The sequence below is a fragment of the Pinus tabuliformis genome, chromosome 2_1 (genome assembly GCF_031772625.1).
Source record: "Pinus tabuliformis cultivar Carrire ecotype Pingquan chromosome 2_1, CPIR1, whole genome shotgun sequence".
NCBI classification, from domain to species: Eukaryota; Viridiplantae; Streptophyta; class Pinopsida; order Pinales; family Pinaceae; genus Pinus; species Pinus tabuliformis.
The window spans coordinates 751,038,505-751,110,593 of NC_142299.1; positions in this window are offsets into that span (position 1 = coordinate 751,038,505).

Here is a 72,089-nt window from a genome sequence, read left to right on the forward strand (position 1 = left end):
TATTAACCAACTTCAAGTAGACAACTGCCACTCATATATCCGATCATATACATGAATGGCATTGTCGTCGTAGGATGGTGAAAACATATGTTCCCGATCAGCTGTTAGCTGAATGGTTTATAAAGTCGTTACTTCCTGCTATAACAGAAGATGTGGCAAAGGGGGGAGTCGTAACAGAGGAGCAGGTTATTGCTCGTGCACAGTATCTAGACTTAGTTTATACTCAGTCTGGCACGCTCTACGACAAAATACCTGACGCCCCTAGACCGGAATTTTCAATTCCTCCTCCTCCTAAATCAAATGGTGACTCTCATGCCGGAGATGGCGTGATTGGCACGGAAAACGCGAAATCGACAAAGGCTTCATCTAAGAAAGCCCGTAAGAATTCGGATCAAAATGCAAAAGAAGAAATTCTTGCTTTGGAAGTAAATGCCGTATCAGCAGATAAAGGCAAAGAAACCAAACAACCAGGGAGCAAGAAGAAGCAAAACAAAGGGAAGAAGAAGAAACAGGGTGAGTCATCTCCTGGAAAAACTTCTTCAAACCCTCCTGGAAATAGGAAATATCCATGTCAGATATGTGATGAGGAGGATCACTGGACAAAGGATTGTCCCTATAAAGTTGAGCTTAAAAGGTTCTTTAAAAGTTCGCAAACCTCAGCTGTGTTAACTAATCCATTTCCCAATCCAGGCCAAAATCTGGTTGATAGTGGAAATGATTCCCCGTTGCAAGTACTTATGTTGTCAGTTTCAAAACAACAGAATGATGCTTTGATTTCGACAAGGAACAAAGATTACGGGAATCCGCAGCTGTCAAACGACAAAGGTAGAGATCAACCGAGTAGTTCGACAAGGACTTTCAACCCTTCAGTCTGGCTCGGTGAAAACTCAGGAGGTTGGCCCCAAAGTCTACGGGACTTCCTCGGTAATTCAGCCACGGTTAAAAACTTTTAACTACTTCACATGCAAACAAAGTAAAATCTCAATGAAAACCACCTAAAGCCTCTAAAGAAACAAACAAATTTGAATCACACGCCTAAAGAATCTAGAAGATCAAACACACACAAACAGTAACTTTCCATACTGAAAACACTAGTTGGTGATGAAGTCCAACATCACAGAGTTCAATATAGAAATGGTGGTTGGAACAGTTACCCCGACAACCTACTTAATGAATAGACTGGCACAAGTTCCTCCACTTAACCGTCTCGAGTGAAGAGAACCCCCCAGAAAATCCAAGTGAGTCTGGCCGACGTCTGCTCCAGGCACAGTGGGATCTTCCCACCACTGTCACCTTAGGAAGAATCCTAAAGAATATGGCCACTAAGGTTACCAACTGAAACAAATATACCTGGGGGAATAGTCTATGATCTGATACGGACGCAAGGGCAGAGTAGCAAGCTCACTCCCCTTGAAGGCTCCTTGACATAATCCAAGGTTTACCAACAAGTGACCCCAGGTTCCTCGACAATGGTTAATCTGAGGTTTACTGTTTTTAATACGTGAATATCTGGCGTCGTTCCCAATGAGGAAGGATTGATTCCCACACTGGTTCGGACATGATCTCCTGCTTCTTGTTTAAGAGGAGCTTTCCCAGAGTATAAATGCAACAATTGGATTTCTTCCCTACCACAAGATACAACTACTTGTTTGTTTTTACTTTCTTGGAGAGTTAATTACTCTCCTACTCCAAGACACTAGCCTAAGCTATGTTGGTGTATCAGAGCCCTCGAAATAAAAATGTTACTAGATGAATTTTACTTTAAGCGTTATTTTTGTTGGTTTTTTGTTTAAGTCAAAAGGTGCGGAGATGAAACTCGTGGTATGAAGACTCGACTCGAAATCACTAAAAATGCACTTCGGATGATTTAAACAATCTTTTCCCTTCGACGAACTTCTAGCTAAGAAAGAGTTTGAGAATGCAAATACTTTGTAAACACAAATCTTTCTTAACAAACAAATTAAAAGAAGAGTTTTTGTCCTTTCCAATGCACTCAAAACGAGACAACTAGTTATTTTCACAAACATTTTCCCTTTTCTTTTCAAAGCACTCAACCACTACAAAAACAAACTTTTTCCAAAAGAGATTTTTTATTTTTTATAAAACACTCAAAACTATGCAAACGACTAACTTTGAGATCTATAAATTATAGCAACCTATTTGAACTAAAATCCTAAAAGATGTCTTTTTTAAGGATGTTTTACTTAGCTAGATGTAAACTAAGGACCAATTTATGCAGAATCATAAATCAGTCAAAAACAACCAATTTTGTTTTCTTTTTAAAAATGAAAATCCAAACTTTTAAACACAAGCTTTTCAAAGTTTTGTAAAGAGAAAACACAAAGCGGATTCCTCAACAAGGGTAGATTTCATATATGGTCAGACTCATAAGAAGGCTGGTAGAAACCAAGGTGATTTGAGGTCCCTACAGGTTCTAAGCTTAGAGCTACTACAAGACCAAAATGAAGAATGAACCCAACAAGCAAAACTCCTAGGAATTTCACCTAAAACCCTAACACCAATGAAATCAACCTAAGGAAAGCTTCTGACAGGTTATATGCAGGTCTGGGCAGTGGATAATAACTTCTAAACAAAAATTAAACTGACTAATAAAGGAAATCTTAGGTTTTTTCAAAATTTTGACAGGGTCCGTAGACCCACAGTTAACACAGGTGCGGTACCGCTCTATGCTAAAAGAAAAAGTGCGGATAAGTACGCACTGTGTCAAAAGACTAGGGTGCAGTCCTCTCCCAAAGTTATGAAAAATGAAAAATAACCCTGGATCTACAATTTCCACCCAATTCCACACACAACAAGCCAAAAACAGAAACAAAAACACAGTTTCTCAGGTCAAAGTAAAAATAAGGAAAAAATCAAGTCTCGAGTTGAGTCACCATTTTGTCACACGGAATGAGTCAATCTTGTGGACAAGATATACCTTCCTAGAATCTAAAGAAGACCTAATGACAAGCAAATCAATCACAAACTATCTTTCTCTAAATATGCATTGATAAACAAAGGCAAACAAGTGTTTTAGGCCTACCTTAGGTCCAACGCAAGTTTGTGAAAGCCTTCGCTCCTTCGATCCAAATGAGCTCTCTTATCGCGAATCTGCAAACACAAACAAGCAAACAAATTAAATAGCACTTGAAAAACCAATATCATAAAACATATTTAACATGAAAGTTAAGGAATTCATGAAACAAATCAAATGAGACAATTTGTTGAGAAAAATGAATCTAATTGTATTAATTCAAATCAAAGAAGAACTTTACAACCTGTGCCTTGACGCTGTACAAACTCCTCCCAGGGTCTGACAAGAACTCTCCTCTACTTTGACAAGTTTCACTCTCTTCCCAATGAAGCCAAAAAGGTATGTGATCTCTCCTCTCAAGCTCAACTAGGAAGTCTTAATTTCACCAGCATTTACCCTCAAAAATGTTCAGCTTCTAACCTCTCCAGCAACCAGACCAATGCCTGAATTTATAGTGCAATGGAGGGAAGTTACTAGGTCCTCCTTCAAACGGATAAAGCCCTCCTTCAAAGGGATAGATCCTCTCATCAAGGGATTAGCTCCTTCTCTTTTGGGATGCATGAACCACCTAAGAGCGACCAATCCACGTCAAAATCCCTTCTAGAATCATCTAGAATTAACCCAAAGTGAGTTTTTTAGAATAAAATTGTGCCTTTTTTATTTCCACAGGGGTCCGCACCCACACCTTTAGGGACAGAGCGAGCAGGTCCACAGTTTTTGTAAACAGAAGGTGCGGGACCACAGGAAACAGGGAGAGAAAGTGTGGAACCAGAGCTTTATTGGTTTTCAATGTCTTTCTCTCATTTTCAAAGCTTGACTTGAAGAGCTGAGGTCTGAGACTTGCTTAGGAGGATAGTACAAGTGATGATAGACCCATACTGACTGCAAATAATCATGGTGACGATATTTTTGTGTAACAGACTCTTGGAATGGGAATTTGATTATATTGAGTATCAGCATATTCCAAGATCTTTAAATACATTAGCAGATGCAATTGCTTCTCGAATGTTAAGTAGACATTTTCAATAATCATACATGTAAATTTAAAACCATTCCATAACATGATTTACAAGATAAGCCGGTAATAGTAATATATATATATATATATATATATATATATAGGAGTGTGTCAAAAAATACATCATCCTCGATCATAGGTTGAAAAACACCTTATGATCAGCAAAAATGATAAGTACAAAAAACAAAAATGTCATATGTGCCCACAATAGGCGATCATCCTGTCACTGGTGATGACCTCGATAAGAAACCACTGCATGGGCCACCTTGCAAAGGAACCTCCTAAAAGGTCTTGGGACCCCAATCACATAGCACTGAAGTCGACGAGGAATGTCATCTATGGTGGTCTCTGGAATATCTCCTGTCAAGCACTCTAGATGACTCTCCAACTCGGCCAAAACCTCTGCTGATTCGTCCTGTGGGGCTGGCATGGCTGCAACTGGTTGTTTCCTCCGGTAAGGCCAGAGAGCAGCAGGTCGCTGTGGACCCACATCTGCATTTGAAACTTTTACTATCAGTTTTGCGACGATAGAAAAATAATAAAAATTAAAATAGAAAAATGTTGAAAATGATTTTACCTGAGTCATCCCATTGCTCTCCTGGTGGAGGAGCCATGTCTGGGTCACCACGAAAATCTACCCCAACGTAAGGGAAGTCCTGAATAGAAAAAACCTGGTTTTCCAACCATTGGAAATACTCAGGTTTGAATCAAACAACCTCTGTCCCCTCGTCCGAATGATGGGCCACAACTACGATCCATCGCATCAGTTTGGGCTCTCGAGGAAGCCCAGCTCCAACAGTAAGGTGCTGCGGGATCAACATGGGAACCCTTTCCAAACCAAAGCTCACAACCAAAGCCCCATAACCAAAGGTCTTTAGTTGTCCGTTCTTGGCTTTGGTCAGTTGGCCTTTCACATTGGCCAACACAGCATCGCACCAGTTGAGGATGGTGCCTCGAAAGCAGTCAACTGCCATATGCATCTGGGATTCGGTGGCAATATGTAATGCGGCACTCCCGCAAAGTCTGGTGACAGTAAACGCGATCGCCATGAGTTCAGGAAGGGATATGGTTTTTATGTCTATCCCTTTGTCTCTAGCCTCGCTGTTGTAGAACTCTAACCGGAGGTTATCGACAGACTGGCCACCTGGCCTAGTCCCGAATAGAGTCAAGTCTTCGCCTCTCGTAGGCAAACCGGTTAAGAAATATATGTCTTCCAGCTCGATTTTGAGCTGGTGGCCACCAATGAAGAAGCACTGGTCCTGTATGCTCCATCTGTTAACCAGCCACTATAAGAAATCCATCTGGGCCTTCATGCCAGGTATGGCCCAGAATTTGTACAAGCCGCAGGCCTTCAATGCATTGATCGAAGGTTGGTGATTCAACGCGGCTAGATCCACGTCCTCATGCTCTCGTTCACACCAATCTAGCATGATGCACTCTCTGCATCCAATAAAAATACAAATTAGAATGCTAGAAATTAATTTGTTTGGGTCAATTTTGAGAAATTTTGGGTTAAAAACCCTTGCAGGGGGCCCGCAACCTCTGCATTAGAGACAGTGCGTGGGTCCGCACCTTACCTACATGGAAGATGCAGACCCCTGACTTTTTCCCCATTGAGAAAAAGTCGAGGTCTGTGGGCTGCCAGTGCTACACCTGCGGGCCCCCGCGTGTGGGTTTTAAGCCTAAAAACCCTCCAAAAAATGAAATAAAAGCCTAAAACAAGAAATGAAACAGTTAAAGATGAAGAGTAGGATGATGTGGATTACCTGGAGAAGACGACGTTCGATTCTGACGGTTGGATTTTCCGCAATCTTCATGGGAAGTTTTCTGAACCAAACCACTATTTTCTCACCCAAAACTCAAACGGTAAAAATGAATTGACGAAAGCCCTTTTTATAAGTTTTTTGAGTAAATAAATTTCAAATTTGTCTATGTTTCACTTTGGAAAGATATTTGTGCAGCATTTTTTATCCATTTCAAACAGGTATGAGTAATGTTTGCGTTTTTGTTCAGAATAACGGATTATTCAGATGAAATCTATCATTTTCGACGGAAAAACATTTAGAGTCACCTTTAAGCTCTTTTCTGACTCCTAAAACATGAAAAGATCGCCGAGTTTTTCTTTTGAACTCGTTAAAACGGAACTAAAAGACGGTCCACCTACAGATCTTTTATGACCGTAAAAACATGAAAAGATTGCCTGATTTTTGTCACTTCAAATTTAATATAGGTTATAAAACGACGTGTCGTTGATCGTTTTTTTCCTTTTTTGGATCAAGGGCACTAATTACGAAAAGTAATCCTTGGTCGTAAAGATCAAGTGGTTCTCTCAAGTATTATTTTATACTTTTTCAGGCTTGGGAGACACAAATTTATGAAAAGGGTCAACCCTGGAGTCTTCTTAAGTTTTTTCAAACTCTCTAAAATTGAAAAACACCAAGTTTCTCCTATACTGGATTCGTTAAAATTTCACAGTAAAGGACCTGTTCAATTACAAACAGGAACAAACCACTCCTTATTAGGGTTCGAATTTAAACTAAGTTGGACTCATCCTAAGGATGAGCTTATAATCAAGCAAATGTTATCCTCCTCAAGCTTGTCAAAAATAAAGAGGTACTTGCCAGAAATGGTGGGGGAAAAGAGAGAAAAATGAGCCTGCTTGTCATACTTTGTAACCACTCTTGAACACGACACTTTTATTCACCTGGGTTGGGAAATCCTTTGCCTAACAGTTGATCAAACCACATTGAAAGTCTTCATCCGGTTTCTGGGTATTAACTTTGGGTCAATTGTCACCAAGCCATCTGTTGTGTCGTTATGTGTTCAAGAGGTCACTGCCAATAATCCATTCATCTGCAAAATATCTGTCATCCATCTTGACCATCCCTGAGTCAGTCCTTGCAGCTAAATTTCTTCAACTTGATCTATGATTTCATGTTGTGGGCTTGCCTGCGATGGATCGCTTTCTATTGACTTCAGCTCATTATCTAGAAAGATGATCTAGAAATCATCAGTACCTTTGGATCTGCATGCCTCAATGGCAGGTTTCTTGCCTTTGACGACAGGTTGCATCATTGACCTTCGATCAAAGGATTCCATGACATGTTTGACATCAACACATTTATTCACATCTCATGGATTGTACTCGGTACTTTGAGAGCCATTGACATCACTGGTGGTTTCTCTCACACTTGTTAACAGTTTACATCATTGACTGGTAATCAAGTGGTTTCTACCATGTTCGACTCCAACACATTCATTCGCATGGATAGAATCGTACTATTTCGGGAAGTATAAATGAAGACCCTGGATCTAGTTTCCACAATCCAGGCTACGAGGAATTTTTTATTCATTATATAATGGACTATTCATAAACAGATGGTTGTGTCCATACTATGTCCACATGAGTCTATACTTGTAATGTCTTACAAGATCATTCCTGTATCAGATCAACAGTTAGTTTTCTAAGTCAGTTTTGATCTGAGTATGGGAATGCCTACCTCAGCGATGATATGATCTCATATATATATCTTGCATTGAATGTTTTTACAGGTTCCAACCGGGCTCTCCACAAGATGATCCTTGAAATGATAAAGTACTTCACCCTTCCTAAATGATAAATGAAATCCTCATCTACTACAGACTTCTCACTTTAGGGGGCAATCTGTTACAAAAAAATATCATCACCATGATTATTTCCAGTCAGATTGGGTCTATCATCACTTGTACTATCCTCCTAAGAAAGTCTCAGACCTCAACTCTTCAAGTCAAGCTTTGAAAATGAGAGAAAGACATTGAAAATTAATAAAGCTCTGGTTCCGCACTTTCTCTCACTGTTGCCTTTGGTCCCGCACCTTCTGTTTACAAAAACTGTGGACCTGCTCGCTCTGTCCCTAAAGGTGTTGTTACACTAAAAAATGTCACCATGGCTATTTACAGTTAGTATGGCTCTATCAACGGTCATGCTATCCTCCTGGGCAAGTCTTATGCCTCTGCTCTCCATGTCAAACTCCAAAAGAGAGAAAGTCTTTGTAAATGTGTTTATCTCTGGGTACGTAGATTCTCTCGGCCTTACCTGCGTATACGCACCTAATGTTCACAAAAACTGCGTACTTGTACACTATGTATGTAAAGGGGCAGGTGCGTACCCCTGTAAAGGTCAAAAGGCGCGAGTTTCATCTTTAAAAAGCTACTTGTGGTCACTTCTAGAGCATTCTAGAAGGTTGTTCGACATGTATTGAGCGCCTCCAGATGGTTCATGTACCCCTATGAAAGAGGAACTTATCCCATCAAGAGAGGAGCTATCCCATCCAAAGAGGGGATTATCCCATTGATGGTGGACCTGATTAACTTCCTCTTGAGCACTATAAATATAGGCATTGGGCCATAAGGAGGGGAGGTTGGAAGCTAAACATTTCTAAGGGTAGATGCTGCTGGAATTAGAACTCCCATTTAGAGGCTTGTGAGGAGAGATTACCATCTTTGCTTGTTCTATTTGGAAGTGGGTGAGCTTTGTCAAAGTAAAGGAGAATTTTTGATGGACCCTCGGAGGGACTTGCACAACACCAAGGCTCAGGTTGTAATTGTTCCTTTTGTTTCCTATTAATGCAAATGAGTCCATTCTTCTCAATAACTTGTTATTTATGAGTTGTTTCATGTACTCTTTGGTCTATGTGTTAAATATGTTTTATTTTATGAGATTATCAAGTGCTATTTAATCGTTTGATTGTTAGTGAATGCAGGTTTCGAAGTGAAGGAGGAGCTCATCCGGATTAGTGAGGCTGGACTGCTACAACAGCGTTGGACTACAGGTAGGATCTAAACACTTCATTTCTTATATAGTAAATGCATGTTTAGAGAAGGATTGCTCTTGTTTGTCTTGTTTGTCACTAGAGAGTCTTAGGCTCCTAGGAAGGTTGGTTGTGTCCGCACTATCGACTCTTTCCGCCTAACAAAATGGCGACTCCCAAGCCTTAGATCTCTCTGGTTTTGTCAGCCTTCTTAGGAGTCGGACCTGTCATAAAGTCTACCTGTGAGAGCAACTTACATTTGAGTTGTTTCTTTGGCAAATTTCGAAGTGCTTGTTGATTGAGTATTGAATTCCAAGAACAAAAAGATTTGAGTTTTGTTTTGACTGGTCTTTTGATTCTGCATTAGCTGGTCCTTGGCTTGATTGTGGTCAAGTAAAACAACCTAGAATCATCCTTGTAGGCTTTTGCCTCGTTAGGTTTGCTTTAGAGTAAATTTCTTTTTGATTTGCTTGTGAGTCAATTTTTTCATAGCTTTTATAGATTTTGAGATTGATTTTCGTTAAAATAGATTTTGATGCTTTATTAAATAAGAAAAATACAAAAACATCTCCTTTGAAAAGTTTTGTTTCAAGTAGCTTTGAGGTATTTTGAAAGAAAAAGAATTTTTCGTGCACGTAAGGAGTGGTCATGTTTGTATGCTTGGAAAGATAAAGAGAATTGTTTCTTTGATTGTCTTTACTAAGAAAGTTGTTTTCTATAAAATTTGCATTTTCCAACTCTCTTAGTTAGGAGTTTCATTGAAAGAGAAAAGTAGCGTAAATCATCTTAGGTGCATCTTTGTAGTGGTTTGAGTCCAGTCTACACACCATTGGTTTCATTTCCCCTACCTTTTGTCTTTAAGAAAAACCATAAAATTAACGCTTAAAGTAAAATCAACTTAGTAACTTTTATTTACTAGGGCTCTGAAACACCAATTTAGATTAGGCTAGTGTCTTGGAGTAGGAGAGTAATTAACTCTCCAAGACAACAAAACCAAACAAGTAGCTTATATTGTGATAGAATAAATCAAATTGTCTCATTTGTACTCTGGGAAAGCTCCTCTTAAAGGAGAAGCACGAGCTCGTGTCCGAACCAGTGAGGGGATCAATCCTCCCTCGTTGGGAACGACGCCAGACACGCACGTATTACAAACGGTAAACCTCGGATTAACCATTGTCGAGGAGCCAGGGGTCACTTGTCGGTAAACCTTGGATTATTGTCAAGGAACCGGCAAGGGGATTGAGCTTGATACTCTGCCCTTGCGTGCTGTCGGAGTGTAGACTGTTCCCCCAGGTGCATTTGTTGTGGTTGGTAACCTTAGTGACCATTATCTTTAGGATTCTACCGAGGTGACGGTGGAGGGAAGATCCCACTGTACCGGGAGCAGACGTCGGCTAGACTCACTTGGATTTTCCGGGGGGTTCACTTCACTCGAGACGGTTAAAGTGGAGGAACTTGTGCCGGTCTATTCATTAAGCAGGTTGCCGGGGTAACTGTTCCACCCGCCACTTCTGTACTGAATCCGGCGATGTTGGGTTTCATCTCCAACTAGCGTTTTCGGTCTGGAAGGCTACTATTTGTGCTTGGTTTGACGCCCTAGATTCTTTAGGCGTGTGATTCAAATTTGTTTGGTTCTTTAGCGACTTTAGGTGGTTTGATTTGAGATTTTACTTTGTTTTCGTGTGTAGTAGTTAAAAGTTTTTAGCTGTGGCGGAATTACCGAGACAGTCCTGTAGACTTCGGGGCAAGTCACCTGAGATTGTTACCGGAACTGATTTGTTGAGGAAACTCCGTAGATCACGGGGTGGATCTCCTGAAGACGTCCCGGGTCAGTACGAAGGATTGAAGGTCCTTGTAACTCCTCCTAGAGGCAGTAGAGTAGGTTCACCTGAAGAAGGAGAATCTTCCTTGGTAGCCCATCCAGATTACCAAAGTCTAGAGACAGGTTATAATCCCGAAGCTGTTACAGTTTCTGAGCTTGCTGGTAGTTTTTCGTCTACTAGTGATATAGGTGAAGAACCTGAAATATTTGAACCTATTACTCCAACTTCTAGTGTTCCAGATTCACCAAGAGTAGAACACGTTATCACCAAAAATCTTCCTACTGGTTTGATTGCTATTGAAGAACTTGCTCCAGAGGAAGAAATAGGCGTCTCTAACCTTGAAGATCAACTTACTATTGAGCTTAGGGAGCGTGAATCTATCTTTTACAGTCCTCCTAGAAGTACTACTTGGTACCTTTCATTAACCAATTATTTAGACAACTCAGGGAAAGGTTTTTCTACACCTCGTACTCCTTTTCCACCTGGAGGTATTTATACTCCTGTAAATATGTCTGATCAGTCGTCCGTGTTTACTCAAACTCCTGAATATTTCTTACACGGCGGTCCTTCTGTTCCCACCGGGTATCAATCACTTTCTGGTACCTTTGCGGGGGCATCTCCTCAACCCATTGATCATGGGTTATTAGCTGGAAACAATGGTAATAAACCGTTGGGCGTAGGAGACATTTACATGATGTCAGGTTCAGTTCCCGTTTCTCAACCTCAAGGTGGCCAATTACCGCCTGGGGGGCAGCCTCAATTAACGCCTGGGGGGCAACCTCAAGGTACACAAATTGTGTCTGGAGGGCAGCCTCAAGGTTAGTATGTACCTATGGTGCAATACATGCCTCAAGGTCAACCCCAGCCTCAATATGTACCCCAAGGTCAACCTCAGTATCAATATTTACCTCAAGGGTATCAACCCCAAGGGTATCAACCTCAAGGGTATCAACCTCAAGGTCAAGGTCAACCCCAGTATCAGTATTTACCCCAAGGTTATCAACCTCAAGGTCAATACTCGAGTCAAGGTTATCAACCACCTCAAGGTCAGTCATATGTTCAAGGTATGGGAACTGTACCTTTCAGTTATCAATCCTATCCTCAATCCGGTTATGGATCTCAGTATTCTCAACCTGTTACGGGTCAATACCCCGGAATGATAGTGTGGAATCCATCACAGGGTCAACAGGTGTTGCAGCCAAGTATACAGTTGGTACCTCAAGCTGGACAACCCGTAGTTTCTGGTCCACCCCAGCAACTGCAACCTGTCCAGTCAAATGTTCAAACTTCTGTAACTTCGGTAGTTCCTCAGCCGCCAATTGCACCTAGTACTCCATCTCAAACGGCTACTGCAACTACCGCAACATCTGCCGCACTTACTTCTGGAGTATCGATAGCTCCGGTTTCTACTGTCTCTACAACCACTCCTCAAACATCTTTACCGTTGTCTGGATCTACGATTCAAACCACGGTTCAGATGCCTATAGGTCAGCCTGGTATAAGTACGGTTGTCACTACTCAACCTCAATTTGTTCATCAATCGTACCAGGGACAGTACCAATATGGGCAAGCTGTCCAGCAGCCGGTTTACCAGTATCAACCGTATCCTGGGTACACTTATCAACAACCTCAACAACCCCAGTACGGTCCGGTTAATCCTGGTTTTCCAGGAGGATATAATATCCCTAATGCGATTCCTGTTCCTATTTATCCTGGATATCCTCCTCATGGGACTGGTCTTGTGACCCAGAGTTTTAGAGATCCTAACCGGCAATTACCGTTTATAGCAACTTTGGATTTACCAGACTTGATGCGCCTAACGAACGATCCAATTCAATATCTTCCGTTCTAGCCGCCAATGCCAAATAAGTTGCCCAGTGATATACCCAAGTTCGAAGGTAAGTCTGGAGAGGATCCGTCCAATCATGTGATGACTTACCACCTCTGGTGTGCTTCAAATTCTATCTCGGATGATTCGATCCGCTTACGTCTTTTCCAGCGTACACTCATTGGTCTCGCGGCCAAGTGGTACATTGAGTTACCACGGGCCTCTTTTTACAATTTTAGCCAGTTAGCTACCTCGTTCTTAACTCACTTTCAGTTGCCGGTCAGATACGATAACGACACGGAGTTATTAACTTCACTAAAACAATCGACGTCCACGTATATTTCTGATCACATTCATGAGTGGAGACGTCGAAGGAGGTTAGTGAAAGTTTTTATTCCGGACCAAATCTTAGCTGAATGGTTTGTTAAATCATTATTACCGAAGATTACTAAAGATGTAGCTAAGGCCGGAGTAGTTACTGAGGAGCAAGTCATTGCTCAGGCGCAGTACCTTGAATTAGTTTATACTCAGTCAGGTACGTTACACGAGAAGATCCCAGATCTTCCAAAATCGAATCAAATCGCTGCTGCTCCTTCGGGATCTCATGCCGCTGATGGTATGACTGGTACGGTGAACACAAAGAGCAAGAAGAAATCTTCTAAGAATTCTACTACTCCTATAATCACCTTGCCTGATTCCCCGACAGGAGAGTCTTCTCCTGAACTTTCCGCCGATATTCACACTGTAGAGTCATCTACGGCCAAATCAAAAAACGGTGGAAAGAAGAAAGGAAAGAAGAAGGCTAAAGCAGACAAGGCTCCGAAGGAGAAAACAGAAAAGTCGGAAACCAATGACGAAAAGCGCAAACCTCGATATCCTTGTCTTATTTGTGAAGAGGATCATTTTACAAGAGATTGCCCTCATCGGGCCGAGGTTGTGAAAATAGTCAAAGGTTCTCCCACTCCTGCTGTGTTAAAATATCCATTTCCAAAGCAGGAGAGTAAGATGATAGGTTCTTCCTCGACAGCCAGTGAAGAACCCATTTTGATGATGTCTCATGTGAGGATTGCGACTCGGTCGCAAGATTATGGTAGTAAGAATCCTGTTGATGGTAAGGAAGCAGAATCTTCTCATTCTAATCCATCAACCTCAGCTCCTGGTTCCGATCCACTACAGATCGAAAAACCTAACCCGGACTTAGTAATCAAACCACCCGCCAAGGGTGTACTTCGAAGGTCTGGTTTCAATCCACATGCGAGAGCGGCCCAGAATTACAACATTGTTGAGGACTTAGTTGTTTCACCCTCAGCAATGTCGGCTTTAGAAGTGCTGCAATCATGCCCAGCACAACGAAAATTACTTTTGTCGGCTATCGGAGCTGTTGATGTTCAGGACCCGAATCTGATAATCTTCGATCTAGAAAATAGTACACCGCGTCTACCCCATCAAATGGCTTTCCAGATTCTAGTGATAGTCAAAAACAGGTCTATTCATCGGACTGTAATTGATGAGGGAGCTTCTACGTGTATTATGTCGATTCAGTGTTGGAGATCGCTTGGTTCTCCTTCGCTGAACCAACCCCCGACCATCCTTAAGGCCTTTGATGGCCGTGGGTTCCATCCGTTTGGTATTCTACAGGAATTGCCTATAGGGGTAGAAGGTAAAACTGTTAGTCTGGATGTGGAGGTGGTTGATGCCCCTCTAGACTACAACCTTCTTTTAGGTCGAAGTTGGTCATATGCTATGACAGCGGTCGTTTCATCGGTCTTTAGAGTAATAAAGTTTCCACATAACGGTAAGATCGTGACCATTGATCAGCTGACATACTTTTCATCCGACCCAGCCTCTTCAGAGAGTATCCAGCATGTCGGTAAGACGACAATCCCTTATAGGGACGTTGGCGTAGGTTTAGTTAAATATTCTGGTTTACTGGGAACTTCTCCTTTCCCTCCAATCAACGCAGACCCTTCATTTGCATCAATTCATATGATTACATCAGACACCATTATTTACGACGATCCTTGGATTGTCCCATCTGAATCTGAGATAGACTCATTCGGTGATGCTATGCCTTTGAGTCCATATGAAATTGCTTATGAAGCCGTCATGTCTTTTATCGACTCGCGTTCAACCCAAATCGACCAAATGAATGTGGTCGGTGAAGAATCACTTTTCACATCAACCTCAGAACGGATAGTGTTTCCCGAAGTCGTGTCATCTGACGAGCAACTTCGCGAAATCCTAAGTGTAGACGATCTACCATGGGAAGATCTCCATCATAGATCTTCGTTTTTACCTAAGGATGATGCTTTTGAAAATGATTTTTCATCTATCTTTACCGCTGAATATGTCAAAGACGCTCAGAATCCAACGAAACATTCTGATTCAGAGTTGAATTTAGGGAATATTTCTCGCACTATTCCCATTGACATTTCAGTGAAGCCCGGAATTGAGGAAAACATTCATATAGGTGCCTCATGTACAGAAGATGAAATTCAAACTTACAAGGCCCTATTCCAAGAATTCCGCGATGTGTTTGCCTAGTCTTACGAGGAAATGCCAGGAATCGATCCTGCCATTGTTGTTCATGAAATAAAGACCTACCCGGACGCTAAACCTGTCCGGCAACGGTTGCGTCAGATTCACCCTCGGAAAGCGGCTGCGATTAAAGCAGAAGTCGAGAAGCTGTTGAAAGCAGGTTTCATTTATCCAATCCCGTTAACGGATTGGGTATCGAATATTGTTCCGGTTAACAAGAAACAAGGAACAATAAGAATCTGTATCGACTATAGGGATATAAATCGAGCTTGTCCAAAAGACAACTATCCTACGCCTTATATCAATCAAATTATTGATGATTGTGCTGGAAGTGAAATGTTTTCCTTTATGGATGGTTTTTCGGGCTATAATCAAATCAATATTCTAGCTGCCGATCAACCAAAAACGACATTCATTTGTCCATGGGGGACATTTGCTTATTGCAAATTACCTTTTGGGCTTAAGAATGCCGGAGCCACTTTTCAACGGGCGATGTCTTACGCATTTCATGACATCAAGCACATTGTGCAACCATACCTCGATGATTTGCCTGCTCATTCTTTACATCGAGCTGATCACCTTGTCCACTTACGAGCAATCTTTATGAGGTGTAGGCATTATCGTATTCGGTTGAATCCCCACAAGTGTGTATTCTGTATAGAAATGGGTCGATTGCTGGGATTTGTTGTTTCAAAGGCCGACATTCGCGTCGATCCCTCGAAGGTCGAAGCTATCATCAAATTGCCTCCTCCTTCGAGTTTGCGCCAACTCCAAAGTTTGCAAGGGAAAGCAAACTTTTTACTCCGATTCATTCCAAACTACGCCGAGGTCACTAAAGGTTTTACGCGGTTGTTGAAACAGAACGCTCAATTCTTTTGGGACGAGATTGCCCAACAATCTTTTGATGCACTTAAGCACGCGTTGACCCATGCACCGTTGTTGCATCCTCCCAACTACAACCAGGACTACTTCTTATACCTCGCAGCTTCGCATTCCACTATTGGAATGGTGCTAGTCCAAGAAGATGAATTCGGAGCGGAACATGTGATATATTATCTTAGTAGGACATTAAACCCCACTGAGCTAAAATATTCGCATGTGGAGAAATTGGCCCTGGCAGCCGTTCAAGCTGTCCAGCATTTTCGTCATTACATTCTTCTCCGTAAAACTACAGTTATTTCGGATTGCAACCCTATGATTTATATTTTGACTAAACAACTGCTAGGGGGCAAGTACTCTAAATGGATCGTTATTCTGCAAGAGTTCAACTTGGAGTTCGAGAAGTCCAAGTCTAAGAAATCCTTAGTTTTTGCGGAATTGATGTGTGATTTCCCGCGTGCTGACACACAAACTGTGGCAGAGGAGTCCATTGCGGACGAATCTTTGTTTCTTATCAGTACTTTAGATCTGTGGTACGGGGATATAATCATCTATCTCCAAACCCAAACCTTTCGGCCTGAAGCTTCAAAGTCGGAACGTCGAAAAATTCGGTTTCAATCCCAGCAATACAGAATTATTGGAGATACACTTTATCGCCAGGGGGCAGACTTAGTTTTTCGACGTTGTTTAACTCACGAAGAGGCTGAGAGGGTTTTGAATGATTGTCACTCTGGAGCATGTGGCGGTCATATGTCTGGGTATGCCACAGCTCAGAAGGTGTTGCGCGCTGGCTATTTCTGGCCGTCCATGTTTAAAGATTGTATCATTGCGGTCCGAAAGTGCCACAACTGTCAAGTGTTTGATCGCAAGATGCGCGCACCACCTGCTCCTCTCCATCCTATAATTGTCGTTGGTCCTTTCGCCAAATGGGGTATCGATTTTATTACTTGTAACCCTCACTCGGCCGGGGGGCATGCGTATATCATCCTCGCGGTTGATTATTTTACTAAATGCGCCGAGGCGATGCCTACATTCGATGCAAGCGGCAAAACAGCTGCAGTTTTCGTATTCAATCACATTATAACTAGGTTTGGTGTCCCACAAGCAATCATCACTGACCATGGGAGCCATTTTCGAAACATCATGATGACTGAGCTTACAAGCCAGCTTGGTTTGCGCCACGATAGCTCTACTCCTTATTATCCGCAAGCCAACGGTTTGGTTGAGTCTATCAACAAAGTTCTGGTTATCATGATCTGACGAATCATTGGTATTCATCGGTCGAATTGGCACAACATGTTATTTTCAGCGCTATGGGCATACCGAACTTCAGTGAAAACTTCAACAGGGTTCACTCCTTTCTAGCTAGTTTATGGCTTGGAAGCTGTGTTACCCATTGAATGCGAAATCCCATCACTTCAAATGGCTGTCGAATTACTCCCAGCTACTTCCGAAGAGGAGAAACGTTTATTATACTTAGCTCAGTTAGATGAGACTCGACGTGACGCTGCATTGGCAATCGAGACTCACGCGAAGCGAATGAAAGCTCAGTATGATAGAAATGTGACCCCTCGAAGTTTTTCGGAGGGAGACCTAGTGCTATTATATGATCAAGCTAACGATAAGCTAGGTGCTGGAAAATTCGTTCCTATGTGGCATGGACCCTACATTGTAAAGCGAAAGCTAGCAAAAGGGGCCTATGAGTTGGTAGATTTTGATGGGGACTCTTTGGGTAAACCCAGAAATGGACTTTACCTAAAGAGGTATTATGCTTAAATGATGGGTATGGAGAATTTTAGTTAGGTTAGGTTTTCTCTCTAGCTAGTATGTTTGTTAGTTTAGATAGTGTGCTTAGCTTAGAAAGTGTGTTTTTCGTCGTTATTCTGGCTTATCTTGGTTTTACTCTTGATATTGCAGATGTCGACGCCTCTCCAAACGTACATTGGATTCGCCGATGGTGCTTGTCGTAGTACACGGAATATCTCTTCCGTAGCTTGGGTTATCTATTCGCCCTCTGACGAGCTAGTTTCTATGCATGGGGTGAGCCTCGGTCAAACGACGAACAACATTGCAGAATACAGTGCAGTGGTTGAATTATTGTCTGAATCTATTTCATTTGGAATTCGACGTTTGATAGTGAGGTTAGATTCTGAACTCGTTGTATTACAGCTTAATAGAGTATATGCCATTAGAAATCCTGTGTTATTAAGGTTGTTTTTGAGAGTGCGTCTCTTGGAACGTGAATTCGATTACATTGAATATCAGCATATTCCAAGGTCTTTAAATACATTAGCAGATGCAATTGCTTCTCGAATGTTGGACAGACATTTACGATAATCATGCAAGTAAATTTAAAAACATTTCATCACATATGTTAAACAAGATGAGCCGGTAATGATGATATATATATATAGATAGGAGTGTGTCAAAAATATACATCGTCTTCGATCATAGGTTGAAAAACACCTTATGATCGGCAAAAATGATAAGTACAAAAAACCAAAAAGGTCATATGTGTCTACAAAAGTGACTAGCCAATCACTGGTGGTGCTCTCTATACGAGACCACTGCCCGCGCTACCCTACACAAGAACCTCCTAAAAGGTCCTGGGACTGCGACCACATAGCGCTGAAGTCGAATGGGAATGTCATCTATGGTGGTCTCTGGTATATCCGCCGTCAGACGCTCTAGATCCTGTTCCAGCTCGGCTAAGGTCTCTGCGGCTGCATCCTGTGGGGCTGGTGCTGGAACAGCTGGTACTCTCCTCTCAAAAGCCCGGAGGTTGGCTGGACGTCGTGGACCTACATCTGCATTTTGAAAATTTGTGCTGTCAGTTTTGAGGCGATATATAAAAACAAAAAAAATATATACATAATTTAAAAACTTGTGAAAAATGAAATACCTCTGTCGTCCCACTGTTCTCCCTGTGGAAGAACCATGTCCGGATCATTCCGAAAATCCATTCCGGTATAAGGAAAATCCTGAATAGCAAAGACCTGGCTCTCTAGCCAGTGAAAGTAACCATCAGGAAATCGAACAACTGTCGCGCCCTCATCAGGATGCCGGGCCATTACCGCAACCCATCTCGTCAACTTAGGCTCCCGAGGAGCCCCAACTGGAACTGTAAGATGCTGGGGGATCAGCATTGGAACTCTCTCTAGGGCAAAGCTCACGACTAAAGGCCCATATCCAAAGGTCTTCAGTTGTCCTCTCTTTGCCCTGGTCAGTTGGCCCTTCATATTAGCCAACACAGCATCGCACCAGTTGAAAATGGTGCCTTGGAAGCAACCTATAGCCATCCGCATTTGGGACTCGGTGGCATGGTACAAAGCGGCCGCCCCGCAAAGTCTGGTAACAGTAAAGGCTATCACCATAAGTTCAGGTCGGGATATGTACTTGATTTCTATCCCCTTCTCCTGGTTTTGATTGTTGCACCACTCTAGTCGGAGACTAGCAAGGGATTGGCCACCCGGCCTAGTCCCGAATAGAGAGAGTTGCTCGCCCCTGTTAGGCAAGCCAGTGAGAAAATATATGTCGGAGGGCTCTATCTCGAGCTGGTGCTCTCCGATGTAGAAACATTGCTCCTGAATGTTCCACCTTTCAACCAGCCACTCAAGGAATGGCACCTGGCCCCTCATGCCAGGTATGGCCCAGTATTTGTACAGTCTGCATGCTTTTAACGCATCAATGGAAGGTTGATGACCTATTGCGGCCAAATCAACGTCCTCGTGTTCTCTTTCGCGCCAATCAAGCATGGTGTGCACCCTGCACATCATAAAACATCTGTTAGAGTCCATAAAATTTTAAAATTTTGGTTCATTTTGGAGAAATGAGGGTTTCAAAATGCGTTTTGCGGGGTACGCACCCCAGCTTTTAGGAACAGAGCGTCTGCACGCAACTTCCCTTAAGGCCGGGTGCGTACACCTGGTATTTTCCCCATTGAGAAAATATCGGGGTACGCAGGTCAGCAGTGCATGACCTGCGTACCCCGAAGGGCGCATCTTGAAACCCCAAGACCCCCAAAAAATCAAATAAAAACTTAAAAATGAATTTTAAATGGATGGAAAGCAAGAGAAGGATGTTGAAGAATACCTGATGAGACGGTGTTCGATTCTGACGGTCGGATTCTCCGCAATGACCACAGGAAGTTTTCTTGTCAAAAGCCCTTTTCTCAACCTCAACAGTAAAATGGTAAAAATGACATGGTAAAAAGTCTTTTTATAGGTTTTTTGGATGAATGAATGCTAAGTTTGTTTATTTTTCACCATGAAAGGACATTTTTCAATGTATTTTTACCCATCTTAAACAGGTATGAGTAATGTGTCATTTTTGTGCAGGACAAAAGGACTTTAGAGTAAAATCATCATTTTTCACGAACCAAAACATCAGAGTCATCTTTTAAGCTCTTTTCTGACTCCTAAAATATGAAAAGATTTCCGAGCGTTTCTTTTACACTCGTTAAAACGGAATTAAAAGACGGTCCCCTTATAGCTCTTTTCTGACTGTAAAAACAGGAAAAGATTGTCGGGTTTTTGTCGTTTCAAACTCGATATGGAAATAAAACGACGTGTCCTTGATCGCTTTTTACTTTTCAGGTCAGAGACACTAATCATGAAAGTACTCCTTGGTCGCAAGATCAGGCGGTTCTCCCAGGTATTATTTTATACTTTTTCGGGCTTGGGGGACACAAATTTACGAAAAAGTTCAACCTGGAGTCTTCTTAAGTTTTTCAGACTCTCTAAAAGTGAAAAACACCGAGTTTCTCCTATACTGGGCTCGTTAAAATTTCACAGTAAAGGACCTGTTCTATTACAAACAGGAACAAACCACTCCTTCCTAGGGTTCGAATCAAAACTAGGTTGGACTCATCTGAAGGATGAGCTTATAATCAAGCATATGTTATCCTCCTCAAGCTTGTTAAAAATAAAGGGGTACTTGCCAGAAATAGTGGGGGAAAAGAGAGAAGAATGAGCCTATTTGTTATCCTTTGTCTCAGAAGAAACCTTATTACCACTCTTGAACACGACACTTTTCATTCACCTGGGTTGGGAAATCCTTTACCTCACAGTTGATCAAACCACATTGAAAGTCTTCAGCCGGGTTCCAGGGATTAGCTTTGAGTCATTCGTCACCAAGCCATCTGTTGTGTCGTTATGTGTTCAAGAGGTCTACAAGCAAAACTTTCATCTGCAAAATACTTGTCATCCATTTGACCATCCCCGAGTCAGTCCTTACAACAACATTTCTTCAACTTGAACAATGATTTCATGTTGTGGGCTTGCCTGCAACGGGTCGCTTTCTATCGACATCAGCACATTATCTAGAGAGATGACTTAGAAATCGTCAGTACCTTGAAGTCTGCATGCATCAATGGCAGGTTTCTCGCCTTTGACGTCAGTTTACATCATTGACTTTCGATCAAAGGATTCCGTGAAATGTTCGACATCAACTCATTCATTCACATCTCATGGATTGTACTGGGTACTTTGAGAACCATTGACATTACTGGTGGTCTCTCTCACACTTGTTAACAGTTTACATCATCGCCTGGTAATCAAGTGGTTTCTACCATGTTCGACATCAACTCATTTATTCGCATGGCTAGAATCGTACCAATTCGGGAAGTAGAAATGAAGACCCTGGATCTAGTTCCCACCATCCAGGCTGCGAGGAGTTTTGTATTCATTATCTAAGTAGACTAATTATAAACAGATGGCTGCGCCCATACTGTGTCTACAAAAGTCTACGATTATGATGTACTGCAAGATCATTCCTGTATCAGAGTAGTTAGTCTATTAGTTAAAGTTTTGATCTGAGTATGGGAATGCCTACCTCAGCGATGATATAATCTTATACATGTATTTTGTGTTGAAAATTGCAGGTCCTGACCAGGTTCTCCATGAGATAATCCTTGAAATGATAAAGCGCTTCACCCTTCGTAGATAATACAAAACCCTAATCTACTACAGGCTTCGCACTTTAGGGGGCAATCTGTTACACTAAAAAATGTCACCATGGCTATTTACAGTTAGTATGGCTCTATCAACAGTCATGCTATCCTCCTGGGCAAGTCTTATGCCTCTGCTCTCCATGTCAAACTCCAAAAGAGAGAAAGTCTTTGTAAATGTGTTTATCTCTGGGTACGCAGATTCTCTCGGCCTTACCTGCGTATACGCACCTAATGTTCACAAAAACTGCGTACTTGTACGCTCTGTATGTAAAGGGGCAGGTGCGTACCCCTGTAAAGGTCAAAAGGCACGAGTTTCATCTTTAAAAAGTTACTGGTGGTCACTTCTAGAGCATTCTAGAAGGTTTTTCGACGTGTATTGAGCGCCTCCAGATGGTTCATGTACGCCTATGAAAGAGGAACTTATCCCATCAAGAGAGGAGCTATCCCATCCAAAGAGGGGATTATCCCATTGATGGTGGACCTGATTAACTTCCTCTTGAGCACTATAAATACAGGCATTGGGCCAGAAGGAGGGGAGGTTGGAAGCTAAACATTTCTAAGGGTAGATGCTGCTGGAATTAGGACTCCCATTTAGAGGCTTGTGAGGAGAGATTACCATCTTTGCTTGTTCTATTTGGAAGTGGGTGAGCTTTGTCAAAGTAAAGGAGAATTCTTGATGGACCCTGGGAGGGACTTGCACAACACCAAGGCTCAGGTTGTAATTGTTCCTTTTGTTTCCTATTAATGCAAATGAGTCCATTCTTCTCAATAACTTGTTATTTATGAGTTGTTTCATGGTCTATGTGTTAAATATGTTTTATTTTATGAGATTATCAAGTGCTATTTAATCGTTTGATTGTTAGTGAATTCAGGTTTCGAAGTGAAGGAGGAGCTCATCCGGATCAGCGAGGCTGGACTGCTACAACAGCGTTGGACTACAGGTAGGATCTAAACACTTGATTTCTTATATAGTAAATGCATGTTTAGAGAAGGATTGCTCTTATTTGTCTTGTTTGTCACTAGAGAGTCTTAGGCTCCTAGGGAGGTTGGTTGTGTCCGCACTATCGACTCTTTCCGCCTGACAGGTGTGGGTGCGGACCCCTGTGAAAGTCAAAAAGGTGCAAGTTTATTCTAAAAAACTCACTTTGGGTTAATTCTAGATGATTATAGAAGGAATTTGATGTGGATTGGTCACTCTTAGGTGGTTCATGCATCACAAAAGAGAAGGAGCTAATCCCTTGATGAGAGGAGCTATCCCTTTGAAGGAAGGCTTTATCCCTTTGAAGGAGGACCTAGTACCTTCCCTCCATTGCACTATATATTCAGGCATTGGGCTGGTTGCTGGAGAGGTTAGAAGCTGAACATTTTTTAGGGTAAATGCTGGTGAAATTAAGACTTCCTAGTTGAGCTTGAGAGAAGAGATCACATACCTTTTTGGCTTCATTGGTAAGAGAGTGAAACTTGTCAAAGTAGAGGAGACTTCTTGCTGGACCCTGGGAGGAGGTTGTATAACGTCAAGGCACAGGATGTAAATTTCTTCTTTGATTTGAATTAATAGAATCAGATTCATTTTTCTCAACAAATTGTCTCATGTCATTTGTTTCATGAATTCCTTGACTTTCATGTTAAATATGTTTTATGATATTGGCTTTTCAAGTGCTATTTAATTTGTTTGTTTGTTTGTGTTTGCAGATTTGCGACAAGAGAGCTCATTTGGATCGAAGGAGCGAAGGCTTCCACAAACTTGTGTTGGAACTAAGGTAGGCCTAAAACACTTGTTTGCCTTTGTTTATAAATGCATATTTAGAGAAAGATAGTTTGTGATTGGTTTGCTTGTCATTAGGTCTTCTTTAGATTCTAGGAAGGTCTATCTTGTCTGCAAGATCGACTCATTCCATGTGACACACCTAGAATCAAGTCATCATGCTGGGGGCATGTAAATCAATCTCAAGCATAAGTTTTCCATGGTTCAAGCTTGTGTAAAAATGAAACTGAATCCAAGCAAGTTCTCTATGGTTCAATCTTGTGTAAAAATGAACCAATATCCATTTTAACCATCATGATTTCCATTCTATCAGCCACTTTTGTCAGATAAGCCTTGATTTTTGTCCTTCCATCATCACTATTTTCTTGGTCGATCATATGCTTTCACTTGGTTGTTTTACCCTTTTTGAGGAATAGATACAATGAGTGGTCTTATTAGCCAACCTCTTGACAAACTTATCCATCATAATAATACCAAGTTTCACCTTCACTAGGCTCGTTAAAACATCACATAGTGATGGATTCACTCAAAGGGTGGAACTATACTACAAGCATATGTTAGCCTCCTCAAGCTTGTTAAAAAATAAATAGGTATTGGTCAACAATGACTGGGGAAAATGGGAAAAGGGATAAATCAGTTTATGGTAGCAAGTCTCTCTTGAGCATGACACTTTCACTTCATCTCTATGACTATTTGGGTTCCATTCTATACTTAATGGTTATCATACCTATGGTCTATCACACCATCCATCACTTGGGTTTTGGGTCAATGCTGCCAATTCATTCAGTGTCCCCAACAAGTTCAAGAGAATTCATTTAGTAAAACTTCATCCTTTGAAATACTCATAAAACATCATTTTCATGACTGCCATTCTTGAACCTTATGTCGTCAGTCAAATTCTGTCTTCAAAATCATTACACTCATTTCGTGTTGTTGATGTCGGATACATCAAGGCCCTCCTGTGTTGAGTTTCCTCTTGTCAACATTAACACATTATCCAAGAAGTTGACTTAGAAACACCCTTTCAATACCTTGGGGTTTGCATACATCAATGGCAAGTTTCTTGCTTTCAGTGACAGGTTGACATCACTGGCCTTTGATCGAAAGACTTTGTATGGTATTCAACATCAACAAATTTATTCACACCATGTAGAATGTAGTGTAGTACCTTGAGAATAATTATCATTATTGGTGATCTCTCTGTCATCTGTTAACAGCTTACATCATTGGCTGGTACTCAGATAGTGTCTTCCCATGTTCGACATCAGATCACATATTCACATAGTTAGACTCGTACTTGAGTGAACAATTGGATGAGATAGAAGACCCCAGATCTTGTTTCATCCATTTGGACTGCGATTTCAGGAAAGTACTAAATCTTCTGTACGATGGCTTTAAACTCATGGTCATCCCAACATGGGTCTATATCTTAGATGACTATCTATGTACATGTAATGAAAAATTTATATGCTGAGTATGGTTATGCCTTCCCTCGGGAATTTAGGAAAAACTCGAAAATATCATGATGTTATGTATTGTAATTGATGTGAGTCACCATCTACTTCGGTTCCTATCCATCACATCGTAAAGCATATCACTCGAAATTATCATTTTCGACTTCATGCTTTAGGGGGCAAATGTTACATGTCTATTTGGGCACATCACTCCCAACATTTAGATTAGTACCATTAGGGCTCATCAAACCTTAATTGAGTTGTTACATGCCTTATATAAGTTAACTCATTGAATGCCTCCTTCTATGAAAGTTTCTTGGCCTGAAGCCTTCCTGAAATGCCTCCTTGGGACACCAGCGTAGCCCAAGCCTTGAGATAGTGCGCTGCAGATAAGGAAAGCCCACTGTGGCCTACACTGCAGTGCACTTAGGCCCTCTTTAGCATGCACTGGGTGAGATTGAGCAAAATTTTCATAGGGTTCTGGGAATATTCCTTCATTCTAGACGATTCTAGAAGGTTCCCATCTCTTATCTCCTCCTATGAGCTCAAAATTGTATAGGCTAAGGATCAATTAACCTCTTATCCTCTCATCACTTGCTTCATGGAAAATAACTCCAAGATTGGAAAGACATTGAATACCCTCATTTATGATGAAACCACCTCCATTTCCTATAAATTAAGCAGTCATTATAGTGATCAATGGGGCTAGAATATGAATTTTATAAGGAAATTTGTTTGGTTTGAGAATGGATTTCATGTCAAGCAATGTTATGTTGCTAGATTGGTGTGCTTTTGATGTGGTGAGGGTTGGACTGGAGCTTGAGGAGTGGCACAGGATCGAACTGTATTGGGTTATATTCTTCCTTCTACATTAATAAAGAGTTTTTTCCTTTTCTCATATTATTGTTCATATCTATGATGATTATGTGTTTCAATTCTTGGATTCCATTGGAATATAGTACATAGATCATGTATGGTTTGATCATTTGTTCTTTTTGTTTCTCTTGATACAGGTACCAATTGAGCGAGGTTTAGTTCAAGTGGGAGTGACGGGAGTGATTCAAAGGGGATTAAGGAAGCGAAAGACTACAAGTAAGTTCCTTCATCTCATTTTTCTACTATAGGAAAAGGTTAAACTACTTTTTTTTTTTTTTTTTCCTGTCGTTCTAGGTGTAGCTACCCGCCTAGCAAAAATGTGTTAATCCATAGATGCAAATTTCATGTAACAAATTGGCGGCCGTTGTGGGGAAAATGTGTTTACCTGTAGATGCAAATTCCATGTAATAGTAAGTATTTGAAATCTCTGAAAACTTGGATCAAAATGTTATCATGTGAGAAACAGTTTATGCCATTGAATTGATGTTTAGGCAAGACTTAACGGGAACTACATGAAGTGGAAAGCCATTCATAAGAGATTTAGATTCTGGTGTTGAGTATAGTCCTTTATTGGGAGCATCTGATAGTAACAAAGAAAGTAGTAGTTTGAATACAACTCAAGGTGAAACAAAGATGGTAAATCAGGGTGTTGCGAGAATACCACAACCGTCCACTCCACCTACACCTTCATCTCCACCTCACACACTTGCACCTACAACTTTGCCTCCACCTCCACCTCCACTATTCAATATGGTGAGTGCTATGAAGATGCCCATATTCAAGGGTCTGGGTACTGAAAAACTTGAACAATTTTGGTTTCTCACAAATGTTGTGTGGAAGTCACAACAGATAATAAATGATGACTATTTTGGGAAGTTTTAATGTTTATAGATAAAGGCTTAAACCCCTAGACTAGTAGCTAAGTCTAGAACAATAGTGCAAAGAATTCTCTACTTCTCCTATGACCAATAGATAAAATAAGAGACAAATAAGCCTACCTGTAGCTTTCGTTTGCTCCTTATCTCCCTTGACCAATTCTATCACTTCTCTCTGTACTTAATTTGCTTCAAGAGTACCTGCACATAGACAGAAGACAACAACCAATTAAAGCATATGATAATGATCTATTGGTTAAACATAGCATCGAATCAAGTACATGATACACATGTGAAAGCATAAATGAATAACACAAGAATATGGAAAAAGGTTTGAACAATTTATTAGTAAAATGAAGAGTTACAACCCATTGCTTGACTCAACATCACTCTTCCAGTTCAATCCCATCCTCTCCTTATAACAAGCAAGAAATTTTTACATCATTACAATACTTGGAATCAACTCAAGTCTCATACTAACAACATCTCCCTATAATTCAATAATTTCTAGCCCCTGATCACTTAGATGAGTGGTATTTTTATAGGTGAATGAAGGAAGTTATGCCATAAACGATGATAATGAATGCCCTCCCAAACTTAGAATTTAGTTCCATTGAGTAAGGGATAAGGGATTGATGTTCCTTAACTCCCTTCTTCATCCAAATACAAGCTCAATGGAGTAGATAGCCTTGAGAAACTTCTAGAGGCATCCAATATATAAGAAATCTTTCAAACCCTCATGGAAATTCGCTCAAATTCGTCTGCCGTAGGACAAAAAGGGACCAAGTGCACTGCATAGCACCCTATAAGTGTATGGTTTGCATTGCAGTGAATGGTAATGAAGGCCTACCTACACAGATCTTCTTAGAGGCAGTTTCTGGATGATTTTGGTCATGGAAATCTTAGGAAGCTAGGCATTCTGATGGTTGACTTATTTAGGGAATGTAACAACTAAATTATGGGTTGATGGACCCTAATAGTAATGATCTGTAGGTTGGGGTTGATGTGCCCAAATGGATCTGTAACAGTTCCCCCCTAAAGCATGATGTCGTAAATATGTATGTCGAGTGAAATGATTTATCATGTGGAGAGGAGGTTTCAAAGCAGAAGGTGACCTACACCGATTACAATACATATATCATGATAATTTGAGTTTTTCTCATGAGCTAGCTGACGGAAGGCATACCAATGCTCAACTTATAAAATTTCATTAGATGTACAAATATAGTCATCTACAAATATAGACCCATGAATGGATGAGCATTAATTTAAGGCCATTGTACATTTGATTTAGTACTCCTGAAAATATTGCAGCCTAGATGAATGAAACTAGATCTGGGGTCTTCAATCTTGTTGAATCTTTCACTCAAGTACAAGTCTAACCATGTGAATAGATGTCTGATGTCGAACATGGGAAGACATCGTCTGATTACCAGTCAATGATGTAGGCCATTAACAGGCACGAGAGGAATCGCGAATAATGATAATGACCCTCAAGGTACTATAGTACATTTCGCACGGTGTGAATAAATGATTTGATGTCAAACACCATACAAAGTATTTCATTCGAAGGTCAGTGACTTCAACCTATCATCGGAAGCGAGAAACTTACCACTGATGTATGAAAGCCTTAAGGTACTAAAGTGGTGTTTCTAGGTCAACTTCTCAGATGATGTTCTCATGTCGACAAGAAGTGACTCGTCATAGGTGGGCCTTGATGTATCCCACATCAATGACACGAAACGAGGTAAATTATTTTCGAGATGAAAAATATATTGACAACACAAGGTTCAGGAATGGAGGTCATGAAAATGAAGGTTTACCGTATGCAAAAGATGAAGTTTGAACTGAATGACTTCTCTTGAACATGTTGGTGACACTAAGATGAATTGGTAGCATTGACCCAAAACAAAGTAATGGATGGTATGATAGACCAATGGTGTGATAAACATAAAGCTAAATGTTCCAACCCACGTAGTCATGGTGATGAGGTGAAAGTGTCATGTTCAAGAGCGACTTGCTACCATAAAGTTTTCTTGGCTTTTCCCATTTCCCCAGTCATTGCTGACTAGTACCTCTTTATTTTTATCAAGCTTGAGGAGGATAACATATGCTTGTTGTATAATTTCACCCTTCGGGTGAATCCATTGATGCTTTAATGAGTCTAGTGAAGGTGAAATTCGGTCTTGTCTATTTGGACAAGTTTGTGTCTATTTGATGTTTTTAATGAGTTTAACGACAAAGATAACTTGGTACTTTTCATGTTTAGGGAGTTTGGAAAGGGAAAAGGAAAATCCATAAGTTATTTTTCATAAAATAATCTCTCAAGTCTGAAAAAATGTAAATAATACAAGAGATATATCATTTCTAATCCTTTAACGAGCTGGAAGGGACAAGCGCTCAACAATCTTTTCATATTTAGAGTGTGAAAAGAGCTTAAAGAGGACTCCAAGGGGGTTCCTTTTTCATTTTTAACAAATCTCAAAAAAGAGATAAAAGTTTGATTTGTGGTCAAAGATGTTCAATTTACATTTGAGCACGTAAGATTCTACATTTTAGTTGTTAAACATGCTCAAAACACCATCAAAATACATAAAAAATACTTGTTTCATGGATAAAAATGACAAAAATAATGTTTACTTGATTAATGTGCAAGAAATAAACATAAAAGCAAGTTTCACCATTCATTTTTACCATTTCACTTTTACCATTTGATTTTTGTGCTCTAGAGCAATTTTTACCTCGAAGTTCACTAGCTCATTGCGGAGGATTCAGTGGGTCGTTCCTCATGTCATCTGGACTATGTAGGAGCTATCTTTGTTCTCTTTCATTTCACTCCATTTATAACAATGTAAACTTTGAAACAGGAACTGATACTGTTACTCATTTTGTAGAGATAGCAAAAAAGTGACCCGATTTTAAAAAGGGGTGATACAAAAGACACATGTTTTTTTCAGAGCATAGTTTTTGGCACTATAACTTTTTTTATGTACATTGCGTTTTAGAATGGCAGTGATTTTGATGTTGATTTTAAAAAGTGGTAATTCTACACCATGCCCTTTTTTTAAGAGGCTTTTTTTTACTTTTAATTTTATAATGTATGAAATGTAAATAATTATTTTTTAAATTTAATAGCTTTGGAAGTGGTTTTCTTCTTCATATTTTCTTGTTTTTATTTTTATTTTTATTTTTTTTGTAGTGAGGTTTTTATTGTTTTTCATATTTATAGAAAGTCGATATTTTGCATTTTTTATATTCTACATATTTATATATCATTAATTAAATTTTCAATCCACATGAAATAATTGTCTCTAAAAGACATATACAAAAAAATATATAAAAAAGACAAAAAAAAAAAAAAAAAATGTTAAAAAAATTTATTTCATAAACCATAAAAGAATTTGGAAAAAAAAAAATTTAAAAATATAAATATAAAATTAAGTAAGTAAAAAATAGAGAAATTAAAAAAAAAACATTAGCAAAAACTAGGAAAAAAATTAAAAATTTAAAACAAGCTAGTTAAAAATTAAAATAAAAAATTAATGAAAAAAATTTAAAAAATAGCAAAATTAATATTAAAAAAAACAAACCTGGATGCAGGTGAAATTCAAGGTTATTAATGGCGATTCAGTGGAACGACGGCACTCGGCCCAGCCAGTTGCACGACAACGCTTCTTCCCATGGCCAGGTATGGCACCTGCAGACTCACCTAAGGCAAGAGCCGGTCTACCTACAGGATATCTTAAATGATCGCCCAGGCCGAGATAAGGATGTTGGTAGTTTAAACATGGCACCTATGCCCATCAACCCTATTGTTTGTCCTACCTCGTTCAACACTTGCCCGCTCCATGCAGGAAACCCCTACAGCAGAACTGTTATAGGCAATCACTGCTCGCTTCTTTGTTATCTAGGCTTTGGTAATGGATTTCATTATTCCCATCCCCAGCTCTACCCTTTGAACCTTATTCAAGAACCCTCTGCGCATTCTCTACATCCCATCCAAGCACCCAGTTCTCCTGAGCTTCTCCTCCGCCGCATTACCATGGTTTGTCACTGCATGAGGAGCCGCCATGGAGGTAGCCAAGGGGGGCGAGATCGCTCTCAGGCTGTGCAAAGCATAGAATAGCCACCACCTCCTACTTCTCCACCTTCCTCTCAGGCTAATTCTCCACCTCCCAGCCCGACCCGCAGAATCTATCCACACAATGCCTTCCATACGACTCACTTCCGCTTCTAGAGCAACCTGAACTGGCCCATTATCACCGCAAACATAACCATCATATTTTCTGAAGAAGAGGCACATCACAGTGCTCCAGAGCATAATCCGATAGAGCAACCTCATGACAACTGCAAAATTGTGGGTAATCTTGCCTCAGAGCAGCTCTCAACGTATGAAGGTAGAGCAACAACGCGAGGCGGATAGCTTGAGGAAGATGATACTGCTGGCAGTACCCGGCCACCAGGTGGCAGCTCTCATGGAGCTACCATTTCAATGGCCATTGCTAGCAGCTCAGGTGGCACCCTTTAGGCAACCGAACCTCCAAATGGCGGGGCGAAAGGTGGTGTGGCGAAGGCAGGAGATATATGGTATGGGAATGCTTGCCCCGTTGTCGAGGAGCCACTAGACCAGGACTTCCCTATGTGATGCCACATGGACTTCCACGTGCCATATTAGAACTTTGTAGCTGACGGGTTTGGTTCTGCTATCATGGTTTTGTGGTTCTGTTTATGTTTTTTTGTTCTACTACTATCATGTTTAGCATTCCTGTCAAATGATGTTGTCTTAATCGCTTCAGATGGTGCTGTCTCAAATACTCATTTTGGTTTTGTCGTTGTATTCCCATTCTTCTGTTTGGTTTTTTGCAAAGTGTAACTAGTTTTTTCCAAATATGGGATAGTTTTGATAACCAGAAGGAACTCAAATGCTCTCGACTTAGGCTACAGCCTCATTGTATTAGTTTTTACAGAGAAAAAAATATTAAAAAAACAAAAATTAACTCAAATTATAAAAATAAAAACCCAAAAAAATATGAAAATATAAAAAAACAAAAAAAAATTAAGATTAAATTTTTTTTTAAACAAATTTTTTTATTAAAAACAAATATTATTATTAACCCTTTTTTTAAAACAATTTTTTTTTCTTATTTAAAAAAAATGATGAAAAAAAATTAATTTTTTTTTAAACTAATTAAAATTATTTAAAAAAAAAAAATTTAAATGTAAATTTTTTTTTATGGGGTTTTTTTTAAAACATTTTATTTTTAACTATAAATTTAAAATATATAATTATTATTTAAAAAAAATTATACAATTAAAAATTTTTAATGTAAAATCTTAAAATATATAAATATTATTTTAAAAAAATTCAACGTATGAAATTTTTTAATTTTCAATTTTAAAATTTATATTTATTATTAAAAAAAGAAAAAATATGTGTTTTGCCCACCCATCGGCCGCCCATGGTGGTGCGATGGTGGGCGGGCATCCGATTCCCTGAATCAGATGTCCGCCCCAGGTCTCCTGTGGTGGCGTGGCGGCAGGCAGAGGGCCTACGTGCAGGACCCTCCGCCCGCAGCCGCGCCACCATGGGCGGCCGGGGGGCGGAGGGCCTGCGCGGAGGACCCTCCGCCCGCCGCTGCGCCAACATGGGTAGCCGGGGGGCGGGCGTCCGATTCCCGGAATCGGACACCCGCCTCTCGGCCACTGGTGCTCGCGCGTTGGCGAGCGGAGGGTCTTGCGCACAGGCCCTCTGCCCCCCGTCACGCCACCACGGGCGGCCGAGGGGCGGGTGTCCAATTCCCAGAATCAGACGCCCATCCCCGAATGCTCGTGGTGGCGCGACGGGGGGCGGAGGGCCTACGCGCAGGCCTTGTTCCCGCCACCGTGCCACCAAGGGCACCTGGGGGGCTCCAAAACACTTATTTTTTTAATTTCTTTTTTAATAATAAATATAAATTTTAAAATTGAAAATTAAAAAATTTCATATGTTTAATTTTTTTAAATAATAATTATATATTTTAAGATTTTAAATTAAATTTTTTTAAATATATAATTTTTTTAAAATAATAATTATATATTTTAAAATTTATAATCAAAAATAAAATGTTTTATAACAAAAATTTAATATAATACATATTTTTTAAATAAAATAAAATAAAAAAATTGTTTTTAAAAAATCCCATAAAAAAAAATTTAAATTTAAATTTTTTTTTTATAATTTTTTCAAAATTTTTAAATTTTAATTCATTTAAAAAAATTTAAAAATTTTTTAATGATTTTTTTTTTTTTTTTAAATAAGAAAAAGAATTTGTTTTAAGAAAAACTTAATAATAATAATAATAATAATAATAATTAAATGTTAAATTTTTTTTGTTTTTTTTTATAATTTAATATTTTTTTGGTTTTTTTTAAAATAGTTTTCATATTTTTTTTGGTTTTTTTTTTATAATTTGAGTTAATTTTTGTTTTTTTTTAATATTAATTTTACTAGTTTTTTTTTTTTTGGTTAACTATTATTATTATTATTTAACTAGCTTGTTTTTATTTTTTATTTTTTTATTTATTATTTATTTATTTTAATTTTTTTTCAGTTTTTGCTAATGTCTTTTTTTCAATTTCTCTATTTTCTACTTAGTTTTATATTTATATATATATTTTTGGAGTTGTCTATAATGCGACTTTTTGAGATTCCGGTGACGGAATCCGGCGGAAGAAATTGAGATGAAATCATGATTTGTTACAGTTAAAATGGTTTTTTAACTGCATATTTGGATTCAGCACCCTGAAAAACCCGTGGGACGCTTTCATTGTGGAGAAATTAGCTATCAAACTTGGATTCCAATAAATTACTGCCGGATTTTCACCGGAAAAAATCGCCGGAAATGCTTTCAAAAAGTCGCGTTAAAGACTACTCCTATATTTTTTTCCAAATTCTTTTACGGTTTATGACATAATTTCTTTTTAACATTTTTTATTTTTCATTTTTGTATATATATTTTTATATTTTTTTTTTTAAGTAATCAACATTTTAATCTTAATTTTAGTAGTTTTTAATTTTTTTTCGTTAATTTTCTATTTCTTTTAAATCTAGTTTGTTTTTAATTTTAATTTTTTTTTTAATCTTTGATTTATTTATTTATACTAAACTTTTAGTTTATTTGAAATGTTATTTTTTCTTTTCCATATTTTTGCTTTTTTTTTGGCATTTTTTTTATTTATTTATTATGGTGTAAAAGATTTTATTTTATTTTTTCCATTTTTTTAAAATATTTGTTTTACTATTTATTTGTTTATAATGTTTCTTTTTGTTTTTTTTTAATTCTTATCATTAATTTTGTTTTTTTTTACATTTTTATGATTGATTTTTTTTTTTTTTTTTTAGTATATGTTTTAATTTATGTTTTGTTATTTTTTTTAACCTTTTTTTGTTTTGTGTTTTTTCATTGTTTTAATTTTTTCCTTTTAATTTTCTTATATGTTTTCATTATTTCTTTTAAGTCTTAATGTTTTTTGAGGTCATGATAAAATACTTTATGCCATTATTTCGAAATGTTGAAATTTTACTTTTGAAAAAAAAATTGTTTTCCCAACATTACCACTTTTCGTTTTGAGGGTGTTTTTTGGACAATTTTTGTGCAAAAATTTGGTTTTCACCACCATTTTTAAAACATGTTGAAAATTTACCCAAGAAAAAAAAAGGTGTTATTCCAGCATCAACACTTTTTGTTTTTAACATTGTTTTTGATTTTTTTTCGAGTTTTTTTTGCCAGAGTTCCCATTTTGAGTTTATAGTTCCTGTTTCAATGTTTTTGTTTTATTTTCATTTTTAAGAAAAATTTTGAGTTTTTGAGGCCCATAGGGTTTCATTTTTTAAACTCTGGATCAATGCACCCTTTCAGTATCGAAAGGTGAGCTGCATTGCATACACCCAGAAGGTTGTATGCATTGCAACACACTGTCTCTAAGGGAGGGGTGTGCTGGGCGCAAAAACCAAATTTACACAGATGTTTTCTCCCAAATTTTCCATTGCTTTTTGCAAAAAAATTGATCGTAATTTGTCTATTGGTTGCATTGCAAACATTCATGAGATCAAAATAGTGATTATATGGAGAGAACAAGAGCATGAAGAACAAGATATGATTTCCCTAAATAATCAAGGTACAGTTGAGGCCCTAAGGAATTGTGAGTTACTCAAGTATTTTCAATTATTTATCATGCAACAACAAATTAAGCTTTTATAGTTCCTTGTTCATTATTGGGATCCTACCAATCAGGCTTTCCACATTAGGGACAAAGTGATCCGTTTTACCATCGATGATATATACTTTCTAACTGGACTGTCGAGGCGGGGTGCCCCCATATCACTCTCACGATTTACCAGAGGAGGTGAATTAGTGAGAGACTATATATGATAGTTCTGGCATGAAGGAGCTCAACCTAGCAAAGACAAAAATATTGACATCAAGGATGTTAGTGATTTACCATTCAGGACGATCCTCTTTACCATTGCCAAACTGGCTAGCAGTGCAACACTACACTTGGCAAACAGAATCATACATGCAACATAATTTAGAGTGTTTAGAGCCAAAAGTGTTCAACTGGTGTGAGGTAGTTCTTTCATCCATGAAAGAACAACTGACTAAGGTAAAGAATGTAAAGACAATTTTTTTTTCCTGTGGGTCGATCCTGATCTCTTTTGCCTTGGAGAGAATTCCACTTATTCAACCACAACTTATCTCACTAGGAGTATCTAGACCTAGAGATCCATGGATGCGGAGATCGGTAGATATTATGGCTAGACATGCTGGTCAGTGGAGTGGTAGAGGTAAATTGTTTGACCAAAGTGTTTTTGATTTTAAAGTTTCTACATTGTTTTTTGTTTTTTGATTATCTCCAAGACTAAGCAAGACATTTTTTCTATGTATGTATGTAGATGTTGGACCTGTTCGACCTGTGGGGCACCAACGAGAGGGAGGTGGGCTAGCACAGAGACCTATTGGGAGAGAAGTTCTCCTAGATTTATACTTAGGTAAGACATTAGTTGAGCTACAGGATCACATAGAGGGTTTGATCCTAGGAATTTCAAATGTCCAGATCGAGGAATTACCTATGCAACTGTAGTACCACACCATTGGTGTGTCGAGTCATTGGATGATACTCTTACGTATGATAGCACAGGCTGTGACCTATTACCATGAGCAACAATAGTCTACATAGATGTTTTTTACATACGTTTTTAGTTTTTGGGTCAGATGACCAATTTTTGTCTTTGACACAAACTATTTGTAAAAACTTTTAACACGATTATCTGTTTTACTTTCAGAGTTTTATTATGGTTAAGTGATGAAATCCTATCCAATTGATGATGTAAATTAAAAACACTTACTTTACATATGTTGTAAATGTCTATTTAACACACAATTTGTTAGATAATGAGTTAATGTGTTTAGATTTTTGGAAATATGATGATATTGAATAAACTCAAAATACCTTTCTAAAATACGAACTCTAAGGAACTGTTGTGGCCAACAACAACCCCCCTTGTTATTTAGTATTAGTAATAACACTATATAAATGGGGACCCTTCTAAAAAAATAAAAAAACTAGCACTTAGAATTCCCTTTTAATAAAACACGCTATCATAAACATAGGAAAAACATCTGCAAACACAAAATATTAAGTATTATGAAAAGTCTCAAATAAAATTGTTCTCTTAATGATGAACATCACATCACAAAAGGGTAACGAAGGACATCATATATAAAGCAACTATTGAAATTGTGAAAACGCAATGATGCAAGATCGCAAGCCACATAGATTCATTGCATATCGCAGATTCCATATATCGCGGCGCCACCTAAGATAAAACATCTTGATATTGCAAAATGTGATAAAGCATCTCGCAAATCACATCTCACAGTCGCATAATGAAGCAAAGGATTCTTAACGAAAAAGGATTAATGATATTGCGATCTACGATATTGTGAAGCAAATCACAAAATCACTTTATCGTAGATCAAAAGGGCTCATAGTTCGATGAAATATTTCTCATCATCTGAACCGAGTTATTGGCATTAACATCAACTTAGTGGTTTATTGATGGTTATTTACGAGAAATGATTTAGATCTGAACAAAAGGGTTATTTCACATAAGGTGATATATTTGATGTGATTTTGAAATTAAAAGATTTCATGTTGCCTTATTACTTACCATCATTCGTTATCTTTCTTATTGTGTCTTAGTTCTCTACTTGTGAACTTACAGGAGCAGTATGCAGAACAGTACACAAAGTAGTGCACATAACTTGATGGGGAAGAAAACAAAAGCTCCTGTATTTGAAAAAACAGAGATGACTCCATTATTCATGGACACCACATGTACCAGAGAAGCAGGGATATCTACTTGGGAAGGCATGTATTGCTGCTGGAGGAAGAAAACCAGAGAGTTATGGAAGTTACAAATACGGCAGATGGATGTGGGTCTTCCGAAGCATCACATACAGAGCTTGCATGCTCATTCCTGCACCATATTGTAGCAAGGCCAAAAATACTTCCGTATATAGATATGGTAAAATGGGTGATAGATAATGCTGAGATAACAAATAGACAGCTCAAGTCGCGGAACCAGAAGGTTATAGGATCATTTACTTTGTAGAATTTAAGATGCGTGTATCATTTACCAGAGCCATAGGCTAGCTATAACAAATAGTTTGTGGAGAAATTCGCCAAGGAGAACGAATATTTGGTGGAATGCACCAAGAGCTGGTCAGTGAAGGAAGAGCTGTTAAAAAAGGACAAATATGGTATGTACAGCACTGGTTCCCTCTCTTCTCTATATTGTTTCACTGCTGCAACATTATGTAGGCTATTAAAAAAACCTAATATCAATAAGTTTTGATCCGAGTGGCTACCCCTACTGGATGCCGCCACCAATGACACTATAATGGACTAGGCCCAAATATTGTCTAATAACGTAGCCTCTGCTATTTGGAATTATTAGACTAAAAGGAGTCCTTCTAAGAGGATTTATCCTCCTTTCTTTCTAATTGCCTATGTTATGGATGCTATCTGTTTCGTTTCTAAATTTCCTCTCATGGGTTGGAAATGGACGATAAAAAATCCCTTACCCATTCAAGTCTACCATAACGAATTGTGGGATTCTAAGTTCACCCCATATTTTTATAAAATCTACCATGGAGTTATGCTACTCATTCACAAGATGTTGTATAATACAGATGCCTCAAGATTTTCTCCTGAAGCCAAAATTGATATTCTCCCTGTGGGAAGATGGTTCAGAGAATAATTTTTCACTTATATCAGAATATTCAGAAGCGTTGCCTCTCCTCATGTAATTCCCTTGTATGTTCCTAACAAATTGATGGCCCGACAAATAGCCTACCAAACATGTGGGGTTGGAGGAATGAGCAGAGAACTTAAGGACAAGAAAAATGAAATCTGGCTGCAATTCCCTATGGTCTATGGGGCTTTTGCATTGTATGATCTAGGTCATGCTTTTAAGGAAGTAGATAACAAGTTGAGTCTACGATTGTTTAAGTTCCTAGGGAAACAGTTTGATCCCTTTGATGTGATTAAGAATTTTACCACAACAGTTAAAATAAAGGTGTTCACTAGGGAAGATGATATCTTCGACGATGTTTTCTAGCAGAAGAGCACACTCAGAGACATATTACACGGGGCCCAAATCCAGTTTGGCCCAACAGAATTCCAATAGTTTAAACTCTATAGAGAACAAAGATTGGCAAATATCCCCTTGGATAAACTGTGCATATAACCAATGAGGGAACCCACTCTCAGCATTAGTATGAGTGGAAGCTCGGGACCAGACAAGTATAAATCTATGTCTGAAAGAGAATTGATAGCAAGGTCTAGATGGTCAGAGAGCGATCACAATAAGAGTGAAGGATCAGTTAGGGATACTACCCAATCCAAGGAGAATCCTGAGCATCAAGTGTTGTCGCCAAAACAGGTAGAAATTCCCGCTCCCCTCATCCAGCCAACAAAGCCGTTAAGAATATAGTTGGAGAAAGAATGGGAAAACTTTAATGAATTGACCAATGCAGGGAAGAAAAACATGGAGACACCAAGGAATCCAAAAGAGACAATCATGGAAAGGGTGATTGAAACAGTTGTCAATGCTCCAAAAACTGAGCACATTCCCATAGCACTGTCATCTCAAATCATGGTAAAGATAGAGGAAATCCCTCCTTTAGATGTGTTTCACAGTCCTCAGCACAAAGCTATGGTCAGGAGACAGAGAAAGAAGTGAAAAGTAGACAACATGCTCTCACCTGAAGCAGAGCCATTGGATGTCCTTTGACAGGACCCTACCATTGATCCGACAGACAACCTAACTAGATTATCCCAAATCACAGTAGCTTATGCTTCTGCTACTATTGACAAAGCATCCGAAGTTCAACTATTGCTTAAAGATAAAGAGGATAAAATCTTGTTTTTGCAGCAACAGTTATAGTAGGCCAGTGTTAGCTGGGAAGCAGAAGAAAAATTGGTAAAATTACAATAGGACTTTCAACAAATGTAGCTGGGTTATCAAAGTAGTTTGGCCGAAAAAGAACAGTTACAAGCCACGTTAAAAATGCACACAAAGATAACCCTAAAGTCGCAAAATTTGTCACAAAAGCCCTTGCCACAAATAATCAACTCTTACAAGAGTAGGAAACACTTTGCTAAAGAATATCGCAATGGAAATCTCACTGCGAAATCGGTGGCAAAATCACAAGTCAAGTCGTAGATTTGTGACTTGATTATGATTTAATTGATAAGAAAGTTTCTGATTATTTGAGTTGGTAGGAATCAAAGGAAGGCAAGGAAGCAGGGTTCCCCAAGGTCAATGAATCCCACAAAGAAATGTTGTTTAATGAATGGGATGCACAGATAAAAAAAGCAGAATAGGTAGCAGAAGAAGCAGAGACAATGTCATTGACTGTGTCAATGAAAATCTGCATAGAGACAACCTGATATCGAAAATCGCTCCAGGATTTCTCCCAAAAATGCAACAACTGCAAACAGGTTGGAGACAGAAAGCTAAAGAAAAGGCAGAGTCAATTAAAAAGTTAACTAAGTTAAAATGGGATACTTATTAGCAATATTTGGTGAAACCACATAGTCAGTGTATGACTTTGAAGTGTCTCACAAATTCTGTGGAAAAGATAGCACCAGTGCTTGCTGATTCCATCTTCACAGGACAATTAAAATCAGAGGTCAACCAACCGACACTCTTGAAGTTGATGCTGGATGCTTGTGACTTAAGAGAACAGATGCATAGTTGATTTTTAGATACAGTTTCAGTTTAATTTCATTTTATTTTTGCTTTAGATGAGGATGGTCATTTAAACCTCCTCCTATATTTTTGTAATAACTATTTTTAGTCTTTAATTAGTAGTATTTAAATCCCTCTCATGCATTTAGAGAGGGGTCCGGAAATTTATCAAAAGCAGTTCTTCAGAACATGCACTTTTGCCCCCCTGAGAAGGTTTTGGTAAATGAATGGAATGGGATTTATTTATATCTGTGTTTAAAGTCTGCTACTGAAATGCACTTTTGTACTCTTAGTAGATATTGAATTATGAGAAGATAAATCGATATTGCTAAAGCTCGTGAGTAGGACTTATTATCAATGGTATTTTTATCTCTTAATTATTTCTACTTATGTGTCAACTGATATGTTATTTTCAGTTGTTTATATATGAAGGCCTGAATGTTTAGTTATCATTTGGCACTTTTGTATAGTGGTAACTATTGTTTTTATGTTGAGTGTATGAATAACTTATTATGCGATATGCTTATCATAATTGTTTCGACTAATTCGTTATACGAAACAATTTACTTTTAATGGATTCTTTTCTTGTAGAAATTGAATAATCTTTATTACCAATTGCTGTTAGAAACTATTTTAGATTGCATAAGTGAAAAGTTAATCCTGGGATATTTTTTAGAGTTAGATGTTTCCATTCATTAGAATAAAATTGCATGTGTTAGATTAGATTTAGATTAAAAACATTCTCTTTAGAAACTTTTAGGAAGGAAAACATCATCCTTTAGCATCATCACAAACAAATTGGGAAACTAGTCCCATTATCCCCAGTCGGAGCCATTATCCCAAGTGGAAAAGGAGCTGCTTTCAAGGTTCGAACTGAATGGTTATCCCCCTTGTTGTAGACCCGATTTTGGGGCTTCAACATATTTGGCACTAGAAGGAGGGCCCAAACTGTGAATGGCTAGTAAATCTAAATCCAAAACCCATTCTGAGAGTAAATCACCCTCAACATCTCCCCTAACTTCTCCATCGCATTCCGAGTCTTTAAATCTTAAGAGAGAAGTTGAGAAAACAACAACCACTGCCACAAACCTAGACATTTCAGATAGATCTACTATTAAACCCCCTGAAGTTCAGTCTTTGATCCAAAAACTTCAAGGATTTTCCATATCACCACAGAGATATGAATTATCTCAAGGTAGTGTGACTTTGCAATATATTCCTTCTCATCCTCTTACTAGATTACAGAGTGAAAAGCTTGGTATTGAACCAACTGAATTACCTTTGCCTAAAAGGAAAAGAGCAAGGAAGACACCTCAAGGGTCTGATAGTGAGACTCTTTCATCATCATCATCCATTTCATCTTCTCAATCGTGAAGTCAACCATCCACTCCTCCACTTCATATCATTGTTCAACAAAGTACCGGAACTTCAACATTTTCGTCCCCACCACAAGGAACTTCATCTGTGCTTTCCTATGTTAGTAGTTCAATCATGGCCTTAAACCCATGGAACAATCCAGGGGCAGTCTCAATGCCCGCGCCCTTGAGTCAATTACCGACCCATCCTGAGAAATGGCTACCCAAGTTTAATCCTAAAGAAGGCATGCTAGGAGAAGAACACATAAATAACTTTATGTTGTCAATAAATTTAAATGGAGTTACAAATGAAGACGCTGTTGTTAGAATTTTTCCATATACTTTACAAGGAGAAATTGGGTCCTAGTATTTTTCATTACCATCAGGATCCATTACTAGTTGGGACATTTTCGAAGAGCAATTCTTGACAAAGTTCGATGATGATAGGTCTATGGCAACATTGATCAATGATCTATGAAATCTTAAGACCTAATCGAGAGAACCTATCAAAGATTTCAACTCACATTTCAACAAACTCTTGAATAAAATCCCTACCAGTTCCAAGCCTAGCGAAGAAGTTCAAAGTGAATGGTACATATCTGCTTTACCATCGAATACAGCAATCTTTGTTGATAGGGCTGCCAAGCCAACATTGGATGAAAACATGAAGGAAGTGATAGCGGTAGAAAAGGGTATCTTAGCTTTAGAAAATAAAAACACTATTGATGAAAGAAAATCTATGAAGGTTGCTTTTAGAGATCATCCTAAGAAAAAGAAATTAAAGGACCCATTTGATTTGGAAGGATTACAGAAAGTTTTAAAAACCATGTCTAACAAAATGGTTGACATTAAAAGACAAGTAGCAGAGACTTCTTCTATGAAACCCTACAACCCTTATAGGAAAAACCCTTCAACTGATCCAAAGCCTCCCTATGCTATAACAAATGCAGAATCTGAAGGAGAAGAAGAAGAAGTTTCCAATGAAGAACCTATTGATGAAGATGAGGTTGTAGAGCTACAGGGAATGGTGGACTTCATTCTTCCAGACGAAGAGGATGAAGAGTCATCACCAATCAATACCAAAAGTAGAAATCAACTTGATCCTCCACAACCCAATTCTAAATAGAAGAACGTAAGCTCGGTTTCCAAGGATAAAGTCGCAGGTAAGAAATCATCACCAAAAGTGACTCAAACAAACCCAGTCCAATTCGAGTCATCAACTCCATCTAAAACATTGATCGTTTCCAATGAAATGGAGTATAATATTGTTGAAGACATGGAAAATATTAGGGCCAACCTTACTTTTCATGAACTGGGTAAATTAAAGCATCAATTGAAACTACTTTTGAAAGAGCTGCATGCAGTACCCATTGCACCTCTTCCTACCACTGTAATCTTGCAAGCTTCTCATGAAATGGGAAGACATCCAACTAGTATGGCAAATAAAGCTGACCCAAATGATACTGCTTTAATTGGAGGTAGGTCAAAATCCCATACTCCTCCATTCCTCCTTACTTTCGAAATTTTCAGTAAAATTTTGCACATTTGTTTGCTAGATTCAGGTGCTTCATCTAATATTTTGTGTAAAACAATTTGTGCAAAGTTAAACATCCAACCTCAAAAATCTGCAGTACGCATAGTTCAGCTGGACCGATCGCAAGTTGAAGTAATTGGTGAACTAAATCAAGTGACCATAAGGCTCTCATCGAATCCAAAGGTATGTCAAGTCTTTGATATTTTAGTTGCATACATTCCTAAATTTCATGGTTTAATTCTTAGCAGGGATTAGTTTGAAAAGCTTCACGGATACTTTGAGACTAACTAGTCACACATGTGGCTCCCTTACAATGGTAAACCAAATCAGATAAAGGTTGAGCGAGAGAGACATCAAAAATACATAGTGACAAAACTGGAAGGAGAAAATGAACCTATAGCGTACAACAACAACATAATTGGGAACTATTCTATTGACTCTTTCCTAGGAAATTTTAATGCTCATGCTTTTCTTTATTTAGAACATTATGTTTTGTCTCAAGTAGAAATTTTTTCTCAAACAAACAGTTTTAAATGTGTTAATTTTTTAGATAACCCTGTAAATAACTCTTTGTTTTGCAAATTATTTTTTGACGGTTCTAAGTCTAATGATGGAGCATGAGTAGGATGTGTATTAGTTAGTCCATAAGGGAATAAAACCATGCTAACCTGTAGAATCGAGTTCGATTTCACAAGAAACACTACATAATACGAAGCTTTAGTGCAAGGTTTGTACAAGGCAAATAGACTAGACATCAAGTATCTGCAAGTCTTTGGAGATTCTGATATTGTTATTAAACAGGTACGAAATACTATACATTGTCTATCGGGTCATTTAAAACATTATCAATATTTAGTACAAGATCTAACTGAACATTTTATAGCATTCAATATTTCATCCATTCCTAGACTCCAAAATGCTAGTGCTGACCTCCTGGCTAATGTAGCTTCCAAGCTCATTCCCTAAGAAGACTATAGCCCAGACATATTCTCAATTGAATTGATCTTTAGGCCTTCTATCCCTGATAATGTTTCCAATCAGAGAATTTTTAACGATGAGCCTAATATTGTAAGTTTCTTTATTTCAGAAGGATCTTACAATAATCCGATAATTGACGAGGACCAACATGACAAGCAGTTACAACAAGAGAGCACCAAAAATGCCATACCAAAATCCGTAGTGAAGTTAGAAGACCTATATGATTTAAAAGAGAGATTCAAAAGGTCTACCAATTCAAAACTTTAGAGTTCAACTCTAAAATATGAATTAGTAAATCTAGGAATGGACACAAAGCCACATAATATCAAATTAGGTCTTGGTCTACCCCCAAAAGAAAAACTAGGCTTTGTTCGAATCATGAAGCAGTATAAAAATGTCTTTTCCTGGAATTACAATGACATTAAGACTTCCGACACTTCAATCATTCATAATACTATCCCGATGATAGCTGATGAAAAACCAGTCTAGCAAAAGCTGAGGAAGATCCATCCTAATCTGGGAAGTTAGATTAAGTCTGAGCTCAATAAATCGTTGAAAGCCAAAATTATTTTTCTCGTTTGGCATTCTAGATGGGTTTCCAATCTGGTTCTAGTTAGAAAGAAAATCAAAGACATTCGAATTTGTATTGACATTAAAAATCGTAACAAATCCTGCCAAAAGGATAATTTTCCCCTGCCTCCTATGGAACAAATATTACAAGCAGTTGCAGGATCAGAATTGATGTCCTTTTTAGATGGTTTCTCCAGCTACAACCAAGTCTTAGTCCATCTAGATGATTAGCTAAAAACCACATTCAGAACCAAATGGGCTACATATGCATATCAAAAGATGCCTTTTTGGCTGATTAACGCTGGCGTCACATTTCAAAGGGCCATAGATATTGCATTTAAGGGATTAGTACACAAACCAGTGGTGATTTACTTGGATGACATAACAATATATTCTAAAACACGTAGTAATCACCTTAGATATTTAAAGCAGATCTTTCAACGTTGTTAAAGGTACTGGATTTCACTTAATCCAACAAAGTCCTTTTTTGCATTAAGTGAAGGAAAAATTCTTGGATTTATAGTGTCTAAATCTGGAATCCATATTGATCCAGATAGGATTAAGGAAATTTCTAAAATATCCTTACAACATAATAAGAAAGCAATGCAATCCTTCCTTGGTCAAATTAATTTTGTGAAAATGTTTGTCCTAGACTTCTCAAGAATTGTGTCACCATTACAAGCAAGATCAAGAAAAATTCACTCTTTAAATGGGGTGAGGCAGAATATGAAGCATTCAATCTGATTAAGCAAGCGATTGTTAATGCCCCATCCTTAGCGACACCATATTTTTCCAATCCTTTCATTTTGTATACATTTGCCTCTAAGAGGTCATATGCTACAATACTCACACAAGCCAATTAAGACAAAGTGGAAGCCCCAATTTATTTCTTTAGTTCAAATTTGCAAGGCGTTGAATTAAATTATTCTGACATTGAGAAACAAGCTTATGTAGTTTTCAAAGCAATCAAACACTTTAGACCCTTTCTTCTTAAGACCCATGCAAAGATAATAGTGTCGTTTCCAGCAATAAGAAATATCTTGGTATAGAAAGATGTGGGTGAAAAGAGAGCAAATTGGGTCACTTCCCTGCAAGAATACGATGCTGAGATCAAGCCAACAAATATTGTAGAAGGTCAAGGTTTTTTAGAATGTTGGCCAGAGCATCGCTTATATCAGAAATACCATCTCCCAATCAAGAGGTACAAATGTATGAGGTAAGCCTAAACGATATTGAATCAAGATATGCTGATATCATGTTTTATTTAAAAAATGGATATGCTCCTTCAAATCTGAATCATACAAAGAAAAGAGCCCTAAGATTGAAAGCTAAGCAATATCAACTTGTAAACGATGTACTTTTTAGGATGAATTATGATTCCGTTCTTCTTCAATGTCTTGAGAAATCTAAGTGTTGCAGGGCCTCCATGATGGACCAGTAGGTGGACATTATGTAGGAGATGCAACAACACACAAATTTTGTGCGCAAGATACTATTGGCCTACTTTATTTAAATATGCACATAGCTATGTAAGGAAATGTAAAGTTTGTCAAATTGCTACTGGAAGACAGAAGAAACCATCATTGGTATTGCAATCGGTTAATATCGACCAACCATTTGAGAAATGGAGATTGGATATAATAGGTGAGATCATTCCTAACTCTTCTAAACAACATAGGTACATCCTTACAGCTACATACTATTTTACTAAATGGGTAGAAGCAATTCCTCTCAAGACAACTAATGCTAAACGTATCATCAATTTCATCGATTAGTTCATAATTACTAGGTTTGGCGTACCTTCTGCTTTAATGTTTGATAATGCATCATACTTTTTTGGCAATGCTATGACTGAATTTGCACTTAAAAAGGTTTTAAACTTAAGTATTCTACCAATTATTACCCACAAGGGAATGGGTTGGTTGAATCAACAACTAAAAACCTAATCAGAATGATTAAGCGAATTATTGATCAGAATCATAGAAATTGACACAAATATTTGATGTATGCTCTTTGGGTAGATCGAATAACTCAAAAGGCTTCCATTGGCACTTCTCCCTTTAATTTAGTTTATGGGAAAGAAATAGTTCTCCCAACTCATCTAGCAATTCCTTATTTATCCTTAGTTCAATTTATTAAAGAAACACTGTCTTCATCTTTACAACTAAGACAATTGCAGATCCTTAAGCTAGAAGAGCAACAAGAACAGGCTAAAATTGCCCATGTGCATCATCAAGAATTAGTAGAGGCTTTTTTCAATTCAAATATGGTATCTAGAAACGAATTTCAAATTGGAGATTTAGTATTGAAATGGGATAAGGCTCACGAAGAAGAAGGCAAACATTCTAAATTCCAACGGATGTGGCTTGGACCATTCCAAATTGTTGAAATCATAGGTCCATCAACTTTCATGTTGCAAGATTTAGCAGGGAAAATAGAATCTTTAGTTGTTAATGGGAAGATCCTTAAAAAATACTTTCCATAGAGGATGACGTCTTCTATTTTTGTAAATTATTATTTATAGCTTTATTTTGATAACAAAATAGGTTGTAAATGGTTACTTTTGGATTTCACGAAAAAGATTAGTGTCTCTTGTAAATTTTGTTTTTTTGCTTGTATAAATAGTACTGATTTGGAAAATTAATCATTATTATTGAAAAATATAGTCAAGTGGTTCAAGCCTGCAAATTTTACTAGTTTCAACCTTACAAATTTTGATTAAAAACAACCTTTAGTGGGAATTTGTTTTATATCGGTCATAAAAAGCATCAATAACAAAACGAAGGTTCTCTGTAGAAAAGTTGTCTTCAAAAAACTCTACAATTGTCGTCGAAAGCTATTCTTAAGGAACCAATGATTTCCTCCCCACTTAGGGAATTACAAGTTTCAAAGAGTAATCCACCTATGCACTATAAACTTAAAGAATAAGAGGTCTCATCAAGAGGCAACTTATCATGATCATAAAGATTATAACTAGCTGACATTGCCAAACTACATACCAAAACAAGGCAATGACTCAAGATTGTTGCAATCAAAAGACAAGGGGTCTCATCACGAGCTAGCTTGTTTAGTAAAGCGATAAATCAAGTGAACGGCACTGTCAAAATTTGGCCACCAAACCAAGATATTGTTCTTTAAGAATTAAAAGAAAATGAAAAAAAATAAGTGTGAATGTGGATTTATATTTGAAAATTGTATACTTCTTGAAGTAGGATACTAGATCATTGTTGGGTAAAAGGTAACCCTGTCAAGGCTATAAACACCTACTGTAGCAAAGGCTCTAACAATGACAAATGAGCGTACTTAAAACTGATCTATAGAGATGTCTTTGTTTTTATCCGTCTAAACCTAGTAGTGACTGATGTAAATGTAAAGACTAGATTTGGGAAGAAAATACTCAGAATTAGCATGGAAGGAACAAACTATTGTTAATGGAAAAGAGCATTATGCACTTTATATTTCTGTAATAAAGTTTGATTTTCCAGATTTTTTTTTTGTTTTGGAAGTTTTAGAAAATTCAGAAGATAATCAGAGATAACAAGTTCTTTCTAGTGAATCGCCAATTGTTGTGGTCAGCAACAACCCCCCTTTTTATTTAATATTATTAATAACTCTAAATAAATGGGGACCCTTCTAAGAAAATAAAAACTAGCACTTAGAATTCCCTTTTAATGAAACACACTATCATAAACTTAGGAAATATCAAGTATTATGAAAATTCTCAAATAAAATCATTTTCTTAATGATGAACAACACATCACAAAAGGGTAATGGAGGACATCATATATAAAGAAACTATCAGAATTGCGAAAACATGATGATGCAAGATTGCAAGCCACACAGATTCATCGCATATTGTAGATTGCATATATCGTAGTGCCACCTAAGATAAAACATCACGATATTGTGAATGCGATAAAGTATCTCTCAAATCACATCTCGTAGTCGCATAATGAAGCAAAAGATTATTAACAAAAAATGATTAGTGATATTGCAATCTGTGATATTGCGAAGCAAATCACAAAATCGATTTATCTTAGATCAAAAGGGCCACAGTTCGATGAAATATTTCTCGTCATCCGATACCAAGTTATGGGCATTAACGTCAACTTAGTGGTTTATTGATGGTTATTTATGAGAAATGATTTAGATCTGAAAAAAAGGGTTATTTCACGTAAGGTGATATATTTGATGTGATTTTGAAATTAAGATCTTTCCCATCACCTTATTACTTACCATCATTCATTATCTTTCTTATTGTGTCTTAGTTCTCTACTTGTGAACTTGCAGGAGCGGTATGCAGAACAATACACAGAGAAGTGCGCAGAACATGATGGGGAAGAAAGGTAAAGCTCTGATATCTAAAAAAATAGAGATGACTCTATTATTCACAGTGTTAGCCTCCTGCTGCAGCAGGTTAATCATCTTTCATGATCGACATTTTTACATGCCAAATATGTTGTACTATGCATGCTGCAATGCTCCATATTTGCTACAGATGACCAGAGAAGTATCCATGAAGGTGTGCTAGTTTTAATGCCACTGCTTTGTTCCAGTTTTGATGAGTAATCCATTTTGATCAGTTTTCAAGTATAGGGAGGGCCAAACAGCTTAATCTTGTCCTCCCTAGGTTTCAATTTCCTGTTGTAGAATGTAGAGAATAAATATCTGTCCAAACATCTTAATCTTGGCAGATTTGTAGATAGGTAGAGAAACAAGGGTGCTCAACAGCTTAATCTGAGCCCCTGGCTGAAATAAGTGTAGAAGTAGATAGGAGCACAGCAAGAAGAAAGAATGAAAAGCTGGGTATGCTAGTTAAAGTGCACCCAAACCAAAAAGAAGAGAAAATGCTAGGTGAGTAGGTCGGGTAGGTAGCTTTGTGGTTGCAGAATTATGGCTTGTGATCCATTTCATATTGTCAAGTGTTATATCTATCATATCACAAGTTGAAGGCGGTTTTTCAGTTGGAGGACTTCAAGTCTAACTTCCCCCTTCTTCCTCTCCCCAAATGACTCACTAACTTCCCTAAAAGAGGTCAAGATCTGCTTGGTACCTCTTAGTTTCATCATTCTCCATATCATTTACCTTGGTGAAGATCTGCTTCACTCAAGGAATGTCCATACTGCTTCTATGAGTCATTTTCCCTCTTAATAGCCTAACATTCAGATACTTAGCGCTTTCTCATCACATTTCATATCAACTTCTAACTCTATTATGTAATTCCCTATCTATCTCCCCTCCCCCTACTAAAACTATGTTAATAACTCCCCTATATACTTATCCCCTCCCCCTGGTTGAAAAATAACCATAAGCACGCATGGGAATTGCTAAGTTTATCTGAAACTTGACAAGAACCCTCTTTTCCTCCTTAAACTCCTTCCAAGCATTAAAACCCATCTTTTTTAGGCTATCAGACCCCTTCCGATGCCTTAGAATCCCTTCAAAACATTCAAAGTGCCCCTCCGATTTCATAAAGCCTCCATTTTTTGCAAAAAACCTTGCTCCGATTGCAAAAGGGTCCCTTTGTACCCCCTCCGATACGATATCACAGTCGGGAGGGGGCAGCGATCAATGTTGGCCCATATATGTGTTCCCCCGATGGTTTATCGCTGATCGCGACTTTGCGTCGGCGTATCGCAAAGTTTTGTGCCATGTATGTATGCCCCCGACCCCTCTGCCGATGCGATATCGCTATCACATCCGAAGAAATATCACTATCGGGGGCCCTCCGCATCGTAATATCCCATTTTAATGCATATATCATGTTTTATCATTCAAACGTAAGATTTTTATAAAACTTAAGTTTATCACAAATCCCCGCATTTTCATATAGCGCAGGCTGTATCGCAAATTCCCCGATGGCGGAACAACGACCAAATCATATCCGTCCATCGTTCCGCCTGGATCAACGGTCTAGATCGTTTCGGCGATCGCCCATTTCAGCGATCGCACATATGTATCTACCCGCTGTCCCGTCGATTGCCGAAGTCCTGAAATGATCACAGCCATCGATTTTTGGGCCCCAGATCAATGGCCCTTATGTAATCGCATTGCTCCCATATGGCTCCGACCAGCGGAGCCGAAAAGAAATAAAGCGCGGCATAAATATATTTCATATCCGGGGGTTCGTCGCTCGTCGGAGGTTTATGTTGTTGGGACCGCTGATCTGCCGATCGCCGAGTTAGCGCTAGCCGTTGGATCGGCCCGCGCCTGATCCAATGGCCAGGATTTAATCTAATGCTCAGTGATCGCTCCCGCCCCATTTTTGATGAAATTTCATGTTGAAAGGCTTCTTTGCCTTATAAAGAAAAAATGGCCATTTGGTAGAGGATTTCCTCTAGCGCCTGCGCCCGGCTCCCGATAAGGGAAATCATGCATTCCCAAGCCATTTTGGATCGCTCCAAAGCCCTCTTTTGCTCCAGAAAGCCAGTCTTGGCCTCAGCACAGTCAGCAGCATTAAATCCTCCTCTGTTTGGTGGTTTTCTTCAGGTCCAGCGTTATTTTTATCGGCCATGTGCAGATAGCATTCCAAAGGCCACGAAGGACATCAACAGTAGTTATTTTTTGCCTTCAAAGGACAGAAAGAGGCGATTTGACAGTTTCAAATATATCAGCAGCCCGGAGCAGGAAAGCATTAAAGAGCTCCCCAGCGAAGTCAACAAAACAACTCTAAGCCATTTAAGGCTCTTAGATCAGTGATTAAAGCATTTAAAGCCACATAAGATCAGTGGATCAGAGCCCAAAGCACAGTTATGGCTAAATGAATAGCACAGAGCCATAGGGACAGATTTCAACTCATTTTTGAGGCAGCTGCCCAGTGCAGCACTTAGATAGATCATTATGCATTTATTTTAGTATAACTTAGATTAGAAAGCACTCATTTCCCTCAGATCTGTTTAAGATCTGCTGTAATGGATATTTTGGGATATTTCCCCTATATATACCACCCTCTGCACTGTTTTAAGGGTGGGTTGGTCAATATTTTTCACCAGAGACTCGCACTGTATACCTGTTATTTTCTATAATCAAAGACTACTCAGAGTTTGGAGAATGGACTGTCTGATGTGTTGTTACCGGTTCTGAAGAGGTGAATGTGGAATTCATGTGTTGTGATATGAATCAATAAGTGTTCCTTATCTCTGTTATTTTCAATTTCATATATGCTCAAGACATAGAACAAAGGATTAGTTTAGAACTTGCTTAAATGCAATCTCTGCTCAGTTTCTGTGGCTTCTAAATGTTTTCCTCTTGATTTAGGCGTAAATATGAATTCCTTTTATGGCTCATGCTTGCTCTATTTCACATATGAATGAATGTTATCTAAGAATTCTTAGTTGCTCCTAGATAAGGTTTATTCATCTTCTTTCTGCTAATCTGATTAAGAGACTCTTAATTGCCTCTCTTTTCCTTGGCTCTTATTCCATACCTTTAAGCTTAAATGTTGTTTCATGAGCAGCTACCTTGCTCCTCATTCCTCTTGTCACCAAGAAAACACACCAGCAGTCTTACTCCATGACTCCACACCCAATGGTTTGAAACTTACCACACTATGCCTTGCCTCTCTGCTTTAAAGCATCCTCCTTCCCACCAAACATAAACAAAACCCTTTGAACTCAATAAATAGCCTAATATAATCTTCAACAAAGCTAAATCATAAAGAGAGAGCCCTCTCTGACTGCATGTAGGCTAGGACCTGCAGCCCAAAGTTTGGTTTGTGGTTACCTCGGTCGTATCCCTTCAAGGAGCTTTAGGGACAACCTGAGTGCTAACATAATGGCGACTCCACTGGGGAACTTCCTCAGATAGTTTCATGAAGAAGGTAAGAAAGACTCCACTGGGAAAGAACCAGACCTTCAAAAGTTTCTTTTTAACCCATATATTCTTAGAAAAATTCCCAAAAAACAAGCTAGAAGCTGGCTCCCAAAAAGAATTTACGTTATACAAGGTCAAATCCAGACCCAAAATTCCCCAGCAGCTTTTGAAAATCCCAATATAATCCCAAGGAACCTCACGAAGCTAGAGCGAAGAGAGGATTTTGCTGATAATAGTCCTGAAGCAGTTCACCCACGCTATGGCCCAACCCTTGTCAAAGTTTTATTTCGTTCAACCCCTAGCTCCCCTTGTTCTTCATCCACCTCTCAAAGCACTCCTTCCACACCTCCATCCACTGCACATACTACCACTATTACTCCAATTATCCCAGTTGTTCTAGCTGTTCCGTTTATCCCTGTTGTTCCATTTATCCCTGCCAACATGGCGAATAGATATGCACCTTTACAACTGCCTGCAAATCCCGGGGCTATGCCTCAGGATTACCAAACTAAAATCACATATTTTGATGGCACAAGTGCCTGCACAGCCCTTCAGCATACAAAGAAAATGCAGGATTACTTTGAAAGCTATGAGATTGACGATGATGGTGTGAGAATGAAGATTTTTGTCCAAAGTTTGACAGGCGATGTCAGGACTTGGTTTAGAGCACTCGCAGCTAATTCCATAACAGACCCACAAGCCTTATACCAGTCATTTATCAACAGATGGGAGAAAAAGAAAGACCCCTTGCACATACTAGTTGAATATGATACAATCAAAAGAGGTCCACAAGAAACAGTCTTGGACTATTGTGCAAGGTTCAATAGCATTTATAGTGCTATCCCACAAAACTTAAGGCCCCCACCTGACCTTGCCTTGTATAATTTCCCTGATGGATTTGACCCAGATATGGCCTACCAGTTAAAAGAAAGAGCCCCTAACAGCCTTGCAGACATGCAAAATGTGGCTGTCACTATGGAGGCAAATTTAATTGCCAAAAGAAACAGAGCTAGAACTGAGAGAAGAACCACATTCAAGGAAGAGCCCTCAGCCTTAGATCAAAACCTAGATGTTATTATTAATGGCATGCACAGGCTGGGAGACAGAGTTGAGAGTGTTGAGAGGAAATCATCATGGGACGGGCAGCAAGCTAACACTGTCAGGAACCCGAATTTCAGGAAAAATCAAAATCCAAACGCTGGTAGGTCTAGCCCAGACCATGATATAAGACCTCCTTTTCAAGAAAACTACGCAGAGGCATCCACTTCTAATGAACCCATAGAAGACACTCACATGAACTTAATAGATTTGAAGGGTGAGCAACAAATTTTTCTAACCCAAGAAGACCAAGATGACCATGAGATAAATCAATTTCAGAGTAAGTCTGGTGAGCCTTTTGACTTTAAACAAGGTTATGATTCAGCTGTTTATGAAGTCCACAAACAGTATAAGACGAGGAAAAGAACCACAGATGTTCCCGAGAGAGTTAAAACAAAGGAGGGCAAATAGCCCAACCAGACTAGAGGCAAGGCTATTATAACGGAAACAACTGATATAACTGTCCCAAACCCGCACCAAGTGACTGTAGAGGACATAACAGACATACAACCTTCTATTGATCAGCCTATGCCACCTTCTTCCTCGAAGGAGAATTTGAATAGCACTCCTAAAAACCTTTCCAAATCAGGAATAGTTCAAGAAATCAATCAAAAACAAGAGCAAATCACTGATACTCCAATGGAAAAAGGGAAGCCTGCCTCTCATAACACTAAAACCCAATCAGAGAAACCATTTGATTTAGAGGCAGAAGTAGGTAAATTGAAGATATTTGTCCCTCTCTCGGAACTTGCCAAACATGATGTGTATAGGCAACAAATTCAAAGATCACTTCAAATGCCAGAGGTCAAGGATGATGTAAATGTTTTAGATGATACCCCTGAACTGCTGTTTGGTCCAGAAGTTAATGGAAAATCAACATATGGATCTGTTCTACCCTTTTATGTCAGTTTTCACATACATGACAAAGTCTTGCACAATGCTATGTTTGACTCAGGTGCCTCACACAATCTTATGCCCAAAGCTGTGATGGAGAGACTAAACCTTGATGTTACAAGACCCTACAAAGATCTATTCTCCTTTGACTCAAGTTAGGTCAAGTGTTTAGGCTTAATCAAAGATTTATGTGTCTCGTTAGTCCAATTTCCCAACAAGACCATCCTCATGGATGTTGTAGTTGCTCACATCCCACCAAAGTATGGCATGCTATTATCAAGATCTTGGGGAGCAAAACTCCAAGGATCTCTCCAATTAGACCTCTCTTATGCCACTATATCAGTCTTTGGGCAACCTAAGAGACTGTATAGAGAAACACTGATGAAGTATGTGGTAAGTAGTGAGGAAAAGCCCCAAAACTTTCCAATTTACTCAATCCATTCTGATATGGATTCTTTTATTTTGTTTAATGATGAAACAAGTCCTCCAACTGATGATAAGCCTATGGCTTTAGTACAACAAGCACACATCAGTGAAGAATCAGTTGCACATACCCATGAGACTGTCACAACAGCCAATGCAACCAGCACACAAGAAAAACCTCCCAAAACACAAGACTCGGGCCTGCCCAATCCTAAAATGACTGAAACTCTTAATACTAACCACAAGAAAGAAATCACATGGTATTTAGAGTTTTATGGCTCTGTTAACAAGTTAGGAGCAGGGGCAGGGATATGGATTCACAATACACATAACAACGATGCAGAGGGTAATGCTTATACACTGAATTTCAAATGCACCAACAACATGGCTGAGTATGAGGCACTCCTCTTAGGCCTTAAGCTGCTCAAAGCTTTAGGAGCTGCCAAAGTTTCCATTCTAGGTGACTCAGACCTAGTAATCCAACAAATGAAAGGCAACTTTGTTACCAATGATAGAAGGCTAAGAGCTTATAGGACTACTGCCACTGCAATACTTGATACATTCACTAAATCCAAGCTTGCCAAGATTTCAAGAAATCATAACATTCATGCTCACAGCGTAGCCACTTTCGCTAGTACATGCAAGCTTCCCTTTGAGCCAAATCACCATTTCACTGCTGAAATAAAACATAGGCATGCTGTCCCAAATAACATTAAAGACTGGTAAGTGTTCGAGGATGATGCTCAAATAAACAATTTTCTTACCTTACAGCATGAATTTGCAGGCCTAAACATTGATGAGGATACCACGGAGGACCCACAACAACAAGCATTAAACGAAAATTAGCAAGTTGTAACAGTTGTAACAGCCAGACAGATCCTAAGCCCAACAGTCTTTGACAATGCAAACATTGAAGAACTGAAACAAATGCATTTGGAGGAAATAGATAAAACAGAGGCCGAGATTATTGATCTAAAAGAGAATTTTCTCCCGGTTGGCCTCACTCCACTAGAGGACATGTTTGATGCAAATGATGTGCCCAAAAAGCCAAAAATGCAGCCTATAAACATTGCCATAGAAGAATACAACATTGGAACAGCAGAGAAGCCCAAAATGATCAAACTGTCTAAATCTTTGCCTCCTTATCAAAAACCAAAGTATGTGGATTTGTTCAAATAATTCCAAGATGTCTTTGCTTGGTGTTATGAGGACTTGAAGTCCTATGATACCTCAGTAATCCAACACACCATTCCCTTAAAACCAAATCAAAAGCCTTTCAAAGAAAAACTTTGAAGAATCAACCCCGTGCTCCTTCCCTTGGTTGAGAAGGAGGTAAAGAGGATGTATGAGGCAAGAATCATAGCACCAATCAGATTTTCCGAATGGGTGTCAAACTTAGTTCCCACAAGAAAGAAAACAAATGAGATCAGACTTTGTGTAGATCTCAGAAATCTAAATCAAGTCTCCCTAAAGGACCACTATGCTTTGCCAAAAATGGACCACATATTGCAAAGGGTGGTGGGGTAATCTAGAATCTCTTTACTAGATGGCTTCTCAGGATTTAACCAAATACTTGTTCACCCGGATGACCAAGACAAGACAGCCTTTACCACACCGTGGGGAACATTTAAGTATGTAAAAATGCCATTCAAACTTAAAAATGCTGGTGCTACATTTCAACGAGCAATGGATATTGCATTTGCTAAAGAAATACATGATTTCCTAGTTGTCTACCTTGATGACTTAACCCCATTTTCCAAATTTGATGAAGAACACCTCAAGCACCTAAGGCAAATATTCATCACATGTAGGAAATATGGCATTTCCTTGAATCCCAAGAAGTCTCTCTTTGGCCTTGAAGAAGGCAAATTACTTGGACATATCATCTCAAAGGATGGTATTAGGATTGATCTGGAAAGGATCCAAGCCATATTGCAAATCCCATATCCTAGAAATATAAAAGAATTACAAGCATTCCTTGGGAAAATCAATTTCCTAAGGAGATTTATCCCAAACTTGGCTAAGCTAATAAGAATGCTAAACAACATGCTCAAGAAAGACACCAAGGTAAAGTGGTCTCTAGAGGCCAAGCAAGCATTTGACGGCATCAAATCAGCCTTAACTCAAGCCCCAGTCCTCACAAGTCCAAAACTTGATAGGGACTTTATCATATTTTCATTCACATCTGATAATACTATAGTTGTTGTCCTTCTACAAAAGGATGAACAGGGAGCTGAAAAGCCAATTGCTTTTTTCAGCTGAGCCTTAAGAGATGCACCCCTGAAATACCCAATCATGGAGAAGCAAGCCTATGCCCTTGTTAAAGCTATCAAGGAATTCCGAATTTATATTTTATATTCACATGTGATTGCTTATGTGCCAAATGCTATTGTAAAAGACATATTAACCCAAGAGGGGTTAGAAGGCAAAAGAGGCAAGTGGATTGCTAACATTCTTGAGTATGACATAGAAATAAAACCAACCAAGCTAATAAAGGGACAAGCTTTAGCTAAACTGATGTCCGAAACAAACTTTCAAGCCTTAGACATCAACCAACTAGACAATGAACCGGAGCTGGCGAATCCACAGATCAGTGACACCTTTTTGCAATCCCCATGGTATGCTGATATTTGCTTTGTATTGTTAAACCTGTGTGCTCCCCCAGGATTGTCCAGGACCAAGAAGAGATTTTTAAGAATGAAGGCTTTGAAATTTTGCGTCCTAGATGGTGCTCTATTTTGTAAAAATCATGAAGTTATATTGCTTAACTGCTTGATTGTGAATGAAACTAACAATGTCATGAAAGAATTCCATGCAGGGGACTGTGGAGGACATCTATATTGGAAGTCCACTACTGATAAAATTTTAAGGGCTGGTTTCTATTGGCTCACTTTGTTTGCGGATGTAAAGAAGTTTGCCACCTCATGCCACAATTGCCAAATCTTTGAAGGCAAGAAAAAGCTGCTCCCTTTGCCTCTGCAGCCCGTCTCAACTGAGAAGCCTTTTCAACAATGGGGTCTTGACTTCATTGGAGAAATCGATCCCTCTTCCTCAGGCCAGCATAAGTGGATCTTAACAGCCACCGATTATTTCACTAAGTGGATTGAGGCTATCCCATGTAGGCAAGCCAATGACACCACCATTATCCAATTCCTTGAGTGCAATATCCTTTCTAGATTTGGCTGCCCTGAGAAGATTATCACTGACAATGCCGCTGTTTTCAAATCCAAAAAGATGATCAATTTTTGCCATAAATTTCATATCACCTTGGGCCATTCCACAGCCTATTACCCTCAAGGTAATGGCTTAGCCGAGTCATCTAACAAGAGCCTGATTAATATTATCAAGAAGACCTTAGAAGAAAACAAGAAGGACTGGCATAAAAAGCTCACCAATGCCCTATGGGCAGACAGACTTTCAACAAAGAGATCCATTGGGATGAGCCCTTATGAGCTAGTATATGGCATGGAGGCCAGATTTCCATCTTCTTTAGGCATTCCTCTTATCAAGCTGTTGCAGGAGGTTCAAGATGAACCAAATGATATTGAATGAAGGATCAATTAGACCATTCATCTTCAGCAAACCAGAGAGCAGGTGTATGACAGAGCTCAAATGTTACAAGAAAGGCTGAAGAAGGCATTTGACAAGAGGGCTAAGGCTGAGGATTTCTTTATTGGCGATAAAGTGTTAAGGTGGGACTCACGACGAGAAGACAAGGGAAAGCATGCCAAGTTTGACTTTCTGTGGAAAGGCCCTTTTATCATCAGCGCTCTGCAAGGCAATAATACTTATTTCCTAAAATCTGAAGATGCCTCCGCACTTGAAGAGGGCCCGGTTAATGGCCGAGTATTAAAGCATTACCATGTTCCCATCTATTGAATGCAATTCAGGCCAGTGTATATATTTGTATATTAATCTTTGTTTAGACTCAACGTTCTTTTTATGTTTGAATAAAGCAATTCGATTGCTAGGACAAAAAACGCAGCACAGTTTTGAGTTAAAGGAGCAAAAAATGTTGCATTCAGGCTTCCAGTTCTTCAGTCAGTAGTATCAAAATAGAGGAGTTTTTTAGCATTACATCTATAGTCTGTTCAAAGACAAGAAAAGAAGAGCTCCAGTTTTGTTCCCTTTTTGTGTTTAACTCACAAGGAAGTTCTCAAGCAAAAGTGTATGCAATATCAAGCACGCAGAATAAAGCGGGCGATGATTTATTTTTCACAGTGTTTCAGTTAAGGAGGATTGTTGCATTCAGAAGTTAAAGTTCTAGTCATTCAGCAGTTAGCGCAAAAGAAATTTTCAATTAACAGCAACTACAGAGGATCAAGGCATTCTGACCTGCTGTTCTTGGCTTGTCACAAGGAAAAGCCATCCCCAAGTGGAGCCATTGTTAGCCTCATGTTGCAACAGGTTAATCATCTTTCATGATCGACATTTTTACATGCCAAATATGTCGTACTATGCATGCTGCAATGCTCCATATTTGCTACAGATGACCAGAGAAGTATCCATGAAGGTGTGCTAGTTTTAATGCCACTAATTTGTTCCAGTTTTGATTAGTAATCCATTTTGATCAGTTTTCAAGTATAGGGAGGGCCAAACAGCTTAATCTTGGCCTCCCTAGGTTTCAATTTCCTGTTGTAGAATGTAGAGAATAAATATCTGTCCAAACAGCTTAATCTTGGCAGATATGTAGATAGGTAGAGAAACAAGGGTGCTCAACAGCTTAATCTGAGCCCCTGGCTGAAATAAGTGTAGAAGTAGATAGGAGCACAACAAGAAGAAAGAATGAAAAGCTGGGTATGCTAGTTCAAGTGCACCCAAACCAAAAAGAAGAGAAAATGCTAGGTGAGTAGGTCGGGTAGGTAGCTTTGTGGTTGCAGAATTATGGCTTGTGATCCATTTCATATTGTCAAGTGTTATATCTATCATATCACAAGTTGAAGGCGGTTTTTCAGTTGGAGGACTTCAAGTCTAACTTCCCCCTTCTTCCTCTCCCCAAAATCACTCACTAACTTCCCTAAAAGAGGTCAAGATCTACTTGGTACCTCTTAGTTTCATCATTCTCCATATCATTTACCTTCGTGAAGATCTGCTTCACTCAAGGAATGTCCATAGTGCTTCTATGAGTTATTTTCCCTCTTAATAGCCTAAGATTCACATACTTAGCGCTTTCTCATCACATTTCATATCAACTTCTAACTCTATTATGTAATTCCCTATCTATCTCCCCTCCCCCTACTAAAACTATGTTAATAACTCCCCTATATACTTATCCCCTCCCCCTGGTTGAAAAATAACCATAAGCACGCTTGGGAATTGCTAAGTTTATCTGAAACTTGGCAAGAACCCTCTTTTCCTCCTTAAACTCCTTCCAAGCATTAAAACCCATCTTTTTTAGGCTATCGGACCCCTTTCGATGCCTTAGAATCCCTTCAAAACATTCAAAGTGCCCCTCCGATTTCATAAAGCCTCCATTTTTTTGCAAAAAACCTTGCTCTGATTGCAAAAGGGTCCCTTTGTACCCCCTCCGATACGATATCGCAGTCGGGAGGGGGCAGCGATCAATGTTGGCCCATATATGTGTTCCCCCGATGGTTTATCGCTGATCACGACTTCGCGTCGGCGTATCGCAAAGTTTTGTGCCATGTATGTATGCCCCCGACCCCTCCGCCGATGCGATATCGCTATCGCATCCGAAGCAATATCGCTATCGGGGGCCCTCCGCATCGTAATTTCCCGTTTTAATGCATATATCATGTTTTATCGTTCAAACGTAAGTTTTTCATAAAACTTAAGTTTATCACAAATCCCCGCATTTTCATATAGCGCAGGCTGTATCGCAAATTCCTCGATGGCGAAACAACGACCAAATCATAGCCGTCCATCGTTCCGCCTGGATCAACGGTCTAGATCGTTTCGGTGATCGCCCATTTCGGCGATCACACATATGTATCTACCCGCTGTCCCGCCGATTGCCGAAGTCCCGAAATGATCACAGCCATCCATTTTTGGGCCCCAGATCAATGGCCCATATGTAATCGCATCGCTCCCATATGGCTCCGACCAGCGGATCCGAAAAGAAATAAAGCGCGGCATAAATATATTTCGGATCCGGGGGTTCATCGCTCGTCGGAGGTTTATGTTGTTGGGACCGTTGATCCGCCAATCGCCGAGTTAGCGCTAGCCGTTGGATCGGCCTGCGCCTGATCCAACGGCCAGGATTTAATCTAATGCTCAGTGATCGCTCCCGCCCCATTTTTGACGAAATTTCATGTTGAAAGGCATTTTTGCCTTATAAAGCGAAAATGGCCATTTGGTACAGGATTTCCTCCAGTGCCCGCGCCCGGCTCCCGATAAGGGAAATCATGCATTCCCAAGCCATTTTGGATCGCTCCAAAGCCCTGTTTTGCTCCAGAAAGCCAGTCTCGGCCTCAGCACAGTCAGTAGCATTAAATCCTCCTTTGTTTAGCAGTTTTCTTCAGGTGCAGCATTATTTTGATCGACCATGCACAGATAGCATTCCAAAGGCCACGGGGCACATCAGCAGCAGTTATTTTTTGCCTTGAAAGGACAGAAAGAGCCGATTTGACAGTTTCAAATATATCAGCGGCCCAAAGCAGGAAAACATTAAAGAGCTCCCCAGCAAAGTAAACAAAACAGCTCTAAGCCATTTAAGGCTCTCAGATCAGTGATTAAAGCATTTAAAGCCACATAAGATCAGTGGATCAGAGCCCAAAGCACAGTTATGGCTAAATAAACAGCACAGAGCCATAGGGACAGATTTCAACTCATTTTTGAGGCAGCTGCCCAACGCAGCACTTATATAGATCATTATTCATTTATTTTAGGATAACTTAGATTAGAAAGCACTCATTTCCCTCAGATCTGTTTAAGATTTGCTGTAACGGATATTTTGGGATATTTCCCCTATATATACCACCCTCTGCACTATTTTAAGGGTGTGTTGGTCAATATTTTTCACCAGAGACTTGCACTGTATACCTGTTATTTTATATCATCAAAGACTGCTCAAAGTTTGGAGAATGGACTGTCTGATGTGTTGTTACCGGTTCTAAAGAGGTGAATGTGGAATTCATGTGCTGTGATATGAATCAAGAAGTGTTCCTTATCTCTGTTATTTTCAATTTCATATATGCTCAAGACACAGAACAAAGGATTAGTTTAGAACTTGCTTAAATGCAATCTCTGCTCAGTTTCTGTGGCTTCTAAATGTTTTCCTCTTGATTTAGGCGTAAAGATGAATTCCTTTTATGTCTCATGCTTTCTCTATTTCACATATGAATGAATGTTATCTAAGAATTCTTAGTTGCTCCTAGATAAGGTTTATTCATCTTCTTTCTGCTAATCTGATTAAGAGACTCTTAATTGCCTCTCTTTTCCTTGGCTCTTATTCCATACCTTTAAGCTTAAATGTTGTTTCATGAGCAGCTACCTTGCTCCTCATTCCTCTTGTCACCAAGAAAACGCACCAGCAGTCTTACTCCATGACTCCACACCCAATGCTTTGAAACTTACCACACTATGCCTTGCCTCTCTGCTTGAGAGCATCCTCCTTCCCACCAAACACAAACAAAACCCTTTGAACTCAATAACTAGCCTAATATATTCTTCAACAAAGCTAAATCATAAAGAGAGAGCCCTCTCTGACTGCAGGTAGGCTAGGACCTGCAGCCCAAAGCTTGGTTTGTGGTTACCTCGGCTGTATCCCTTCAAGGAGCTTTAGGGACAACTTGAGTGCTAACACACAGACACCACCTATACTAGAGAAGCAGGGATATCTACTTGGGAAGGCATGTATAGCCTACTAGAAGATGAAAACCTAAGAGTCATGGAGGTTACAGCTACGGTAGATGGACGTGGGTCATCCAAAGCATCACTTACATAGCTTGCATGCTCATTCCTGCACCGTATCGCAACAAGGCCAAAAATACTTCCCTAGAGAGATATGGTTAAATGGGTGATAGACAATGTTGAGATAACAGATAAGAAATTCAAGTCGCGGACCGAGGGGGTTATAGGATCATTTACTCCACAGAATTTAAGATGCATGTATCATTTACCAGAGTCGCAGGATAGATATAACAAATACTTCGTCGAGAAATTTGGCAAGGAGAATGAAGATTTGGTAGAATGCACCAAGAGCTAGTCAGCAAAGGAAGAGCCATTAGAAAAATACAAATATGGTATGTACAACACTAGTTACCTCTCTTCTCTGTATTCTTTCGCTGTTGCAATATTATGTAGGCTATTCAAAAAAACTGATATCAATAAGTTTTCATCCGAGTGGCTACCCCTACTGGATGCAACCACCAACGCCATTATAATGGACTGGGCCCAAATATTGTCTGATAACTTAGCCTCTTCTATTTGGAATTATCGGACTAAAAGGAGTCCTTCTTAGAGGATTTATCCTCCTTTCCTTCTAGCTACCTATTTCATGGATGCTATATATTTTGTTTCTAAATTTCCTCTCATGGGTTGGAAATGGATAGTACATAATCCATTACCCATTCAAGTCTACCATAAGAAACTATGGCATTTTAAGTTCACCCCATATTTTTATAAAATATACCATGGATTTATGCTACCCATTCACAAGATGTTGTATAATATAGATGCCCCAAGATTTTCTCCTGAAGCCAAAATTGATATTCTCCTTATGGGAAGATGGTTTGGAGAAGAATTTTTCACTTATATTAGAATATTCAGAAGCATTGCCTCTCCTCATGTACTTCCCTTGTATGTTCCTGACAAATTGATGGCCCGGGAAATAACCTACCAAACCTGTGGGGTTGGAGGAATGAGCAGAGAACTTAAGGACAAGAAAAAGGCATTGTTGCCACAATTCCCTATGGCCTATGGGGCTTTTGCATTGTTTGATCTAGGTGATGCTTTCAAGGAAGTAGACAACATGTTGAGTCTATGATTTCTTAAGTTCCCAAGGAGACAATTTGATCCCTTTGATGTGATTAAGAATTTTACCACGAAAGTTAAAATAAAGGTGTTCACTAAGGAAGATGATCTCTTCGACAACATTTTCTAGCAGAAGAGCACACTCAGAGACATCTTACACTGGGCCCAAATCTAGTTTAGCCCAACAGAATTCCAAGAGTTTAAACTATACAGAGAATGCAGATTGGAAAATCTCCCCTTGGATAAATTGCACATAGAACCAACAAGGGAACCCACTCCCAGCATTAGTATGAGTGGAAGATTGGGGCCAAACAAGTCTAAATCTAAGTCTAAAAGAGAATCACCAAAAAGGTCTAGACAGTCAGAGAGCGATTACAATAAGAGTGAAGGATCAGTCAGGGATACTACCCAATCCAAGGAGAATCCTGAGCAGCAAGTGTTGTCACCAAAATAGGTGGAAATTCCCGCTCCCCTCATCTAGCCAACAAAGCCATTAAGAATAGAGCTAGAGAAAAAAATGGAAAAACTTTAATGAATTGATTAACACAGGGGAGAAAAATGTGGAGACACCAAGGAATCCAGCACAGACAATCATAGAAATGGTGATTGAAACAATTGTCAATGCTCCAGAACTGAGCACATTCCCATAGCTCTGTCATCTGAAATCATGCTAAAGATAGAGGAAATCCCTCCTCTATATGTTTTTTACAGTTCATAGCATAAATCTATGGTCAGAAGACAAAGAAAGAAGCAAAAACTAGACAACATGCTCTCACGTGAAGCAGAACCGCTGGATGTCCTTTGGCAAGACCCTACGACTGATCCGACAAACAACCTAACTAGATTATCCCAAATCACAGGAGCTTATGATTTTTCTACTATTGACAAAGCATTTGAGGTTTAACTATTGCTTAAATTTAAAGAGGATAAAATCCCATTTTTGCAGCAACAGTTACAACAGGACAACGTTAGCTAGGAAGCAGAAGAAAAAGTGGTAAAATTACAATAGGACTTTTAGCAAATGTAGCTAGGTTATCAAAGAAGTCTGGCCGAAAAAAGAACAGTAGTTACAGGCCATGCTATAAATGCACAAATATGACCCTAAAGTCACAGAATTTGTCACAGAAGCCCTTGTCCTAAATGATCAACTCTTGCAACAATAGGAAACACTTTTCCAAAGAATATCACAATGGAACTCCCACTGCGAAATGAGTGACAAAATCACGAGTCAAGTCATAGATTTGCTACTTGATTATGATTTAATTGATAAGAAAGTTTTTTATTATTGAATTGGCAGGAATCAGAGGAAGGCAAGAAAGCAGGGTTGCCCAAGATCAATGAATCCCACAAAGAAATGTTGTTTAATAAATGGGATGCACAGATCAAAAAGGCAAAACAGGCAGCAGAAGAAGAAGTGACAACAACAAGCAATGTCATTGACTGTGTCAATGAAAATCTACACAGAGCCAACCTGATATCGGAAACCGCTCTAGGATTTCTCCCAAAAATGTAGCAACTGCAAATAAGTTGGAGATAGAAAGCTGAAGAAAAGGTAGAGTCAATTAAAAAGTTAACTAAGTTAAAATGGGACACTTACTGGCAATATTTAGTGAAACCACACAGTCAATGTATGAATCTGAAGTGTCTCACAAATTTTGCCAAAAAGATAGCACCAGCGCTTGCTGATTCCATCTTCTCAGGACAATTAAAATCAGAGGTCAGCCAACCAACACTCTTGAAGCCGATGTTGGATGCTTGTGACTTAAGAGAACATATGCACAATTGATTTTTAGATACAATTTCAATTTAATTTCATTTTATTTTTGCTTTAGGTCAGGATGGTCATTTAAACCTCCTCCTATATTTTTGTAATAACTACTTTCAGTCTTTAGTTAGTAGTATTTAAACCCCTCTCATGCATTTAGAGAGGGGTCCAGAAATTTATCAAAATCAGTTCTTCAGAACATGCACTTTTTCCCCCATGAGGAGGTTTTGATAAATGAATGGAACGAGATTTATTTATATATGTGTTTAATGTATACTACTAAATGCACTTCTATACTCTTAGTAGATATTGAATTATGAGAAGATAAATCTATATTGCTGAAGGTCATGAGTAGGACTTATTATCAATGGTACTTTTATCTCTTAATGTTTTTTGCTTATGCGTCAAGTAATATGTTATTTTCAGTTGTTTATATATGAAGGCCTCAATGTTCATTTATCATTTAGCACTTTTGTACGGTGGTAGCTATTCTTTTTATGCTGAGTGTATGAATAAATTATTATGCAATATTCTTATCATAATTGTTTTGGCTAATTTGTTATACGAAACAATTTAATTTTAATGGATTCTTTTCTCGTAGAAATTGAATAATTTTTGTTATCGATTGTTTTTAGAAACTATTTTATATCACATAAGTGAAGAGTTAATCCTGGGATATTTTTTTATGGTTAGATGTTTACATTCATTAGAATAAAATTGCATGTGTTAGATTAGATTTAGATTAAAAGCATTCTCTTTAGAAACTTTTAGGAAGGAAAACATCATCCCTTAGCATCATCACAAACAAATTGGTAAACTGGTCCCATTATCCCCAGTCAGAGCCACTATCCCAAACGGAAAAGGAGCTGCTTTCAAGGTCCAAACCGAGTGGTTATCCCCCTTGTTGTAGACCCAATTTTTGGGGCTTCAACAGGAACATATATAAATTCTAGTAAATTGTAGTAGAACGAGTTGTGAGTCTATCCTAATGATGATTCGGTGTACGCCAAGTGAAATGGAATAAGAGAGGAGTTCAATCAACGTGCTATACTCAGTGATATTGTTTGTCAATCGTCCAATACATATCCCTCTAAAACTCACTAACTCACTTCTTGGAGAGAAAATTTCTCATGTTGTAGAGAATAAATTCTACATAATACGACTAACCCCATTGGTGTAAGCAATAAATGGTTCCAAAAAGTTTGACATATGCACCAAATGAAAATTGGATTACTTAAACAAATAAGAAACCTAAAAGAAACACACACACATATGCAATCAAAGAATATATATACTGAGTTTTACTACACTTAACTAAGCATAGCAACGTTTAAGGTACAACCCATTTCAAGGTTGTGATAATGGAATCCCATCATAGTCCACTAACTCATAGGCAACTTTCATCAAAACACGCTTAACTATGTAAGGGCCCATCCAAAGTGGTTCAAATTTTCCTGCGCGAAGTTTATCAGACTCCTGATTGTAAAGCAAGACTAAGTCACCTTCTGAGAAGACACGAGGCTTGACATTTTTATCATATTGCACCTTCATATGTTTCTTGTGTGCTTCATTAACTAATGCAGCACCATGACGAGTTTCATTCAGATGGATTAACTCCAAGAAACGTGCTTCTTATTTAGAGGTGTCAGGTAGCAGGTCAATCATGAGTTTGAGAGACGAGATTTCACATTGGATTGGTAAGACTGCTTTCAAACCATACACCAACTGAAAGGGTCTAAATCTGGTCGCATTTCTCACCGAGTTTCGATATGCCCACAGAGCCAAGTACATGATTAAATGCCAATTTCTTTTATGAACTCCAATCATTCTTTGCAACATGCGCTTAAGGAATTTGTTGATAGCCTCAACTTGTCCATTAGCTTGCGGGTAGTGTGGAGCAGAACTATCATGTGACAGTCCTAACTTGGCGGTCAAGTCAACCATCATGTGATTACCAAAATGTGATCCATGATCTGTAACTATGGCTTGTGGTACACCAAACCTAGCAACCACATGGTTGAAGAAAAATAAAGTAGTCATTTCACCATTATTGTTCAATGTTGGCATCGCCTCGGCCGATTTGGTAAAATAGTCAATGAAGACTATAATATACCCATGCCCTTCGGCTAAGGTGGGGTTACATGTGATAAAGTCAATGCCCCATTTGGCAAATGGGCCAACAACAATGACTGGATGCAATGCTGCAGGTGGTAATCTGGTTTTTTGGTCAAATATCTAGAGAGCATGGCAACTTCTGACAGCAATAATGTAATCTTTGAATATAGTTGGCCAGAAGTAACTAGCACAGAGAATTCTCTGTGCAGTAGAGTAACCAAATAAGTGCCCTCCACAAGCACCTGAATGACATTCATTCAAAGCTTTTTTGGCTTCCTCATGAGTGAGACACCTACGTGAAATTGTATAGACACCACGACGATAAAGTGTATCACCAATGATCAAATAATTTTTGGCTTGGTATTGAGTACGTCACTATTCAGAGTGAGAGGTATTAGGCTGAAAAGCTTGGGTCTGGAGATAGACTAGTATATCTCCATACCATGGATCACTTAATGAGATAAGAAACAGAGACTCATCCAAGATTGATGCTTCTGATGTTAAATCATTGGAGGATGAGGGAAGATCACAAAGTAAATCGTCAAATACAAGAGATTTCTTTGATTTAGATTTGATGAAATCCAAATCAAACTCTTGCAAAATTACTATCCAATTTAAACATTTTCGCCTCAACAATTGACGTGACAAAATGTATTTCATAGGGTTGCAATCTGATATAATGGTAGTTTTACGGAGGAGGATGTAATGATGAAATCTCTATACAGCTTGAATGACTACCAAAGATAACTTTTTGACATATGAATACTTACCTTTTATATCGTTGAGATTACGGCTCAAGTAATAAATAGGAGGTTCAATTCCACTTTCTTCTTGGACTAAAACCATACCAATTATTGTATCTGCAGTGGCGAGATACAAGTAACAGTCTTTTTGATAGTTTGGGGCATACATTAATGATGCTCTAATCAGCGAATCTTTGAGAGCATCAAAGGAAGCTTGTACAACCTAATCCCAATGGAAGGGCACCTCCTTCTTCAATAAACGTGTAAAACCTTTAGCCAACTCAACATAGTTTGGAATAAACCTCCTCAGAAAGTTTGCCTTCCCTTGAAGTCTCTATAACTGTAAAAAGTTTGAAGGTGGAGGCAACCCAAGGATTGCCTGAACCTTAATTAGATTGAGTCAAATTCTATCTTTTAAGACTATGAATCCAAGAAATCGAACTAAACCAACATAAAACACACACTTTTGTGGATTGAGTCTTATCTTGCAGTGTCGACACTGTAAAAATATTGCTCTCAAATGTTGTGGGTGATCAAAATGCTTTCGTGAATGAGCAGGTAAATCATCAAGATAGGGTCGAATAATATGCTTGATGTCATGGGAAGCATAACTCATTTCCCTCTGAAATTTAGCCCTTGCATTCTTCAAACCAAAAGGTAACTTTCAATAGGCAAATGTGCCCCAAGGACATATAAAAGTTGTTTTAGATTGGTCCTGTGGGCGGTTATTGATTTGATTGTAGCCAGAAAATCCATCCAATTTTATCACAAAATTTGACCTAGATAGGCCGTTGATCATGTAGGCTGTGAGTAACTCTTTCAAACCAATCTTTTGGTTGAGGCTTAGCCTCCTCAACCTGAGAGGGCTCTCTCAATAGGTTTAAGATTTTTGATTAATGATTAGATGGCTAACTCTAGGAACAAAATGGACAAATGTATAACTGATTGACTGGTTGAATCAAATATTAGCAATCATCTATTGGGATATGGAGTCAAGATAGTCTTCAACAAAACAATATGATCAGAAAAACATGGAAGTCAAGGCACTTAGAGTTTAGGTTTATAAATGAAACAGTAACATAGTGAATCAACACATTTTTCAAGCATGTGAAGGAAGTTAGAGCATTTTCCAATGAATTCTAAGTATCACAAGCTCATTCCACTACAAATAAGTAATTGAAAAATTCCATAAGAACATCAAACACATAAACTCCTTGTGAATCTTGAGTAGTCAAACTGATCTCTGTATTAAGTTTGAAAAACCACAGTTTCTTACAATAACACAACTTTCTTTTGCTAATGAAATTACCAACCCTGATGAATTTGATTCTCAAACTTTATATAGAGTCTTACATCCTTGGATACTATGATCCATCTTTACGGGAATTTGAATTCCTAACAGTGACACCTATCTATTCATAAAACAAACTACTTAATTACAATTTGATAGCTAGCTGTCTTTAAGAGTCCTAATACAAATAGGAGTGAAACTTGTAAAAAATGTTTTCAAAAACCTTATCTATGACTTCAATACATTCTTTAATCAAATTCCAATCCATGTCTTCGAGCTTGATGATGTCCACAACATTGTTGCAAAACCTGCTGAGTCATGACCTAACTGTCCTGAAAACTAGGAGATAGAGTTCCTCCTTCTAAGGCCCTTAATCATTTATGCCTATCTTCGAGTAGTTTTGCTGGTGTACATATGGCATGCATTAATAATCCATTAAAACTTCATTTTCCACCTTTGCAAAAAGGAAACTTGAACATATGGAGGAAGGGATGAAACATGATTGTGTTACGAAAATACTTTGTTTTCATAGCATAGCCTTTATATCACTTATGAAATAGTTCTTGGAACTTTTCTTTCTATAGCACTGCCATATGAAACTTAATATATGGTCCCATGTATACCAGCAACTTCAAAACTTGGAATTAATCAGACCTTACCTCTGAAAAGCATCTATAAGTGCTAAACGATCACCTTCAGCAGTTTCGTAGTGCGCTACGAAACTGTTGTGTATGCTCTTTTCCAAGACGACGTTCAAAATTTTGTAGTTTGGGAGTTTTTCAAAATTCCATGAAGAATGATATGATCAACCAAAAATCAAAACCACTTGCCCTTATAAGATGCTCTTCTTCACAGTTTTCCTTCTTTCTATATGCCAAAACTATTTTAAGATATATCCTTCACTACCCTTTGACATCACCCTGTTTCATTATTACTGTAGCCCTTTTTTCAAATTTGGTTAACTGTATTTCTAGGTATTCAATTTGTCTCTTCAATCTCTTGTTAGTAGCTCTCAGCTGAGCACTAATCCTCCTTACAAATCTAGCTTCTTTGATTTCAGGAACAGTCCAGGTAAAGTATTGAGTTTCACTGTTGACTATTTCTGGTTTGGAAACTTTTTCAACTTCCTAGAGAGCCTTTATCCTTTTGAAATTTGTCCTTCTAGCAGCATGCCTTCTCGCTCTCACTCTTAGTCTATCAATTTCATTATTAGTAGCTTTTAACCTTTGTTCCATTTCTTTGTAACTGGATTTTCCTGTTTGAGTGGAAAGAACTTTGTTTTTGTCACCTTATGGTCTTGGAGATGGAAAGTCTATCAAATCTTCTTGAACAACAAAGGGTTCTTCTATTCTCCCCAACTCAATATTGGACTCTTGCATCTTCTTGGATTTCCTAGTTAAGGGCTTTCTGGGTTTGAAAACAAATGTCGTAACATCATCCTCAAATTCCAGTTTCTTGGAGGGTATCATTTTCTTCAACTTTCCTTGATAAAATTTTATCACATCTGCCTGCACCAAAGGGGATTTTGCAATATCAACGGATTTTAAAATATCATTTAAATCACCATTCAAGCTTGAACCTTCTCTCAAGATCACTGTTTTACCTTTCTCCTTTGCAATTTGGCTTCTAGTCAATCTCCTTTAAATTGGTTTGTTAGTTGACTATTCTTGTGTCATTCCTTTAACCTCAGATATCTTTTCCTTTGTAGATTTAGGAGTTTCAAGAATAACTATTGGGGTTTTTGCTTACTTGGTCTTTCACCTGCTTCCTAGGATTAAACTTAACAAACCTTTTTTTCCCTAGACCCTAGGGCTAATGTCTACACCTTGATTTTCTACTCCAAAGTCACATAAAAGCAAAAATGAAGACCATTCTTTGCTGATACTTTTGAGTTCATGTTGAACTATCAGTTTGATTAGACCATGATGAAACAGGGAAGTTTCCTATCCTTGAGATTTCAACTATACTTTATCTACCATCTTAGCTACACTTCGATATAAGAAGTAAGGCAAATCTAAAGAAATCATACCAGCAAAATGCTACAGGATTTTAAAATGATATGAATAAACCTTTTGATATCTGCCTTCATAGGTAAAATAACGCTGAATGTTGAAGAGAAAGTTGGCATAGCTATCCCTGATGTAGTTTCTGGGAACTACCTTGGTTAAGTCTATTTCTACAAACTTTGGCTTTAGAAACGCCTTACATGGTTCCCTGTCGAATCTGAAGTTTTTGAACCATATATCTTGCCCCCTAGGGATCTCTGTCGCCAAAGCTATGACCTCTGGAGAAATTTGCAAGTTTAGGATTCCGACCTTTGTGCTTGAGCCAGCGAAATGTAGTGCAAACTCATTTGTCACCTGAGTATCTCCTTCCTGCAATTTCTTACAAAACTTCCAGCATCCTACTTTCCTGAAGGCTTCTACAACTGATTTATCTCTGACTAAGAC